Genomic DNA, 72,089 nt, shown 5'->3' with positions numbered 1-72,089 from the left:
CATAGTGTATTAGGTCCTCTTGGAAGTAGGCTGCTGAAAATCCATAGTGCCTTGTAACTGCTTACAAATCTTTCCAAATAGTTAATATATTTTAAATATATTACTGTAATATGACACATAAGGACACCATATCAGTGTAACTAATTTTTGTTTCTGGAAATACCCTTCCTGAAAGGAACACTCCAAATGGTGATATTTTTGTCAGTCAGTGACTCCTTAATCAGTTGTGATGTAATTCTGAAATTTCTACTTCTGTGCTCATGCATGGAAAGCAAAAGTGAGAATATCGTAGTCCCAGGGCTGGCAGCTTTAAGGATGGTGCGTGTTTTGATTGACCGTGGTTTCTGCCAAAGCCCTGTGTTCACAATTCCAGAGCATGTGGAGGGCAGGATAGAGTTGTCACTGCCATCCCCATCATATTTGCAATTAGTAAACATGCTTCTTGTGCGTTCCAATGATTTAGGAATGCGAAAATATATTTTGCCTTTGAACAAAAGCCACTGAAGATTTTCTGAAAAATGCTTGATTGGAAGTGTGACAAAATGAAGACATTTGGAATTTTTCCAAAGAGATTTTTCAGATGTTGGGCAGATGTTATTGTTTGCTGACCTAGGACTTTGCAGAATGACAGAAAATAATTTGATGCACTAACAAAACATTGATTACACACACTAAATAGCCCTGGTAGAGTATTTCCCTTATGGCTTGCACTTCCAGGGTTATGGTTAAACGAGCACCCCATGTCATCAAACATACAGAAGGTGCCTTTGCCACTCTGAGGGGATGATCCCAGCATTTAAATAATGATTTACTGATGCTTTTATTAGAACAATTATTGGTTATTTCAGACTTGAAATGGGTAGATTAAGCTCTGTGAACCTCACAGCTGAAACCTCACAACACTAGCAATTTTCAGTGATTAAAGTAATTTACTTTATCTATAAAATGTAAAGATATTTCATAATAGCCATACAGCAAGAACAGGGAGGTGTAGTTTTCCTGGAGATAATCAGACCTCTGGGGATAAAGGGTCCTGGCTGCACCTCATGCATTGCAAGACCCAGAGGGCTTTATTATCTGATGATTACCACACCCCCATTTCCATGTCTTTTTGCTTAATTAATCATAGTAACATTATTGCCCAACTTCAGACAACAAAAATAATGAGAGAGGCTTTAAAAGATTCAAAGACTAGAGGAAAAACAAGAGATCCCATAGGAAAGTACCCATAGTGAAACTGAGGTTTACAAATCACTGAACTCTATTAAAAATGATGCTTACATTTTGTAAAGTGCCTTCTTTAATATAAATATAATTATGTTTTAAATATTGTAAATGTGTATATACAATATAAAACATATACTTGTTTTGATCAGAGAAGATGAGGTTTTAATTTTAGGACAAAAAACCTTTAAAATATTCCAACCATAACATTGAAGCTATAGCCACTTGCTATTTTCTTGGGAAAGCTTGCCATATTCACTATGTTTTTCCTTATTTGGTCCAAGTATGTTTTCATGTACAATCTTATGTCTTTTCTGCCTTTCTAAGTTATCAACTAATCATGCAGTTTACAGGAATAAATCCAGAGTAAAGTCTTTGGGTATTTCCTGTCAGAAGTGACTTCTGAAGAAACTCATATGATTAAACTTCTAGTGCATTCTAATCATCTCTCCTATTAGAATATCCTTCTCTGCCACAATTGACCGTTGTTCTTACCGTACCTCAGTATAATTGTCTGTAAAATTGGTGCCTGATTTTTAAAAAGTTATCTGAAACATAATTAGTTTACATGTTGATACCCTTCCTTACACTTGTACCATTAGCTTGGACTGTAGGCATAAGTCTTTTACTGTAGCTCAAGATACAATAGCTTCTAGAGAAGCTTTTATCAAAAGCTGCATGTCACTAATTTACTCTTGATTCTGAATTTGAAAAACTCGTTGCTTTTCATAGGACTCATTAAATATTTCTAATATTTTGGGTGAAATGGGGACAGCCTTTTAATAGCCACAATCCAGTCATTTTGAAGTCATAAAAGATACAAGTCAGGGAGACAAGATTTTCTTGAGCTTTGAGTTTTCCAGATTTTCTTGTCTGTTAGTCAAAATACACCAGGTCTGCACAGCACAGCCACTGTAGCTGTACACTTTCTCAGATGGAAGCTGCTGTAGGTGGAGGATTATGCTTTCAACCCTTTTCCAGAATTACAGTCTTCAACGTCTGAGTCATAGTTAGTCTAAATTGGAAGACAAAATGAGTTTTTAAATAGTGCTTTCACCTTTTCATTCACACATAAGTGTGTTTAGGTGCACTTGTGTGTGTGATCAACTCCTGGGGATGCCCTTGAGTTGAGTAGGACCTGTGCTGACCTGCCTAATTTGGACAGCCATCTAACTAAGACTTGGTGATCAAGAGGAAGGCTAGATAATTTATGATAACCACTCTTGTACTCCACTAACTCTAAGTGGAGGAAGAGCCTTCTGTTTTGTAATCCACTGTGATAATATTCACTGCTTTCATCCTATGGTGGGGTTAAAACTGGCCTGCAGTCCCATCAATGGAAGAACGCACAGGGAGATTAGAATATCTTTGTGTGTGTACTGCAGCAACACCCATTTCTCTGAAAGTCTTTCATACAGTGTATTTAAAATTTCTGACCAATGTGCTTGAACTGTGCTCATTAATTAATCATCTTGGAGAGAAATAAAAGCCACACATTGTTAGGGCACTTTTTAGTATGTTTACCTGTCGGGTCTATGATTCCTCTGGTGATAGATAGTTTCCTAATTTAAAAATTTCTTGGGTTTGGTGGTTTTTTTGTGGGTTTTGTTGTTGTTGTTGTTTTTGTTTTGTTTGTTTGTGGGGGTTTTTTTGGTTTTTTTTGGGTTTTTTTTTGGTGCCAAGGATCTCAGCAGTAGACACATCAAACATATAACATAGTAGATATTTCATACCTAGTTCAACTTGAAATCACCCTTAGTCTTTCCTGTTCATTATATCAGAAAATATTTTGCTGTATTCTTAGCTCTGAAACCTGGTCTTTGACATGATAACACTTCCTCAGGGCAATGTATTTGTGACTGTCTTAGTTTTGTAATCAAAAATGTTATTTTTACTTTTAAGTCAGGTATATTATTATGCTGGAGAGCAACATGAACCAGGTAGGTCAAAGTAAATGTCTAGCCATGAAAATCAGAAAGTAGTCCATCAAATCCTCTAACATTTAAATAGACTGTGTTCCATTTTATCACTTCATCTGAAATCTAGATTTTAATGGGCATCTAGAATGAAAGATCAATGAGGGAATTAATCAACTCAGATGAACAGTTCACACCTGTTTAATAAATTCTAATCTTGCAGAGAAAAGGAAAACCTCTAAACTGCATATTAATAATGTTATCAGAAGCTTTATAGTGTGCTGTAGAAAGCATGAAAATGTTTGTAAGCCATTCACATTAAGTATCTAATGGATACCAGTGGATAATACTGATTCAGTTTTTGAACTAGAACAAAAAAAAAAAAAAGAGGAAAAACCTCAACAGAACAGCAATAACAACCAATCAAAAAAATCAAAAGGAAGATATTACAGTCACTTTTGAGAAATACATATCTAGCATTTTCATGAAAAATTACTATGATTCCTGACTTAATACTTTCTAGTGACTTTAACGTTTTTATTCTGAAATTTATTATCATTTAACTTCAGAACAAAACAATTTTCTTTCATTTCCATTACCTCTGCACAAAATGTGTTCATTCTGAAATGTGATTTTAAAACTTTAAGACATTTACGTAGATTTTTGTTGTGGAATACACCCCACCTCTCCAAACTAAGTTTGCAGATTTTCTATAGGAAATAGTAAGTATATTGTTAAAATGATTTTGCCCCAAACAGAATTTTTGCCAGAAAACAATTCCAATTAAATCTTTTTAAATGCTCTTGACTCATGGATTAAGATCTACAATAAATTTCCCAGGAGACCACTGATTTCTAAATCTTCTCATGTGCTGTTTAATGGTTCTCATTAAACTATGTGGGCAGTTTTGCATCCCTCCCTCTACAGATGTCTTTATGTCTCAAACCTTTTCTGGAAAGCTCCAAGCACAGATGACGCAAATTCTTTTCTCTATCAGAGCCTTTCACTGACAAGATGTACTGAAAAAAGTATCTGAAAAAAGATCTGGGGTCCTAGGGGGAACATTTACAATGTTTTCTGTTTTCAGACAGAAAAGCTGTTGGTCTTGCACTGTCAGCCAGTATAATGATCTGATAATCACATAATGCATTTTTAGATTTTCATATGGATTTTTTTTTCTCAAGTGATTGCTGAGCTGGTGTTGAAAAAATTGGGCATTTTATAAAAGTTCTTCTGTATGGTCTCAGATGTTTGCTTTCTTATCCCCAAATTGCCATGTATATCATACTTCTTCAAAACCACAGCTGAAAGTTCACCACAGCTAAAAGTGCATGGAATCTTTCCCAATGCCTAGGCATTACCTTTGGAATTTATTCTTGCAAGGAAAATGGTTCATATTGGCATTTGGCTACACATGGAAGTAGATCCAGGTTGTTCTTCTTAACATAAGTTCTCCAGCAAACACAACAGACTGGCTCAGAAGTCAGTAATCTGGTAAAGCCATTGTGCTACCTACCTCCTGCTGTATGCAGTTCAGTGTTTTATGGCTTAATCAAGGCGTGATAATAGACTAAAATAATTTATCTGGCTTGAAATGGGTTCAGAAGTGGAAAATTGGTGGAATTTGGGGGCAAAATGGGAAGAAAGTGTTTTCTTCCCTCAAATTTACAGATGTGGAACCTTTGTAAATTAAGCTCTTTCAGAAATGTTATTTGGATATAAACTATGCATAGAACCCAAGTGCTTTGACCCTCTTCTTCTGTTTTTTCTGTTAATATATTTGACAGACCCAAATATCCACTTTCAGTTTGATAGTTTAAAGCCTAGTACCAGAAAGCAGAGTAATGCATAGATAGTTTAAAGCCTAGTACCAGAAAGCAGAGTAATGGATAGAAATTCACACAATCACTGTTGCTGCATCCTTCTGACAAAAGACAGAACCATGAAAGATATGCAAATTGTCCATAATTATACTTTTAGATGGTTACTTAAATACCTGTCTTTTTCATACTACAGGCACAAAGTTAGTATACCTCAGATATGCTAATAAAAACAAATGTCTGTGGTTTCTGGCGAAATAAAAGCTCCAGTAGTTTGCTATGTGTGCTGTATACAACTCCTAGGCAATGTCACGATGCCTACCGAGACGAGCTTGGATAAAGCTGCTACAGTATAAAGATTAAGGCTATTTTATATTCTTTGATTTTTATTTAAATTCTCCCTGCATATAAATTACTGTATTACTAATTTTAGCTGATATATTAATACAAGTGTCTCGGCTATTTATACATACAATATAAAACCCAAGTGAAATACCACTTGGTATATGATTCTGTATCTCAGTAACGTGTACTGTCTCTTCTTATAGTATTTTTGTTCATAGGAACGAATAGGATTTGCAGAGTATTTACATTAAGAACTGACTTTAGACATACCTTTACAGAATCTCCTTAATTAAAGGTGATGGCTAATGAGAGCCTAAAATTCTCTCCCCCTTTAATTTCAGATGTTGTCCCTTTAATCCAAAGTGATTGCTGCCCTTTACACATCCCTGCTACTTTTAATAGCATTACTGAGAAAACAGTTTCAACTCTGTCAATATCAATGGTGATGGAATCTGACCCTCTGTAAATGAGAAATGAATTTTCATAAAAATTAACAGATGCCAAGGATGTGAGGATTACTGCCTTTTTTTACTAGCTAAAGTGTAGGTCTCTGATTTCAGGGTATTCTGTCACCAAAGGGTAAGATACTTGTGGTAAGTAGTGGATTACCAAATTCAGGATAGTAGAGCGAGTCTGAGCCTGTGCTCCTTGAACACTATGAAGGTCTGAAAAGTTCAGACTGAAAAGCTCAGATTTGAGCTGAGAGCTTTGAACTAATTTGTAAATGATCTTCCAGCATGTATAACTTACTTCCAGCATACCTATATTCTGTCTTTAGTTTTATTCTTATTCTTCTGAAAGTACTTTATTACATAATTTTCTTCCTAATCAGACACTCATTTTATATATTTCATGTGTGTTGTTCAAATCTCCACCTTCCTCAAATAATCACAGATCATATTAATTGTACTTGGTAACCTAACACTCTTTTTCTTAATTATCTTATCATTAAACCTATTGATCTGAGAGAAGGTTTACCACCAGGTTTTAAACCTTTCTTCTATATTGAAGAATAATTCAGTCATCAATGCTATCGTTCTACTTTTAAGCATTTAATAATATTTTTCTCAGAGTACTCAACTCTTAGATGAATATTGTATCTTTTGCCTCCCAGACCTGATTACCTTGGGTAAAGAATGAAATGGATAAGGATAAGGGGTAAATTGAGCTTCTTTTTTTACTGTCTGATACACGGCTGACTTATTCTACTATTGTTATGTAGCTACTTAGTGCTGTTTGACTACATGTCTATTATTATTTACTTTAGTTTTCATATAAATATTTTTTTATTAGCTTGAAGAGGGAGGTCAATGAGTGCCAAATAGTTATGGAGGCTTGGTTACTTTGGAAGGGTTCCCACAGGTTTTGTAAGCATGAGTGACTGTTCTTTGATAATAATCAGAAGTGGGATTCCTACATAGCACAAAGTCCCTTCCTAGTCCTCCCAATGAGAACTGTGTAGAGCTCTGGGGGTTTCCTCCTTGTTTATACTGGAAAGCAAGGAAAATATCTAAAGAGGCTAAGGTAAAATTTATAGTGTAGGAATAGTTCTTCAGGAATATGGAAGAGAGAGAAAGTTTGCTATCAGTAGAGAAAAACTTCCAACCCACCGTTATTATTATCTCATTTTGTAAATGAAAGAAAAGGCAAAGTACTTTTTAGAAGGTGAATGTGTTTTGGTACTTCTGAGCAGAATATCTGATATCTTCTTCATTATCTTTGTCTTATAAGTTAGAACTACTCGTACAAATTAAGGTCATGTTTCTCATAGGGATGAAATTGTGGTCTTGCTCTGTTCTTTTCACTGCAGCTCATTTTAGCAGCCCTGTTCATATCCTACAAGAACCAAGGAATGCATTTTCTGTAGTAAGCACAGAAGAGATCACATGATGGATGCAGCTGGTTACTGTGGTGTTGAAATTGGAGTGTAGAACCTTGGACCCACAACACAGGTACTTCCTCTCTCTGGCATGTCTGGTTTTGGGTGATGCTAAAAGTTATCTGACTCTTGAGATCTCCAAACAGAAGATAGCTAGGTTTGTAGAGGTGGTTTTTCAAGCAAAGTTACAATACCCTTAGGCATGTCCTAAGTGTTAGTAGTATATATATATATATATAAAAAAGGAATCCACAAAAATTTGGGAAATCTGAGTGCAGTAGAGAATACACTTTGGCAGGTAAGGCATTCTCTGGTAAAAGCCTAGAACGCCAAACTGCAATAGTTAGCTGGGTCTCTGTGGGCCATCAAGAACACATAAAGACTGCCAACATCTCTTACAGATCTCTTCACAGATCCTATTACAATTCACAGTAGAGTGATCCTCTACCTTCTTTCCTGAGGGGTCCAATTAAAGTAAGGATTTATTCAAGACTCGTACAGACCTGGGGCTTGCACAGTGCAAATGTGAGAGGAACATGATGCTTCTTCCCTTTTATCTCAAGAGCACTCCCTGTGCAAGATCTCGTGCTAGCAGTTAATCTGAAAAAAGGATTTGCTAGTTGGGTATTCTCACATTCACTGCTTTATAACTTGTTATATTTCACATAATTATATAGAGAGGGAAATTAACTTGTTTCTTTCATCTCCTTATGTCTATCCAGACAAGTGTCCTCAGAACCTGAAAAGACATTTGAACCAGGATACTTTGCATGTCAGATGAATTTTCCAAATGCTGATCTATGAGGAGGATGTCCCTTTTGCTATCTCCTAAGAATAATTTATCCAGCTTTTCTTTCTCTATGCTGATGAGACCACTTTTAGGCTGTGGATTTCATGAGATGTCAAAGAACAGATTTGACCTTGCATTGGCCCTAAAGTAACATTATAGATATATATATATATGTCTATACATATATATATACACACATATATAAATACACTTCTCATGTTTACCTCCAGATGTCATTTCTTTCTGAAGTAGTTTTTGGTTATGATTTGCTCCACAATTTTCTTGGGGAACTGTTGAGCTTTCAGTGGAGTTCCAGAGTTCATAATTTATGAGAAATATGTAAAAACTACAATTTCAACTGCAACTATTCATGGATTTGAATAACACTATTTTGTAGTTCTGCCTGAATCAGTCTCTTGTCATTGTTGTTTATAAATGTTTCACATCACTTTTCAGTCATTTTTAAAGATATATGAATGTGAAACTTAATATCCTTGTATTGGTTTCACAATGATTACTGCTAGAAAAATCGGATAATCATTGAACCTCAAAAAGGCAACAGAATACACCTGGCTGAGCTACAGAAACACGAGAACAATTTGCTGTGGGCAGTCCCTTGGTCTGTAGGGTACATAAAATAACAGTGCTGTGACTGAACCTAATCAGAGGTGGAGGTAGGTGTTCGTATCAGACCTGCTAACACAATTTCCTGAGCTAAGCAAAAACAAGGTACGGAATTCTGGTCATCCGTTTGTAGCAGCACAGAAGGCCCAGAGTTTGTCCTCAATTAGATATCATCAAGACTTCATAAACACTAGAGGATATATATCACAGAGTTGGATGCTTGCTGGTAATGCAACACCATTTTGTTTTATTAATAATAGAATAGTAATGGAAGAGTGAGTAACGTCATAGTATAAAAAACTAGCGAGTATACCAGGATGGATAAACAAAACAGAATTGTTGTGATAAAAGGAATTTATTTCTCCCTATGAATATTCAACTAAAATGTAGAGTTTGCAGTTTTGGTTTATTTCCATCAGTTAAATGCAGATTTATATAACTCTTCTTACAACCCTTTAGTGTTTATATTCTTGATTTTACATTGTTATATTTCAAGAATGAAGGGAAAACTTTGCAATTTGCAATTAATGACATTTGGTTTTATTAAAAGTAAGTAGAGAGCCATATCAATAAAGAATAGGCACCAAGATTATGAAGAAAATCATTTGTCAAAATCCTTGCCTGTAAGTAGGCTCTGCTTGGAGGTTTTATTGGCCATATTATCCTGGTTATTTAGGGAGAGACATATGATATGCTCAAGGTAAATAGCTTGAAAGCATTTCCACCTGCAACTGAATCTGTTTATGTGCTAGTGTATTTGGGGCCTGCCTTGGGCTTTCTGGGCTTGTTGCAGAGCCTGAGGCAGTGTCTTACACAGCACAATGTTACTGAACCAACTTATTAGTTACTGCTGCAAGAATATTAGGATAAACATATAATAGTGAGGTAACTTTAATAAGGTAGCTGTCTGTACCATTAATTTACTGAATACGAAGTTGTTCAGCTATTTTGAAAGACTCGAGTGTTCTTATACATTTTTATTTATTTATGGAAATGAAAATCTATGAAAAATAAGGCATTGCAGAATGAAAATACATAAAACCTTTTAGACAGAAGTGACTGATCCTGGCAGCAGATAATCTGTGTATTTTGTATCTACGTGTGGGCATTTGTAAATCAGGGGAGGCTGGCTGGGGCATGGAGGGATGTCATAACACAACTGCAGAGAGGTTGTGGGATATTAGATTTCATGAAATCAATTTTACGCTGGAATTTTTAAGTCACAATAAACTTCCTTACTCTGCTCTTTAAACACGACACCACCACGACACTATGAAGTGTTATTGAGTCCATGCCTGCTTTGCCAGCAGGTAGTATACCAAAGTAAAATTACCATTAAATCCATGTTTTGGGTAGGCTTCCACTTGTAATTCAAGTAAGGATGTATTACATAAAAAAGATGTAGCTTATGTCTTGCATCTGGTTATATGTGTTAATGGTACCACCAAATTAAAAACAAAAAAAAAATCTCTAATAACCAGAGTTAATCTTTAAAGTTCAGCCTTTTTGCTGATATGTAAATTCATGTAATAAATATCCTCAAGCTTCCCATGCTCACTTATTTGCTTCCTGGAACAGCCTTTCTGTCTCTACTTTAGGCGTTCTGGGGAAACTCCCACTCTGATGGTGTGACCATAATAAATGAAATGCAATGGAGTCCTTTTCTAAGCCTACAGTTCCTGAGTGTTATGATAAAGCATATGCTAATAGAGTGTGTGAGCTTATTGGAAGTTCTTAAAAAATGCCATCTGCTACAATTTTTGCAGCTGAAACTTATATTCAATCAGAGGTAAATTTTTATATGCTCAGTCTAGTACATGGAAATATATTCCTGGAATTAAAGTTCACCTAAGCTACACAAAACAGTTTTTGCATGTAGTTACTTTTGAAGGTCTAACCTAAGATTTCAAAGATGAGACTGATGCTAGAAAGGAAGCTGATCTACATATGCAAGTCTGCTGTTAAAGTACTCTGTGGTTCATGAAAATGCCTCCTTTTCACTTGAATGCTTGGAAACAATCTTTAAGTATGAAAACTAAATGAACTGAAGAGCAACCCTATATTTTACATCTGACTACTCAGTGAATCTATGTTCCTCATCTGTAACAGATAGTGTTAATGCTTAAAATCAGCACGGCTGCTAAAACCCACCTCCACAAAAATTATTTAAAGGTTTAAAGTAATAGTACATGATAAAAAGCATCACAGTTTCACCATAATCTGAATTAGGCTTTATGTGTTAAGTTTCTTATATTTAGATAAAATCTGTCAATAGATCATTTAGATGCTTCCAGGGAGACCAAAACAATTAGTTTAATTTGTCAATAAAACCCAGAAATAAACTAGCTTTTCAGCTAATTTACTGAAAGAGAGAGACTTATCTATTCTTTCTTTTTAACAAACTTTGACCACACTCAGTCTGGGGAGCTCCATACAAAAGATATACAGGACTGGAAAAAAAATAACTGATTAAATTTTAACCAGCTGCTGGGCAGATAGTTTGCCTGAGGCACTTTTGTCAGTTTCAAAGGGTCCTTTTATTAATTTTGCATTTTGTATTTTGTTAGTGGAAAGAGCTATCTCTGTTGGGACTGCCAAAAGCTATAGGCAGCGAATCTTACAGCAGCAAAGAGGAAGCTGTAGAGCATGCCAAGTAGATTTAGCACACTGAGCACTCTAAATTACATTTGTTTTATCAGTTCTAAAAATATATTAACTTCAGGTGTAAGTTCTTTGAATAAAGCCTTAAAGCTAGTACATTCAGTTCCTCTTCTGTTTATATAAGGCTTTTACTTTGTCTATAAAAATAAACCACTGTAGTCTTTGCCAGATAACTACCCGTGTAATTTAAATCTGTTCTTCCTGTGATTGTTGGTGCATTCATTGTTGATCTGTTTTTCTTACTCACATTGAACTTATGTTCTTACTGAAAGAAAAGTATTGCAAGTTTTATCTAGATCCTCCTCACTTTCCAAGACACTCAGGTACAGCTTTTATAGAAAAATATTGGTATCTAAGCGAAACCCGTATTTAAATAAACAAGTTCTGCTTTCATTTGAATGGAGCCCAATATCCATATCAGCATGTGGAAAATGCTGCACGTAGCCTATTGCTCAGACAATTTGTGAACAGAAGTTAGAACTCAGGGGTTAAATGGAAAACACAACCCTCTCTTGTGATGCTGGGAATTTCACAAGTTCCACTCAGACAGCTTCAAACAGCATTAAACACAAAGGAAAAAAAGTATACCCTCAGGCTAGAATTTGCAGAAGACTTACCTGTAGTAGAATGGAGCTAAAATTAAGCCAGAAGACAAAGCATTTGGGCTTACATTTAGAAAATTGAATGGTGAAAGATATATTTTTAGAATGTATATCATACTGTTTTTCTAGTTTCATCTCATCTTTGAGATAGCCTTTTTTCCCCAAAAAAATTTCTTTATCCTAAATCAATATATGATAGTGTTACTACTGCATTATTTAATGTCTTCTACAACCATTTTCGTGTGCAATCCTGTGATGGCAAACCTCATTGGTATCACTTATACATAAAGGAACATATTCTTGCTGTTACTGAAGTTAACAGTGAACCTGATAATAGCAAAATTGATTTCATGGGAGAAAACTGAGCTCAAAGTAATTAAAAAAAATCATTTATATCCATGTCTTTTGTGAACAAAATGTTTTGTTAGGTTTTTTGCCGTATTTTAAGAACATTTTGGTTTATACTCTGATTTATCTCCTAAATTTAACTAATGTGTATAAGTGCAAAAAATCCCCAAAAACCCAAACCAACATAAAACCCAAAACCAACCTGGAAATCTTTAAATGAAATCAGGAAATCTTAAAATTGTTCCAGTTCCTCAGTTTGTAGTTAAATGAAGTTTTATCAGGGAAAATACCAAGTAAGAAGGAAAAAAGATTATCTGGGACAGCTGAGACTATCAACTCAGCTGTGCTGTGTGAGAACGTTAAAATTACTTGAAATTCCTTTCAAGGTTCATCTGAAGGTCCAGCTGTAGGCATAAATAAATGCTTGGCTTATGAGATATAATATTTCTGTGAAGGTCTAAGCTGTTGCTCAAGTGTTTTATGGAACTTGGGGTAGGTAACTGAGCATTTACACTGTGTTTGTAACATGGAACAATGCTAGAGCTTGGAGTGCTGGCTGGAAACACCAAGGTGGGCTTGGATTCTGGATTCTACATTAACAAAGTGCCCTGCTCCTCCTACTCTCTAATGAGAGACTCTCTAAGTCTCTGTCATGTGGATAGCAGCTAACTCTCCTGTAATGTTAAGCAGCAGAGTGGCTACAAGCCATACAAACTTGCTCTGTAATCAGAATACGTTCTTTGATGTGATCATAATCCAATATTTTAACAGACAATTTTATCAGTGTGATAATCTTAAAAGAAACCCAAGCAGAAGCCAGTTCTTTCCTTCATAACTGCATGTGCTCTGCATTGCTTACAACAAGTGACAGATGCTGATGAGAAGAGCTAATTCTGTAGTCCCTGTGGAGCACTGGGAATGCCAAGGAATACAGTATGTTGGCTTTTGAGTCAGCAGAGATTTATATACTGTGCTTTATGCTTTAGCAAAGTAATGCATACATCTTGCAGGTTCAGTATCATAATTTCTACCACAGTATAAACCCGACAGATTCCTTCAGTTCCACTGAGGCTTGTGCCATTTAAAATCATGAGGGGATCATTCCCCCTTTGCAACTGAGCAAGTAAGTTGGTAGAATTCCAGACTGTGGCAATGTTGGAAAGCAAGTTGTTTTTTCATGTTTTGTGTCCTTCCTCTTTCTTGATTATAAAGAAGTAGTTGTTTAATATTAGAATAGAATTTGCCATTTCAGTTAAGCAAAATGATTTATTTCTGAGTTGATTGCTATATTTTGAGGCAATGTTAATTCTGTGAAAAGAATTCTGTAAATTTTCAGACATATGCTAGCTTGCTGTCTCTCTATGGTATGTTCTTTAGTAATGGATGCCAGATCATGGGCAAACTAATATCAATTAACATTTATCACAAGTGGACAGTTTCATTAGCTTGGAGCCAGTATCACTGAAAGTGATTAGTGAGTTCGGACCTCTTGTTTTGTATATTCTCAATTTACATGAGGCTGGTGAATGATGTACTCTATGAAAGCAACAGGACATATATTCAAATATTCTGATAAAACTGATGGTACTGGTCAACCATTCTGCCTACCACTCTGACGTTATCTGAAAGGATGCCAGGCCAGGTTGCAAGCTGTTTCTACTCTGCATTGCTTTAAACTGCAAATATTACTTTACATTGACTGTCATAACTGTCACACTTACGTTGAAAAGAACCTACCTAAGTTACTGTGCATAAAACAATCTTTCATAAGCAGAAAGCCGTAGTAGGAACAAGCAGCATGTGATTTTCAGAACAAAAATGGAGACTGATATGGATAAATGGATACTCTACCACTTGTGGCCTGTGTATTTCTTACCCTAGAAATTATTCTAAGTTTCCCTACCCTTCAAAACATTAGTTGGGCCGAGAGTTCAATATTCTCTCATTTTGTTCTCATTAAATGATGAGATGCATTGTCTTACTGCTGTGAAGTCAGATCTTGGCATGATTCTTTCAATTTACCTCTCTGTTGGGTTATTAGCGAGGTTTTTTCCTCCCTTAAGTTTCCTTTCATGTATGGTGACATGCAGGTACACAAGCATTCAAGACTCTTAAAATTTTTCTGTGATGTCCCATTTAAATTAGGTAAAATCACTCTAATGATTAAGGGAAGGGAACACAAAAGCAGCGTGAGCTTATCTGAAATGAATTCTTCTTTAGGTTTCAGCGAATATCTCCTGAAAAGTTGTTACAGTGTTTTATCTGAGTCTACATGCAGAATAACATGGTTCATGGATATTTTATCACAGAAGAAATATATGCCTCCTATTGTGCCTCAAGAATAAGCAGAAGATTATACCTACTCTACTTCTCTTTTTACCCCTCTTTTGAACATGAACCACTACTGTAGTGCTCAAAATGCTTTCGCTGCGCCAGTGTGCTGCTGAGAAAAAGTAGTTTTATGTCTTTGATTACGTCATCTTACAGTATGTTAGTTGACATGAGGGAACCTGTAATTTCAGGAGAGACAAAAGGTAAGATTTTACTAATTTTGTCTTATTCCCCTCTGTGTGGCCAACACAGAGGATTATGCAATAGCCAAATGACCCACTGTATTAATATTCTCCAATGGCAGAGCACTGCAATCCTTTCACATCATTTTTCAGTTGCTCCTGATAAAGGTCCTGAAACCCCTGTATTGTGTCAAATAGCCTCTTCTTTGGTCACACAATTGATCCAGGGATCTAAAAGACTAATGAAGTACAGGAAGATTTTTCAGTGCTAAAGCTATGTTCTGAGTGGTTTGGCTGGCTGGGATATCCATATATTTCATGCTGAAGATTTAATCTAAATAACGTTAAATTGAAAGTGCAAGGTAAACTTTTATAAAAGAAATAATTACCTTGCTCACAGACTAGTCAAACCATTCCCTCTCTAATCCTGAGTGCTGGATTTACTTTGAACTAGAGATGGAGAATTCATTATGGAAAATTTCAAACCAGCTAGTAAATTGTGGGTTTGAAAGTATCTCTAAAGTAAACTGATGAATGAGATCATCAGAAGGTAAGAGATATGTAAGAGACATGATTTCTTTAGGGTTGGCTGCAGAACATAAGGAATATTCACAGTGCTCTGCCTTAGAAAACAGAAAGCTTCAATCCAAAAATTTTGATAAACAGTTGTGGAGAGTGCACATCTTATTTTACCTCTATTTTATAATCTCTGTGTCAAAACATAAATTTCAGGTGTACAGTGGTTAATTTAGTAGAAAGAGATTTTTCTTTCATGTAGCAGTGAAACCATAGAAACCGTGGGGTTAATTTTAGGGGCACCAAGCAAAACATGATTATTATTTACAGCTATGTTTTACTGTTCTTTATTCTAATACAGGATCAGGCCCTGGGTTTTATATTGTAACTTGCAGTACTTTTTCCATTGAGTGCATATCGATAGTTTGGTTTTAAATAAATGCAGTCAGACTTCCAATGAACAATGAGAGTTACCTGACTTAATATATTTAACATACAGCATGAAGAGTAAAATATAATGTCAGTAGCTTGATTCTGCAGCTAGGCACAGGGTGAGTTTCTGATTTTGTTAACATTATAGTGAAATAGTGAAACAGGAACCCTAGAGGTAAAATTAAATATATATCAATTAACAAATTAACCCGGTTTACATTGGACATCTGGGGTCCAGTCAGTATGTAATTAAAAAATGATGTAACTTAATTAATATTTGGCATGGTGATACAATATGTATGATTCCCAATATAAGTGTTATGGCAAAAAATTCGGAAAAGCATATTAATCCTGCATTTTTGTTTGTTTGTTTAGGATTCAGGAAGTCTTAAATAAATGCAGACTCTCTAATAGGTCTGAAAATTGCAAGGATGGATTGCCATTGTCTAAATTTGTTTCTTGTGAGAAAGAGATGAATCACAATTTCTTGGTTTGTATCATAGACTGGAAATAAAAATCCTTGTGAAGTTCACAGCTGAATGAAATGGAATATTAAATCATAGCATAGATAAATCTGCTTTACAATCTAGTCTGAGCACTCTTGCTAAGTGAGTTCATTTGGCCTATGTGTGTTTAACACAGCTGAACACAAGGTCTTATGTCTAGGAATTCAGGTACATTAGTTATACTTAGGAAACAGGAGACTTTATTATAAGGTAATAATATTGCCTACAGTAACAGTGTTGAACTTTAGGGCAGTGGTTACCCAAGATTTGGGGGTTTTATAGTTCATTCAATATTTTCATAAATGAATTTTCATTAGGACTTAAGTACTCCTATCAGCCCAGTGGAAAGGGATACTGCAAATCTGATCCACACTCAGAAAAATAGAGTTCTGTGAGTGAGGCAAGCAGCAAATACAGGTTTCAAATGTTACTCCAACAGTGTATTTCTGCTCCACGTCTTTTTCTTGTGGCCTCAATTATCCAATGTGTTTAATCACGGTTTGTGATGAGTTTAATCACAGTTTAGTTACAAAGTTTAGTTACAATGTTAGATTCTGTCAATACCTAAAATTCAAATCTTTGCTGATGAATTAGTTTTGTGTAAGCATATAAAGCACAGCACACACAGACTCCAAGTATACACACCAACTTTGAAAGTTATAATTGTTTTAATTATATCTTTAAGGTGCCACTATTTACAGCTTTCAATTCCTGAAAGAGGAAAAGGCTCAAAATCTGTGTTGTTATGCATTTCAGCTATATATTCCCATGTGCCCTTGTCCTGTATATGAAGATTTCCATGTAAAAAAAGATGAAAATGTGTGAATATCATTTAAATGTCTTGAGTTTTACAAAATCAATATGAAAGACTATATTGCAAAACCAAACGTCTGTGTGAATTAAATTTAGTTCATGTTATATTATATTTTCTACTTGAATAAGTAGAATAAGGTTCATCTTAAGTTGTCCATAACCAACTGATTTTCATCTTTTACTGCTAAGGGTCTCCTATTTAAATGTATTAGTCTTCTGTAAATACAAAGCTGTTCTGGCTGTACTTAATGTTCATTTTCCAGTTTTCAAATAGAATTTTCATGTAGTGGTGCATTTGGGACAAAGTCTCATGCAACTTGGATCAAAATTGGGAAAGTCATAGGTGAAAAGTGTTTTACAAAGGAAGATGTATCCAGGCAGGTCACTTCAAGTGAGACAGCTGTTGAAGTGGACGATTATCAAAACAATTTCCTCTTTGAGTGTAAGGATGGTTGTCCAGAAAGTGCAGGGAGAGAAGGTGGAAATAAGGAATGGCATCCAGAAACAAAAAGCTTTTTTTCTTTTTTTTTTTTTTCCTCCAAAATTAGCTATGAGTTAAGATGCGATGTTTGAATAGGAGTTAATCACACCTAATGTTGGTTCTCGGATAATCGGTGAAGTCTCTTTGTAAATCCCCAACATGAAAGAAAATGCCCACTGGAAAATAGAAACCAGCCAGATGTCTAAAACTAAGACAAGAACAAAACCAAAAGAAAAAAAAAGTACTGGTTCTTCACAAAATTGAGCAATTGAACAACTTAAGGATCAGAGTTATGGACTTTTTAGTTTTATTTTCTATTTCACAAAGAAACTCACCCATAATGAATAGCATTGATTTGACAAAAGTTAATGAGTGGAGTGGATAAAAGCTAGAGATGTCTATTTTGCATTACAAAACATTTTAATTTTTTTTTTCTGATTTGGAGCGAAACCAAATTAAACATTTAATGTTTCAGAACTTTTCATTATCGGAGGATATCATGTAGAAAAAAGGCTGCGTTTTTGAAAACAAAATTTTCTCCTCTTTATGTATTTTTCAGTTGTGCCTAACTTTTATTATGCCACAATATTTTATGACATATAGCAAGAATCAAAATATTAAATTAATTTACTGTATTTACATATATCTCATTTAGGGACAGCTGCTTTTCATTGAATGCTGTGTGAAAAATCCCTGCTATTTAGATTTGTGTATCTTGTATTACACTGGAAAATTTTGAGTATGATTAATCTCTATGGGTGGAAAGTTTCCAAGATAACTGAAAAAAATGTGATAATATATGCTTAGATATTTCAGACTAAACCTTTCTAAATATCAAAAATTAATATTTTTAATATAAACAAATAAAACATTTCCCCTGGGAAAGATCACTTAAATATAAGGGAAAATAAATATAAGTCAAAACCTGTAAAAGTGTTTTTGAGCAAAAAAGCTTTAGTTGGCATTAGTGGAATTTCCTGACTGAAATTTTTAGTACATAGTTAGGACAAAAGTAATTTATATTTGGATGCTTATGTTCTCTTTAGAATTTTCTCTATGTAGAAAAATGTTCGAAATGTCCAGATAGAAAATAGTGCTGTATAGCTGCTGGATAAGTCATAGTCCTGGTGTAACTCAGTAAAATACCATTTTTACATTACTCACTGAAATGCTAAGTTTCAGTTTTAAAGGGTACCATCATTTCAACCTCTGTGTAGATAGCAAAAAAACTAATCACGTGAATTAAAAGTATTGGAAAATTAATATCTGGCTCCACAAATCATTAATATCTTGACATCATAAGTTTAAATGTTTTCTACAGTCAGTCCAATGGCTTAGATTATTTACCTTATGAGTCCCACAAGGAAAAGAGAGCTGAAATACCTGTATCATAATATTTCTCATATCTGATTAATGTTTGCCTTGGGAATTATATGATGTTCAGTGTGTTTGTTTTTTGCTACTTCTAATGGTAGGTAGAATTTTCCATAAAAGATAAATGTACTCTTGGTCCCTTAAGCAATACAGAAGGAGTAGCTAATATGTGTGTGTTACAATAGTGTATAGTCATCTAGATGTATGCTATGTTTTCTATTTTCCAAATAAATTTTCAGAGTCAATTGGGTTAAAAGGAGAGCTAGTATTTCAAGAAGAGTTTAAACAAACTTGTTTGTTAATTTTTCCCTGGGGATCAAAAGCGGGAAATGGGGAAATGGCTAATAAGAGCAACCTAGAGCTAGTGATACTGTGCTGATAGAAGGAACAGAATTAACTTAAATGTGTCACATTGATTTAAGATGTCTGTGATGTATTACAAAATGTGTTCTTGCCCTGCACATACCATTGGAAAACAAACCATGCATTTTATTAATATTTTAAGACCTTAGTAAAAACTTAGCCAAAGTAAACTTATCTTTACTGTCTTATATGTATTTGCTTTAAGATAAAAACACTTGAAAATGTAAAAGAATTTGCTGGGAAAAGGCAAAATACATAAATGTCTGCTCTTATTCTTTCTGATCTCTCAAACTTCCAGTGTTTTCCAATCCTCCCTTGCACACCTTTTTCTGAATAAGACCAGTGTTTGCAGAAGGGACACAGGGGAGCACTGTTTCCATAGTCGTTGGGTCCCCTCTGGAGGAAAAAGAGTAAGTACATGGACAGGAAAAGGTCCCCGTGTCCTTTGCCACTTCCCTGGGACTTGGCACACTGTAGAACTTTGCACTACAGGCTGGATGCAGCCATAGAGAATGCACATTATGCGCTTCCAAGCCCATGGACAAATTCGAATGCACTCTGGCAACATGCTGCAGAGAGTCCAAAATAAAGAAAGCTGTCACTCAGCATGAGTAATTGCAGTGGGTTGACCCTGGCTGGATGCCAGACACCCACCAAACCCACTCTATCACTCCCCTCCTCAGCTAGACAGGGAGACAAAATTCAACAAAGGTTCCTGAGTTGAGATATGGTCTGAGAGAGATTATTTATCAAATACCATCATGGGTAAAATAGACTGGAATTGGAAATACGAAACGAATTTACTACTAACAAAAGCAGAGCAGGATAATGAGAAGTAAAACAAATCTTAAAAACACCTTCCTCCCACTCCTCACTCCTTCCTGAGCTCTACCTCCTCCGCTCCAGCAGCACAAGGAGACGAGGAATGGGGATTATGGTCAGTTCATCACAGTTTGTTTCTACCACTGCTCAGAGAGGAGTCCTTCCCCAGCTCCCAGTGGGGTTCCTCCCACGGGAGACAGTCCTCCTTGAACTTCTCCAACGTGAGTCCATCCTAGACACAACAGTTCTCCATGAAGTGCTGTGACCTGAGTCACTCTTCCACAGGGTGCAGTTCTTCAGGCACAGCCTGCTCCAGCGTGGGTCCCCCACGGGTTCACAAGTCCTACCAGGAAATTGCTCAGTCATAGGCTCCTCTCTCCATGGGTCTGGAGGTTCCTGCCAGGACCCTGCTCTAGTACTGGTTTCTCATGAGTTCTTAGCCCTCTTGAACCATCCACCTGCTCTGGTGTGGGCTCTTCCACGGGATGCAAGTGGATCTCTGCACCCTCCTGGTCTTCCATGGGCTGCAGGGGCACAGCTCACCATTGTCCTCATCACAGGCTTCAGGGGAGTCTCAGCTTTGGCTGAGACTCTCACCTGGTTTCACTCAGTTCTTCCCTGGCCACAGGTACATCTGCTCAATAATTTTATTTTTTTTTTTTTACCTTCTTAAATATGTTTTCACAGAGTTGTTTATGATTTCTGATTGAGCCAGCCTTGACCAGCAATATGTCAGTCAATGCTGGCTGGCATTGACTCTATCAGACATGAAGGAAGCTTCTAGCATCTTCTCATGGACTGTGGACTTGGAAAGGTTAAGTCACCACAAAGACAGAAAACGTAGTGAGTCAAGACTCAGTGTGACAGGCTGGAGAGATAGAGCATGGCGTCAGAACTGGTATTTTAAAGAAAACAATGTGTGTGGTTTTTTTTCTTTCTCCTTAGTAGCCTTTGCCTCTTTACTTTTATATGTTCTATCTTTCCAGCATGCAGTTGAAATTAGGTACTGCACACAGTATTTGCCTACTGCTGCTATGGGCTGCCACCTGCCACAAGGCTGAAGATCTCTTCAAATTCTAGTTTAAAACTGAATAGATTAGATTGGTCTCAATATAGTATATCAGAAACAGAAGAATGTTTTTCACTGAGTCTATTAAGTTGTGTACCTTCTCTCCTCATTGCTCCAGTGTTTCTTTTCCTTTGGCTTTTGTTATATATGTATAAACACAGGAACCTTAAAAATTTCAAACAAACACTTCCATCTTGGGCTTGGGCATGGCATTTCCCACAAGACTTGGCATTTTACCCTTCTCTCTAGTCATAAGTTGTTCTTACATGTTGAGACTGCAGGTTTTTTGGCAGTCTTTTCCCTTCTCTGTTAGTAGAGCCTAACTTTTGGGATTACCATTTAGTCTGTAGCAGCTCTTAGGCATTGCCATAGTGAGTAAAATTACAATCAGGAACAAGTTATTCTCATTTTGATTTTGTCACTGGTTGTGAGCTTAGTTGCAGTGATGCTATTACTTCATTTATACCTTTCTTTGTCTCACTGTAATTTTGGTGAAATTAATGGGGGAAAAAGTCAGAAAGCTTTTTTTTTGACTCCTTTATTCAGACCTGCATGCTGAAAGCAGGACAGGATTATAATTATAATAATTTTATAACATTTTCAAAGCTCCTATTGAACATTAGAATGTATCTTTTCCATGCATGCTTAATAACACACCTAGTCAAAATATTAATTTCAGTCATATTCACTGGATTTCTCTGATACATTAAATTCTTTGGGTAGTTTCTGAACAAAAGTTTTGCAAGTGAATTTGAAACAAATACCTTTCCAGATATTAATATACATGCCTTCAGGCCCCTTAGGAGTTTTTTAAATCAACCAATGATATGGGTTTCTCTGTATAGCCTGAAAAAAACCCCAAAAGCCCAAACATCCCATGCAGCATCTAGCCTCTTTTTACATCTCACCACCTGGCTTACAAGGTTGTATATCTTTCAGCTGAAACATTTATGACAAGAGAAGCTGTTAAAGTTTCTTTGGCAGATTGTTTTGATGTGGCTGCCAGTGAAAAGACAGTAATAGGTTAGTTATTGCAGCTGTGCTTGGATGTACCCAAGGCAGTTTCAATTTTGCTATTATTCAAATAATCTGGCAATTCATATTGTTCTATGTATGCTCTTGAGCTGGGCTCTTCAGGTTTGTCTGGTTCCAGAATCAGTTTTAGTTTCCATTTGTTTTGGGGACGGCCTTTTGTAGAGAGTACTGGGGAGCTGTTTATGGTGTGGTGTTGAGTGACAGGCTCATCAGATGTCAAGCTACTGCAGAGTGAGAGCAATGACTTGCAAGCCAGACCTACACTACCCAGATACAGCTCAAAAACGCACTTGTGCCTTGGATTTTCAACTTGCTTTTCTGTCTTGCTCAGCTGAAGAGCTGGAATAGTGATTTGTGCATGTGTGATGAAGAACCCAGATTAAGTGTACTCATTAAGTTATACTTCAGTGACAGAAAGTCAAGATAATCTCTCTGCTGAAGACAGTGTAACTTTTTTCTGAGTTATCCAAGTGCCACTGACTTTTTTTTTTTTTTGACTAAGTACTGCTTCAAATGTCCTGCTCTAGAATGCAGAGATCCCATGAAATGAAAAGTTAGCACTGATCAGTGTTATTTTATCATGAATGTTTGTGAGAGCTTTTGTGCTGTTTGTCAGAATGAGTAATTCTTAAGAGATGCATTAATCACCTATATCTGGTGATACATTAATATAAAGGTAACAGAAACAGAAAAACATGAGAAATATGTCATCATGATTTATCTGCAGATGTAGAAAAAGTTCAGTGAAGCTTTTAAACACATCCACGAAAAGCTTCTCTAGAAAGGATATACTCCTTATTCATAATCATTTAACTAGAGAAATGCAAGACAACATTTACATAATAGTCTTGGAAAACTGGGGGTTTTGTCTTTGTCATCCTTTTCCCTGGCAGTGTTGTTTCTTGCAAGTTGTATTCCTCTACTCTGTCCAATTTAATTCTGCCACCTTGATGCCTGCTGGAAAATACATTGCAGCACTGACTTAACCAGAATGACAGTACCAAGCAAACATTGTGAACTCTTGTTAGCAAAGTTTCTAGTAGTCAGTGTGGGACAATATTTTCTGACCAACCTAATTTTCCCCAGTATAATAATTTTTTAGTATCTTCCCTTATTGTTCTACACCTCTCTTTTCACCCAGCTGCTCCATTTCTAGTCTGAATTTCTGAGACAAAAAGGAATTTATTAAATAGAAAGAAAAAAACCCCAAGATTTGTAGAACCATAGACCCATCACAGACATAGCTCCTAGGTGTTTACAGAAACCTCCCCATAATTTTTATGCTGTGAGGAGTTAAATTTGTAATCTAATAAGTGCACTCAGCAAGCACAAAGTTTGAGCATCAGCACATGCAGTGTAGAAGTTAATGATTTACCTAAAAATGTACTAGTAATGATCTGATACTAGTCCTTTGAGTAATTCAGTTTTGGAAGGATCTAGGTTTTTTTTACTGCAAAATTCAGACTTTATTATTAGATGTGATTTACTTTCCAGTATGGTCTGTAAGAAATGTTTATTATAGAGCTATAAAACTTGTTGCCCTAACAATTTAATTATACACTGAAAAATCAGGTTAAGTGCAAGCAAATATTTACAAAGGTTCACTGGTTTCTTTTTTTCTGGTCCCATATAAGATGAAACACTAAAACATTTGCATCTCGCTATCAAATCAAACCACTGATGCAGTAAAATATTTAAGTGCAAGGAATAAGCAATGACCTACAGGTTACAGTCATGTCAGGCTGAAGTAAGGTGTGCTGCTGCTTGGCTGCTGGCAAATCATACCAGCTCTGGAGATCCTCCTGAGTACCTGGATGCAGGATCTTTCCCTGATAACAATTGCAGCGAACATTTGCTGCTTCTTTTGTCCAGCACTGTTACTGTACCTATGAGCAATCCTTCCTACCATTTAACTAGTTAAAGATTCCAGGCATACATCTGATATTTTCTGAATCTGCTTTCAGAGGGTAATAAATAAAACCAGAAAGTCTTCTTTAGTTGGATATGCTTTATATCTGATGGAACTTTTCTTTTTTTTCCAATGTTTTCTTTATGTTATCCTAAATAGTATGATTTTTCTTTTAAAGAATTCTGAGCATAATATTTGATAGTTTTTTTCATATTAATTTCAAGGATAATGCTAAAACAGGACAGAACAAAGCAGGAATGTTCTCTTCTGCCTCAGAAATAAAAGTAATAAAGATCTAAGGGCTACTGATATTCTGATAACAAAGACTGAAATCTTTTTAACATTTTAACATCCGTGGTTGTAGCACATTTAACACAATGATCTCGACAGATTTTTATTAAATGGAACAGTCTTCTGTACAGATGTTTCTATGCCAGCATGTCTATTAGCCTGGCTATTTATATATGTTGCTGTGCATCTTCGTGATGGATTTCAAAAGACCTAAATTGAATATTGTTGCCTAACTAGAGTAAGTTCTAGGAAACGTTATCCCATGGCTACTTCTCCTCAGTGTGTGTCAGATGATACAAATCACCACAGTATGCCCTCCATTAGCTTGAAACGTTTTTCCTGATGTCCCCTAGAAAGACTTCGTGCATCAGAAAATTAATGTACAAAGATTGTACCTGTTGAAAGTTTTTTTCTCTTCACTTAGAAGTCTTTATAGGTCAAAAGAAAATAGATTTAAATGCTCCCTACTCAACTATAGTAACTAAAGTGCTAGTCAACCCCTGGTGGGTGCCTTTTACACCCTCCTGAGTGCCTTTTTCAAATTGATCTAATACTGACTCTTCTTTAAATTTTTTCGTGTCATTGTAGTTGGCAGCAGCAGACTGCAGTCATTGATGGTGTTTTGTGGTTAAAACTACCTGTAAAGAACTGTTCAGAAAGTGGTATTTTTACAGGAAATATAATTGGGTTGAACGTGGCTTTACGCTGAAGTTCACAAGGTGTGATTGCTGAATGCAATTATTTGATAAGACACATGAGAGAATAGGCAAATATCTAAAAATAAGTTCAAAGAAGTAAAAAATCAGAAGAAAGTATGAAATATTAATTGATATTTTTACACAAATGGAATGAAAAATATTAATCAACGTAGAGCATCCCAAATAAATACTCAAAAATGTTTGCAAGGAGATAATTTGTCACAAAAATCAGACAGATGATACAAAAAATTCCTGTTTGTTTTTATTCAAAGGCACCGTTCACAGGATCATCTAATTACTTGAAGGAACTGCCACACAGCACATTTGCACATTATTTTTGCTCCATTTTTTTGTTTGCCAAAAACATAAAATCCTCTCACATTCCTGTTGTCTTTTTGTTTAGATGTTTCAAACAAACCTCATAGTTCCTTTGTGTTAGGTTTTATATAGACATAAAAAATAAATGTCTTTCCAAAGGTGTTGCAGTTTTATCACATAATGAGAACAAAAGTAAAATTTTTAGGAGTCTTACTGAAAACTCTGGAATAAATATAGGAACTGTAGAAGATGACCTAGGCGTGGTCAGTAGGCAGCTAATTTTATATGCAAATAGTTAAGATAGTCATTGCAACCATAAGATGTATCTAAAACAGAGAATATTTATTTGTGGAAGTATGTTGTTATTCACCAAACAGTATATGAAATAATAGCCTGAGAATTATACTGTATATACAAAGAATCTGGTCCTACTACAGCGTCTGAATCATTGTTGACTGTCTTAAAGATGAATGTCACAAAAAGAACAGAGAAATTTGAAGGAACACAATTACAACTGAAGAAAAAAAAAAAAAGTAGATTGGTTTTGCAGTCCCAAGCTGAGATTTGCTGCTGTCAAATCATAGAATCAGCCATGTTTTTCACTTGTAAACTGAGCAAATTTGAACTATAAGTGAGTAGGAGATATGTATAACCCCCTGATGATATTTGAAAGAGAATAGCTTCACTTTAATGGGAATTAGTTGATATAGCTGGGAGAAAATATCCTCAGTATTTCAAATGTAGGACCTAGAGAGAGTACTCTGTCTCATGGTAAGAGTTATTGCTCTTTTTCTTATTCTGTTCGTTCTGATATTCTGGAGTTTGGCTAACTTTATGTGTATGTTCATGTCTACATACATACATATATAAATCATAATAAATATGTGTCGAGTTTCATTATCCTTCCAAAGAAAGGCAGAGGAGGAACATAGTCTTAAGATGATTTTGTGAAGTAACAGGATGTTTAAGCTCCAAGTCTTTAATTAACCCTGTTTTCTTAGGCAGTACTTATTTGTGAATTGATGGCATTCCTACTCAACACAGAGTCAAAACTTCTTTTCCTAAAACTGATGCGATGAGAGAATGCAGGTCGCTGTGATACAAGAGGGCCAGTCCCTTGGATGCTGTTGTGACCCTGACGTTTCGCTCCTAACTGGCCCTCACTGTCCAAGGTCAGGTTTCTAGCCAGTGCAGGACAGAGAAGAAAATTCCTTCTATCTTTTCTTTATCATCTTTTAAAACCCTTTTGACAGCAGACCACCTCAGACCATCTCTTTCTACAGAGTTAACTTTCTTGCCCAGATCCCATATAGACTCTACCACAGCAGAATTGTCACTCCTTATTGAGTCATTTCTCTCTAGCCCAAAGAAGAGGAGGCAAAATTAATTCAGTTTTACCTGTTTCCCACCTCAGAGGAGAAATTGAGAAGATAGATCAACAGGGCGGAGAAAAACTTTGGATAATTAAGAAGTGTATAGGCTAAAAAAGGAACTGAGTGTATTTCTGTGCACAAGTGCAGTATGTTTGTTTAAAGAACAAAGATAACTTTATAACAATCCTTAAAATAAGAAGTCATCCCATTTAAAGGTAGTTGTCTCTGCTGTAGAGTAATATACAGCACAGCCATAATTTGACTCGTCAGTACTGTATCAAAAAGTCTCCATAATTGCTACAATATGCATTTCCACAATTTCAGTGCGTTGAATTTTTGTCATTTATTCTTGAACTAATCCTCCTTTAAATATACCCTTTCTGCTGAAGCGGATTGAAGAATTCTTTAGTTAACACCATTAGCTTTTCATGGTATCTAAATCTCTTCTGCCATGAGCATCAATACTACAGTGCTGCTGTCTTCAAGCAGTTCTGCATCAGTGCTTTTAGATGGAACATGACAGATACAGTAATGTTCTCCACACAAATTGCTCTCTACATATGGGCAACAAGCAAAATAACATGGAACATTCATTGCTCTATGACTGCAAAAATTACAACTGTATTCATTGTATGCTGGTTCAAATGCCTGAGCCAATCATAATATACAGCAGTCAAAGTGAATTTTAAAAGCCATGTTCTAAGCAACAATGCACTGTCTTTCTCCCATGAGGTTCCTGGAAAAAAGGAACAAATTTCTACTTTTTTTTTTTTTCTTTCCTGATACCATAGAAGTGAAAACTAGCTAAATATCTTTGGGTTACAAAATAGTTTCTAAGCTGATATTCTTGGTTGTTACCAATCGTTGTAATACACAATAAGTATAATAACTATTCTGCTTAATTTTATACATATTTCCAAATCTAAATAAGAAATTGTAAATCAATGAAATACATAGCATTGCAGAACCAAGTGTTATATTCTTTGTGGAGTTGCAGTGATTCACTCCAGCCTGCTGGCTTACAGATTCAGATAAAGTTGATTATGTCATCACTAGCGTTTTAAACTCAATCTTTGAGTTACTCTCTAGTGAGTAAGTCATATGAGAAGCAGCTGAAGGAGTTGGGGTTGTTTAGCCTGGAGAAAATGAGGCTTAGTGTAAGACCTTATTGCTCCCTATAATTGTCTGAAAAGAGGTTGTAGCAAGGTGAGTCTCAGTCTCTTCTGCCAGGCAACTGGTAATAAGACGAGCTAATGGCCTCAAGATATGCCAGGGGAGGTTCAGGTTGGACATCAGGAAGAATTTCTTCACAGAAATTAGACATTGGAATAGGCTGTCCAGGGAAGTGGTAAAGTCACTGTCCCTTTAACTGTTCAAGAAATTACTCGACATAACACTCAGTGCCATGGTCTAGTTGACAAGATGGTGATCGGTCAAAAGTTGGACTTGGTGGTCTTGGAGGCCTTTTCTAATCTGGGTGATGCTGTGATTCTGTGAAATGGATATTTTTGCTACACATGTTAATGACAATATTATTCTCACCTTCCCTCTGTCTTTTTTTCTTTTTTTTTTTTTAATGGTGCAATGTCATCCATTATCCTTCCTTAATTTCTAATGAAAAGCTGTAAAGAATACCTTATTCTGTAATAAACAACGTGTTTTAAAGACATTGGTTCTTAAAAAAAAGTTGTGTTATATATTGCAAGTTAAATATACTGTAAAAAATGGAATATTCTTGCTGTGTTTATATGGTTTACTTCCTTTTACAGATTTCTTTTCATTACAGGTCAGTTTATCAGGAAAATGCTATTGAAATAGCTCTTATGTTTAAGAAAATTAAGACAGTAGTGAAGCATAGAATATAGAATTATTGTTAATGTGCAGAACAAAACATTTTATAAAAACTTACTGAAACTCAGTTCATGTAAAAGTACTTATGCATGCAGAGTTTAAATTACTGCCCACTACTAGTCAAGCAGCTGAGTAGTAAATTTACTAGAATCTCAATCTACAAACAAATTGTGAAAGCAAACATCTGCTTCAGTTTTCAGGCAATTTAACAGTGCAAGTTAGTGATATCCCTGTCTGAAGGGACTATCTCTTGTCTTTATGAAACTGTATTCTTGTCAGACCAGCACCATTTTCTGTGATCAGTCATCTCATTGTGGGAACGTTGGACTGCCTGGCACAGAGCAACACAGGAATCATACCTTGGCTTCAGGATATTTAATTTCTATCTGTAGAGAAATGGTGGGATCTGAAAAGGAAAGAAAGAATGATTATTTGTGAATTTTTTAAAGCTTGTATTAATGGAGGGTGCACTTCTAACCCTGTCGATTACTTTTCCAGTTTTCTTCTTTTCCAGCTCCTTCAGAGAATCACTCTTTGCTTCCTCGTTCTCTTTCAAAAGTTTTCGTATGATTCCACTGCATTCTGATTGTCATTCTGCCTGATACTCCCATTTTTTTAAAATAAGCCATATTTTCCTGAAGAACTGATTTCCCATTTGACAGTGGTAATCTTCAGTCTGACTTCTCCTTTCCAGTATATCACATTGCTTTGACCCATATTGTCAGTGTCCTTTCATACTTTAGCACGTTATTGCCCTCCTTCTCTCAGTTATCTCCTACTCTTCATCTCTGTTCATCAGCTTTCATAACTCTCTCTTCCTTCTGTGTACTTTGTCAACTCTACTGCCAGCTGGTGCTTATGACAATATTTGTAATGTTGGTAACTTTGAACTGTTTTCTTTTGTTTATTGATGTTTCTCAAGCTTCAGAACCAAGATCCCCCTTTTTTTTTCTATGTCTATGTGACATTGTTTTATCCCAGAGTTTTGGCTGTCTCTGTAATGTAGAGATTTCCAGATCGTATACCAGACATTTTTGCTTCTCAAATCTTCTAGAGATAATAATTTTCCAAATATGTTCTCTGGGACATCTGCCTGCATTTCAGATGAGCACTCTAGAAATGCCTGTCACAGTTTTAAGTGTTACTGCTATTCTAATCCAGAAAGGGATAAAGCAACTTTAAAGATTTAAGTGATGGGAGATAACAACAGAATATTCAACCTTGTACTCAATTAGAGATGACAATGGTGTCTTTGTGAGTATGAGAATAGCTCCACTTTGACATAGTAGAGAGGAGTAAATTGGTAGCAAAATGGAAGATGTTGGAGATGATCTAATTTAAGCACATATACTAGCATAACATTTGTAGCCACGTCTTGAACTGATGAAAGAAGACAAGTTTTTTGTTTAAGATGTCAAAAAGTATAGCAGTCAAATCTTGTGGAAGTCATATCCTGGCAGTCAAGACCAATGAGAGCAATCGTTTTACCTGAATGGATGGATTAGAGATTACTTCCTTCATGGTGCTGTAGAAATAGAATGTGAAATATTTAGGCATTAGTTATGCAGATGGACTTACAAAAATGTGAAACTGGAGATCTATGCTGGCTGTTGACTGCAGGGATAGGGAGGATAACGCAGTGGTCCATTGAGGATATATTGAAAGGAGCTTATGAGGAGGATCAGGAGTACCCTTGGATATGCTGAGCATTTTCTAGTTTCTAAAATGTTGCCTGAAACAGAATTGTCATTAAAACATTGATAAAAACAGTTTAAACTAAATGAAACAGACTAAAACATGGGCTAGAACTGGGGGAGAGAAACATTTACCTACTGTAAACCAGTCATTTAATTAAAACAAAACCTGATAGGGAAGAGAAAGAAGAGAAAGACAAGGTAGTAGTTACAGTTTATTTTAAAATAAACAACTTTATTTTAAAAGAGGACAGGTCACTCATCTTTATCATGAAGGACATGGTTGAAAGGGAAGAATGGGTTTTTTGTTGGGATGCTTAATTTTCTAAATGCAATTTATACTTTAATCTAAATCTGGCTGAAAATTCACTACTGCACAGTAACTTTTCTAAACTATTTCTACCCTAGTGAAAAGTATGCTTTATGAAATCAGAGAATGCATTTACATTAATGTGTTAAGCCTTATTTTAGTATACCAAATCAACAGACTTTTTGTTAGGCACAAAGAGTTGGAAGATACCTATCTAACCCTGGTTGCCTTTTGGGAGCATCAGAGGTGTGAATTGATATTAACAGACTGAATGAAGCAAAAGTCTACTGTAGTTCTCCTTCTGACTTCTGTTCCTTGGAGGTAAGCACAGCTACCAGAAATGGAAGGAAAAGGAAGAGCCAAACCCCAGCTGTCTGGTGTCATCTAAGCTGTTTGTGCAAGTGCATTTCCTCTTTGATGTTCTTGGCAATGGCAACTAACCAGCTGGGACGTGTGTCAGCTTTTTTCCCGGGAATGGAGGGGAAGAGGAACATTCATACACATACACTCTTGTCTCTGGTCTCTTTTGGGAAGCAGCAATTAACAGCTGAGAGGTTATTAAAAATTTCTTCCTAAATTGCATCTTATCTATGGCTTGCTCCTTTTTAAACAGTATAACAAACCTTGGTGAGTGGCAGGGCTCATTTTAAGACTGTAAGACTAGAGGCAAAAATTGAAATCATAATCCTGAAGCTCTGGCCTAAGTCATATAAACGTGGGCTAGATGATTCAAACAGCAAACACCTTGAAACCACCCCAGGTGTACCATTAGATAATCCTTCAGCTTCCTGGTTTCTGGGGCTGTGCCTATGTTCTTATTAGCCACTCAAATAAGCTTACAGATAGCATACCTGCTATGTTTGCTCAGGAAGTAGTCACATCTGTGATGACAGCATAAGTACAACTTTTGACTGAGGTAATGATTTTTATCTTATTTTTTTATTTAAAAAAAAAAGGCTGTAGCTGTAAACCCTTAAGACATGGACACCTCACTGAGATTCCTGTTAATGGACTGCTTTTCATTTTACACAGTTTACAAGCTCATATAGTTATGGCTCTTAATTTTTTAAATTCATAGTTTAGTAATATAACTTTTATTGCTCTCTGTCATTTCAAGAGATTCAGAATGGTAGTAACTTTTTTACTGAAGAGTTTTTTGCTAACTTTTATCAAAATTTGTATAAGGCCATACAGTTCAGTAGCAGTAGTTTGACACACAACTTCTAAGAAATAAATACTACCAATTGGGTAAGCAAAATGTTTTCCATCATTTAGAGTATAGAAATAGAAAATAAAATGTAAGGTTGCATGAACCAGTGGATACTATAATCAATCTATTTGTTCAGTTCCTCTCCTCTCATTTCTTAAATCTTAGTGAAGTTGTACTATTGCACCTTATTTCTCAGTTGTGGTATACCTTCTAATCTATCAAATTAATCAGGCATCCTAAAGATTTTTGTCAATTTATCTACCATGTCAGATAAGAAGCATTGGACTAGCATGCACCCATCACTGTGCACTAAAAATCAACAGAAAGTAACCTTGTTTACTGCAGCATTTTAGGCTGATTGTAGTTAACATACTGTCGTTCAGTAAACAAAGTACTTTGTAATGTGGGATACATTATTTTGCTATAAGGTATTTCAATATAAGGTGACATATTTCAACCCTTTTCTTAGTGCCAGCATTACAAGTATGAAGAGACTAGTTTTTGATAGATTGAGCAACACATAGCAAATCAGAAGTTACTTTTGGTGGTTGCTCCTTTAATGAGATGTATCACGCAGCTTGGATAAATTATCTGCTGTGTGAAGCAACTTATCATGCCAGAATATACAGTATATTGTCATGGGCTTTTTTTCTCTTTTCTTTTTCTTTTTTTTTTTCCTTTTTGATTCTCTGGTATTCTGATGAATTATTTGCAGCATTTCCCTTTCACTGCTGCTAGAATAATCAAGTTTTATTTCTTGAACATCAGCCTATCATTTTCATTGACTTCCTCCGTTGTCAAAGACAGGGAGAAGGAAAAAAACCCCATTGCTTAATTTCATAAGACATTCTTCTATTTCCTTTGCTCCTTTGTTTCTTTGCTTCCTCTGCTTTCTTTGTTACAGCTTTTAACTTAGAGAAGACTTTTAAGTTTCTCCACTTCAGTGTAAGCTAATGAAGTCTCATTATTTATTTATTTTTTAAATGAACTGTAGTTTCACCACCATAGTCCTCTGAGCTTTAGATGCTTTCTCGTCCATAGCATCAATTAATCATCATCAGGATTATACTTTTCTCTACATACAGAATATGTTTAAGAATTTTTATAGGGTTTTTTTTCTTCTTTAGTAAAAGAGAAAGAAAAGTGAAAAACACAACAACAACAAAAAAATAATCAAAATCCCTACAACTGTTTCCAACTGGAAAGAAACTTTTAAATTCTCATGTTTTCACACTTAGCAGAACTTCAGGCATAGTTACTGGACAGTCCATGACCTATTTCAGCCTAGGTTTCCTAGTTTAACACAGTGGTAAACTTGTTTCTTTATAATAAGCTGCAGCTGAAAGCATGCATCTCTACTTGGACATTTAAGACTATGATGCATATCCAAAAGTTCCTTTATTTTACATAAATAACCTATCAAATTCACAAAGACCAAACTATAACAGATTTCCTTACAATACAGTATTTTGGAGTTTGTTTGGTTTTTTGTTGTTTGTTTTTTTTTTCTCCTAAGTTAATTTCAGAGGAAATTCATTTGTGTTTCAAATTACTGAACTTCTTTCCTGACCCTCTAGAACAGCTCTTACATCCAGCAGAAAAGAGATATATTATTCCTTGGAAATGTTTACTGCATATCTTTCTGGAACATTTTTGAAGCTGAATGGTTCCAGTTTACCTGAGTCCTGTAAAAATGTCATGAAAAAACCCAAGGTCACTTCTGTCTTCTATGGGTGAGGTTTCTTAGACCTCAAACTATGTTTGTATTATATCTACTGAAGTTAGCAGGAGATCTTTCATACAAATCTTATCATATATTTAGTAGTTTATGGGTATTATAGATGTTTTTCCTGTGTTCATCTTCTATACCCCTTGGAAGGTTTCTTTTTCTTTTTCAGAATTGCATTATTATGTTCTAGTCTGATGAGATTAAAGTTTGACATTTTTATATCAATAATTCTAAAATTAATTTGTTTAAGTTTTACTTTTAAACATTTAACTTATTGATAAGACTGATCTTTATTTCAGGTTAATAGTCTCATGCATATATTGTCACCCTTTCTTACAGAGTCATCAAGACATAAGCCTGTTCTCAAAAACACAAACACAGAGCCTAAATATAGCCATGGCATTGTGATAATGATCTTTCCAACAGCTGAGGGTATTTATTCATAGCCTCGCAGGTAACAAAGTCCAATTTTACATCTTTTTTGCACAGTTTTAAGATTTAACGCCAAGCAATAAAACTTCCAAAATGGGACAGAGCCCAAGAGGACAAAGATTTCTTCAGCAAATATTAAGTATTAGACCATACAGTCCTGACCACAGAAGTTTGTTAGTCCAGTAGCATAATAAACAAGCCTATACCATTGAATCATCAGCTGTGGAATTATTTAGGGATCTTTCTCAATGTGGGGGTCTGGTGTATATATATAAATGAAAGGAAGCCATCATTGTTCAAACAATGGTCAAAAATACATAGATTTGGACTGAAAAAGCTAGGTATCCCTTCTCTTATCTCCCACCCCAGTGAATCAATGTTTCCTGACATTTATTTCTGGAAAATCAGGATTAAATCTGTGGGAAGGATAGAGTGATAGTTTCTTTTTCCCTCCTCTCTTCTTTGTGGTATTCTTTATGGAGTACGACTCATTTCCCCCTGTACTGTAAGCTCAGTATGGGTCTTAGAAACCAAAAGAAAAGGGCATTTGCGTGGTTAGAACCCATTGTATAACTTTCTGTAGTTCTTTTTTGTTCCTCCAGGCAATTGTAGAGTATATTTTCAACAACTGCTAGGACGGTTATGGGTAACTCAGCATGACGGTTTCATGTAGTGTCACATGCAGTATGTTTTATACATGAATTTCTGTAGTTACGATACCCTTTAGCACCTGGAGCATGAGAGCTTTGCTCCCACACCGTGACTGTTGGGTTTATTCCATTCAAGGGAATTCAGATTTCTGCCTAACCTTACACCAAGTCCAGAGGGAATGCTGTGTGCACAACATAAAGCTCATTGTGTACTTCCTCTGACCTCTATATGGGATGTATAGGTCAGTTTCCCTATTTCACCATTATGATTTCATTGCCATTTTATTGCCATTTATTGCCATTAGGGTTACCATTTAGGGTTCAAATCGATCCATTCATGTTTAGGAATCTCATCAATATGTATGTACCTGGTTTTGTAGCAATACTGAGGCTAAAAAAATCTTTCGCTTTTGGTCTTAAGGATTATTTGAAATGTGACTGTTTAGGCATTCATCTTCTGAGCTCCAGTAAAAGTAATGTTTAAAAATACATTTAGAAATAATTTATTATAAACAACTACTTTTTGTGTTTTACATGCAATTTCTCTGTAATTAATTTTTTCACTTTGAAAAACACAGATTAAACTAAAGATGATTGGCTATAGCAACCTGAGTGAACAGAATAGAAAATGTAAGAAAGGCTCTGTGGTTAGACAAAAGATGAAGTTTGTTCAGTGCACTACCTGATTCAACACACTCTCTGATTGAAATAAATTCTTACAGAAAGAGAATGAAGACAATAAATATATTGGGATTGAGACAGACATTCTTCTGACTTTATATTCAATATTTTTATATTAAAGTTAAAACTTAAGTTACATTATTCTGATCCAAAATTCTCTGAAGTGAACTTCCACTGATATCCATGTGTTGAGATCTACTTGATAATCTGTATTTATACAGCAGAAATTCTTGGTATGCCTTTAGTTTTGTAAAATGCATTAAAATTATATATAGAGGGAAGTCTCATTATCTGATAGAGCTGGAGTTAGCTAAATATTTTTTGAGCTACTGGAAAAATAATTATCCTACCTAAAACTCTAAATTACAATATAATCTGTAAATATATTTCTATATTAAATCACATCTAATGATCTTCTGATACATGAGCACCTTTTGGTGACACAAGAGGTAAAAATTTTACAGATTTAGGACAACCAAAAATATTTTTATATTTGACTCAAAATATCTTCAAAATGCAGCTCGATTTAAAATATGTAGAATATAGCTTACAATTAAAAAGCAGAACCCCACTTTCAATATATATCCAAAATGATAAAATAATTGCTGAATTATGCAAATTTTTATGATAGACCAGAAAAACAAGTAGATTTTTATTTAATTGCCACCTTTTGCTGATTCAAGTATGTTAATCACAGGGAGTCCTAATAGTTCTATCAGGCTTTACTAATGTATTCAAGTAAAATGAGCAAAATAATTAAATGTCTAAATATTGATTTAAAGTGCTCCAAGTATTAATGAAGTTTTGCTATCTACTTAACATGGGTTAAACTGTAGTTTAGATACCTTCATCCTTTTGGATTGTTGAATGAGGCTGAGAAAACAGGATCTAGACACGGTGCCAGCAATTTCTTCACTCCAGTGCAAGGAAAATATGTGCTTATTAATGTGCTTCTTGCAAGGTTCTTTACTTCTGTTTGCTGATAACCTCTGTAGAGTCATGGTCTAAAATTTTGAAAAGCTTCTACGTATTGCATGATGGGTCTAAGCTTAGAAAAAAGCTGGCACAAATATGCTGTCCGATTAGGGAAGCTCTGCTACCTTCCAAGTTAGCTCTGTGAACAAAATCCAATTTTTCACTCATGTTTTTTATTGTTGGAATTTAAGTAATACAAAGCCCTTGGAGGCTTGTTGTGTGGGGAGGGCTGAAGAGAACAAGAACTCTTAGACTCTTTCTGTCTTTCCCAGCTCATTTGACTTTGTCATGCACCGCACCTGCTCTCAGATGTCTTATCTCCACTTCCAGTAGGTGACTGCAGTGATGTGGACATTGTGACACTTAGGTGATTGAGAACCAGTAGCCTCATTAATATGCCCGTCATTTTTGGGGTGTTCAACTTTTGATTTTATTGGGGTAATTGTTCAGAGGTGGGGAGCACACAGTCCTTCACCAACGGAATTGTGTTTACAAAAACACAGCCTAAAAGCCTGACTCAGGACCTCTCTAGAAGCACCAGTTATTTAGAAAATTTGGAATTTTAATTAAAATATGAGTTATTTTCATTGAATTTCTATCTCTTTTTTTCAAAGAAACTGTGGCTGGAAACAGTGAAGACATTTTTTTTTCTTCCTGAACATAGAAAAAAATGAAGCAGAAATACCCATGGCTAGAGTCATTATGGAAATTCTTTTTCATCATTTGTCCCTGTTTTTTTGTCTCTATATTTTTGTTTCTTTAACATTTCAACAGTTCCTGAATAAATAAGACTCCTTGTGGCCCATTTTTTCTTTTTCAATAGTGTTTTTATTGAATTGATGTCTAGAAGAGATAACTGTAGGTTGTGGTAATGGTTTAGGAAGATGCTGCACAAAAGCAGCACAAAAGCTCAGCTCAAATCAGCTAAAAATGTGGCAGTAATAAGCAGTACTAATAATTGAAACATTTCTCAGTTGAATCTACATAGCCAATAGATGAGGGCCCACTTCATTCAGAGAATTATCTTATAATTTTACCATAGTATGAGTTAGAGAGGTAAAACTGAAATTGGTTGAAAGTTACGGCAGAGACATGAATTGTAACCTTTAAAGAAGAGGAGAAAGGGAATCCTGAGTGCCAGCAAACCCTAAATGTAAACTGGTTGTAGACATAATTTTGGGGGAGGAGGGGTCTCTTTCTCTCTACCCCTGAGCTTCACACCAGGCTAGAAGTTGTTTATGATCATAACACTGACATTTAATATTCCCTACATTACTTTTCAAGTATACATAGATTCTAGGTAGACTTGTTATTAGATAAATGTCATCATTTCAGTTTTATAAACAAGCAGGCTATTATAGAGCCCTATGTTTTCCAACTTATATTACACAATGTTCTTTTGTATGCCTCAGACAATAAGCTGACAGCTCCATGGAAATCGCTTACAACATTCAGTAGTCAAAAGTGTTATAGAGTTCACTAGAAGTAGAAGAATGCATAATGCATTGAAGCAATGTTTTAGGCATTTATATTAGACTTTTAATGGAAAAATTAAAAAGTAATGCTGCTTTGCATTGCAGTAACTGTACATCAACAGTATGTCTTCATTTCTGGCACATGAAGGGTAGTTTCCATAGCAGCAGCATCTGTAGCACTGAGCAACATGGAAATTGGATTTTTTTCTCTTGTATTTCACAGATTATAAAGGTAAAATGTATGGAAATAAGGGAAAGTAGATGCTGCAGAAACACGATCTTTAAAAACTGCTTTTTCTTTCTGAAATTCTGAAATTATAATAGAAAAAACAATTCTTGCACTTCATTCCTGCTTCCTTAAGCATCATATATGGCTTAATAAATGTGTATGGCAGCTATTTTTGTTTTTGACTGACAGAACTAGAAAATTGCAGAACCGTCTCGATCCGTCTCCTGGTATCATTTATTAGCTGGCAATTCCTTTACTATTGGCCAAAAGTGACTAATAATTAAGGCCTATTGCACTGAGACTGTATTTTTATATTTCATTTATTTCTCTACAAATAGCAAGTGAGGTATGCTACAAATAAGAAACACTGTGTATGAAAACCGTGTGTTATTTACTCAAATTGATGATGATTTTTCTATCAAATTCTTAAAATAAGCAGGCATATGCTTTCCTTTTTTTTACGTGCACAGAACTTGAAAATGCAACTACATATTACAAGGTCCACATTCTCTTATTCCTCTTATTCTACTAGACACAGAAGCATAATAGAAATATCTTCAGGACAGAAAAAAAAAGCAAGCTGAAATGTATTGCAAAGCTAACATGCTTTGGTGTAGGAAAGCTTAAATCAGAACAAAAAACATCTTTGTCTCAGAGTTGCTTCTCTCTAATTTAGCAGGAAGTGGCTCAGTAATTATTTTTCTTAATATATTAGTGATATTTTTATCTACTTATATTGCTTTTATTGGGCATGAAATTATTTCATTGCTTTTAAAGGGCATGAAATGGTCATATTTTCCTAAAAAAACTTCTGAAGCTCCTTCCTGGTGAAAGAGCATGAAAGAACTTTATGCAAACTCTGTGTTGAAAATATTATTTAAAGGCAAACTTACTTTCAAAATTCTAGAAGAATCTGGATAGTATTGCGGTCTGATAACTATACAGTTCACCAGTGAGCAACTCTTTTCAGATACTGTTGTTTTTCATATTTGGTCCAAGTACCCTGGGCAGATACTCCTTTGTGGTGGTTATGGTTTAGCAATTAAAAATTATCTTTTTTTCTGAGAGTTTGGTTCCTAACTCCTTTAGGCACTCTGAAAAGTGCTCTTAGCCACACCTTTACAGTTTATTTCACCTTTTGCAATCTAACCTACTGACTTACCCTAAATATTTAAGCAGCAGCAAGTCTATAACTATCTTTTAACAACATAACCTTGCTGTGTTTAGAGATTTTAAGAAATAACACACCTCCTGAAGGATTAATTCATAAGGATAACTATTAGCTATATACAGAATAAATATTCTTTATTTGTTCCATGCAGCTGATGTCCTTTCCTTAAAACACATCTTCCGCTGTTTGCCTTGTGAAGAAATTTTTTAGGAGACTCATAACAGAGCCTATAAGGCTGATGTGTTCTGTAAGATCCGACTTGGATGTGCCAGGTGCTGCTTTCCCACTGATGTTCTCAAGTGTACAAGGTTTCAGACTGTTAGAGGTTTGCATGCCCCTGGACTAAAGGACTTCTGGAAGTTTTCCCTGCCTTGTCTTTCAGCTTGCTTTGCTGCTTTAGTAATGATCACAGCACTTTATTTCTTGAACAGTCTTGAGAAGTTATATACACATCTAAAATAAAATAAAATATGCACCATGTTTGGGTGCATGGATCCAAATTGCAGAATTTCATGATTGCTTTTAAACCCAGCAGCTTTTCTGTAGTTTTAAGCCTTCTGAGCAAGGAAGTTTGTTGGTTGCACAATGCTGAGAAACATGAGTTTGCAGTGCTGTATCACCCCGATATTTTTCTCTATTTAGCTTATTACAGACTTTCTAGTTACCCGTTGTTTTTGTACAAATAGCTTTCATCCAGAAGGGAATAAAGAAATATAATTCTTTGTTAGCCTGAGATGCTGCTATGATTAATAGCCAAACGCTTAATGACAAAAATCTATGTCCAACCCTAATATGAAGCTTGGCTGACTCTTCATTTGAATAGAATTATTTTTTGACACATCCGTTGTAGCTGATAAAACTAATAGTTCAATACTTTGTGGAACAAACCTCAAAGCTTTCCTGCCCATTTTAAAGACAGGAGAATCTTTTAGAGCTCATTTAATGCATGTTGATATATGTATGGAATCGTGCATGCCAGCGACTGTACAGCATATAGTGTATCTATCTGAGGCATGGAAGAAAAGGCTTTGTACATTTGATGGTAATTTACACAGTATCTTGTAATGTTTGGTAGATTTATATTTATTATTTTTTTATAGGAATGCATGGAGGAAGAGGAGAGAATGAGTTTTAGTTCCATTTTAAAGACCATGGCTTGAATTTTTAATTATAATAAGGATGTTTAAGTAAAATTATATGGAGTAAAACAGTTCTATTGTTACTATCTTTTTTTCTCTGTCTCCCTTTTTCTAAGATCATTTCATCTGTGAATCTGATAACTGAGTATGTCAAAAGATATTTGTATCCTGTTTTCACCTCATAATGTTTTCAGGTAATATATAATTTCCCAAATCACTAGAAATGGTTTACTAACACAGAATCTGAATATAATATAGCAAATTTAGGTTATGACTATCATATTTTTCTTCATTCATCCTCCATATACTTGCAAGAATATAAACTTAGGTCATAATGTGGCAATATTATCCCTAATTACTGCATCAATAACTTACCACCATGAGTAAAGATAAGGAATGAAATTTAATGAGTGGTTATTAGTCCCTGGCTTTTTATGACATACCTAAGATAACACTTCAGTCTGGTTGTAAATTACACTTCTGGTGGGCAGTCGTGGCTCCAGGAAGCATTTATTTCATTAAAAAGGTGGTTGTGTGAAGTTTTAGTTTTCTTCCATCTTCTCCGTTACTTCCTGGATTTGGCATTGTCCATATGCAGAACAGGGATGATCTGGCAGAGGTGCCTCTAAGGACAGAGGAAGTGCACAGTGATAACTCCCCACTTTTTCCCTCTAGGCTTCTGGCAATCTGCAGAGGAGCTCAATATTATAGCTGTATGTTTTTGTTTCATACCCTTTAATAAATGTTTCTTCCATGAATTTTCCTAATAGCTTTTAAAACCGTTTTATTTTTTAATATACTTTGGTGATGAGTTTCAAGGTTTAATTACATGTTCTATAAAAAAAGTGCTTTTATTTGTTTGAAATTTACAGCTGAAAGTTCCATTGTATACTTTTTACTTCATTAATGAGTGATAGTTTCCAATTCCTTTCTGCATATCATTCATAGTTATATGTGTCTATGGTATTCTCTCTTCACCATTTCCTTCAAAACTAGTCCATTTAATTTCTTTTCAAATGGAAATAATCTCTGATCATTGTCTTGTCCTTCTTACATCATGTTTAGTTCTAATGTACCCTGCTTGAAATGGGGTGACCAGAATACCATGGACTTCTTTAATAGCAATAAGACTTTCTCTCCTAAGCTCTTAATGCTTTCCAAATAATTCCTGGTGTTCTATTTGTCTTTTTAGCTACTGCTGAGATGGGTTGACATTTTCATGGAATGACTTCAAGATCTCTTTCACAACTGGTTATAGGTAAATTAACATCCATCACTGGGTAGGCATAGTTAGGCTTTTCTTAAAAAAATCTCTCTGTATGTATCGCTTTGAATTCACCAAACTGAATTCTATCAAGCAGTTTATCATGCAGTCACTCAATATTTTGAGGTACCTGTGCAACTCATTGCTATTACCTTTTTCTCTCTCCTTTTTTTTTTTTTTTGTTATTATATTTTGAGTAACTCTTTGCTATCAGAAAACATCTGACTTCTCAGCCCCTTTCCAGATCTTTCATGGACTGCATTAGGGAAGCACACATCACCATAGGATTCCACTGTTAACTCTCATACGCTGTGAAAACTGACTATTAAGTTCTGTCTTTCACAGTCTCTGGAATGTATAGATACCTAAATAACTGCTGTCCACTAATTAATGTTCTCCTCTTAAGAAAGAGCCCTTGGTGAGCACTTTTGCCATAAGGCTGTGAGAAATTCAGATGTAGAGTATATATCAACTGGATTACTCCTATCAACACACTCACTGACTCCTTCCAAAACCTAATAGATTTGTGAGGTTTGACTTGACTACAAAAATGTCTGAACTATTGCCCACTATATCTTGTTTTCCTACTTGTCTCCCTGTTCTATTCTTTGTTATATTTCCACTAACATGTCTGCTGTAGAAATGAGATTTACTGCTCTTTAGCTCATTAGAATCTCCTGGAACTTTCATGGAGAATTTGCTTCACCTTTATTACCTTTCATCTCTTTGTTGTCTGGTCTTATTTATGTTAACCACCAAAATATATTAAATTCATACTTCTATTTCTTTAGAACTCTCGGATGAATTCTGCCTGTTCAGAACAATTTGCTATTGTTCATGTCATGATTTTTTTCTCATTACCCCTCCTACTGGCTCTTCCATATCAGACAAATCCTCTTCCTCTGCTAGACCAGCTTCTCCAGCTCCTTCCTTTTGCATTTCAGTTTAAACTTTAATTTTATTGCTCTAGCCTAATATTTCTTAACCATGTTTATTACACTTCTCATGCATAAGTCCTAAAGGATATTTAATAATATTTTGTTTGTTAGGAATTTAAAATAATTCTGGTAACAATTTTCCTAGTTTACATGTTTGACCATTCTAGGAATTTCTGTAGATGTTAGACTATTATAAATTTCCTTTTTCCCCTTAAACCTCTTTGATGATGTTATCTCAATAAATAGATTTTCTAACATTCTTAAAATTTTTGTCTTTTCACTGTTCCTTTTAATAGGAGATCTCCTTTTAGCAAACTTCCTCACTTTTATACAGCTTTTTTTCTGAAATTAATAACTGCTGCAATGAATTTTTTGTTTAGATGTTTTGCTCTTCCCTTAGATCAGAAAAACTTTCACTTTCACAGCCTTCTAGGCAACACATAGGAGACCAAACTAATGCAGATTCAGTCTCACAATCACATATAAAAAATATTCATAGTGATTCCCTTTGGAATAGTGTCATGACTTCTGAAGTATCTACCAACTTCTAATTCTGAATCTCCACTGTATTGCAAGTTCTTTATATCCATAAAAATGAATACATAACAGTAGTAATTCATTTGACAATACTTAAAGCTCATTTTCCATGTGTAAAATGAGAGAACATAAGGTCGTAGACAACATAGAAAGGAAAGCCCTAAATCTGTTAAAAGAAAAAATTATTTCATATGTTTGGAAATGTGTTACATTAATAAAAAAGACTTAAATGACTGGCAGTTTCACTGTTCAGTTTACATCTTGCACAGAGTCACTGCTGATTAGAGTCTGTACTAGTCTTGTATAATATTGTTATGTGTTTTGAGACGAAAAATATGACCAGATTCCATTCTGTTAGAATGGTTGCTTTATGAAATTTTGGCCATATCTGGAATATAACTGAAACATTATTTTCCTATTATTATAGAAATGTACTCTAATTTCTCTCTTTTTGTTGCATAAATATATGTCTTTCTGGAGGGGTGGAATTTTATGGATCGTGTTCCGGGTTTTTTTCTGGTATTTTTTCTTATATAAGGTTTACAGAAAGTTTTACTTTTTTCATGTGTATTTACTTATTCCATCTAAAGATGTAATACACCGACTTCTTTCTATCTTTAATCGTACTTGTTCTGAGGGATGTTTATTTATCTTTGCATTGCAGATAAAGGAATAGTACTAGTATTAAAGATATTATGCTATATAATTTTCTGTCATAATTTCAAAGCAAAAACAATCTAAACTGAAAAAAGAGTACAAATGCAGATTGCTGTATTAATGACATATTTTGGAAGGCTCTTAAAATGTACCTGCGATTTTTGCAAGTTCTCTTTTTTATTTTCAAGGGAGTTCAGTACATTTAGAAAATGTCAAAAAGATTTGTGAATATAACTGTAGTTGTTTCTATCTTATTCTTCTCTCCTGATTTAAATAAGAAACAGGTTTGCCAGATACATGTGGGTATGTGGTTCACTGAATTCCCTTCACATACCCCTCTCATGTCCTGTCTTTTCCCATCTATTATGGATGTGAGAAAAATGGGTGTTTGATAAGAGAAATTATTAATCTGGAAAATAAAAAGGGTTATTGGATGGAAAGAGGATTGATTAATTTATTCAGGAAAGATTGTTGATGTGATCAGGAAAAACAAATGAATCATATGAGCAGTAAGGGCAGGCAAAGACAACATCTGAATGGTGGCCTTGAGTGTGGAGTGCTGAATAAGCAAATGAGTATTTGACTAATCCAAGAGTTAGGCATTGTGTATCTGTAAGCATGTAGCTCTCTGTGGCTCTGCCACTTTTGCTTTCTTTCTTTTTCAGCTAATGTTGACATGGACATGAACGCACGAAAATGTGCATGTTCACACATGTATTTGCAATGAAGTAGGTGAAAAAGAATGAAGGAATGGGCTTGAAGAAGTTTGTGTCTGTGTCCACTGTTCAAGAGTAGATACAAAAGTGCTGATGCAGTGCTTGTGTGGTTACAGATACACATATTGTGCCTGTCAGCGTTCATGCAAAGCTGGCTACCAGGCACTTCTCTGAACTGGTTAGCAAACTTTCTTGACAATTATGAAATATTGACAGGCATTATAAATTCTCAATGAAAAATTAAAGGAGATTTAATGAAAAGCATTCTTTTAAAGCATTTTCTAAAAACAAATCCCTAAAATAACCCGTAAGTATCACATTTTTATTTTTATCCTTCTACCCCTCCCAGTATGACACTTAATTTCCTTTTGGCAAGCTGGTTGTAATCTTTAGCTGGTAACTAATTTGGTCATAAAATACTGACCCAGATTTTTCTGGATAATTAACAAGTTGGGCAAATCAGCAGAAGCAGGTGTAGTATATTTTCAGTACCAGTGGAGGAAAGCAGTTAGCTGGTGTTTTAATTCTCATTTCCAGTAATGAACTATATAACATTCTGGCTGGCTAATGCAATTAGCATTGTCTCCTCCTCCACTTACTTCCTCACTTTAAAAAAAAAAGGAAAAAAAAAAGAAACTCAAACCATGAATTTATAAAAGGCCAGGAATTACTGACCTTTTTGCACTCTTCTTACAATCACGTTGTTAACCTTCTGGATTGAGGCTTTGTAGAACAGTAATAAAAAATTTATACAAATATGTATCATGTTACAAGCTGAGACAGAAAACAATGTTTCCATTCTTCAAGCAATTAATTATTGTGATTAATGTATTCCCCCTTCTCTAAGCACAATTCTGCCAGACAGAGCCAGCCCACTGACATATTGTAGAATTATAATGCATATCTAATTAAAGGTGACCTGAAAAGGCAGTGTGTTTAGCCTTCCCTGTCAGGACCAAAAAACTGTTAATCAGAAAGTGCTTGCTTTCCACCCCACCCCACCCCTCCCTTTTTTTATTTTTGTGCTAATTTCAAATCTTCTCCCTGCATCAGTGAGCAGATGAGATCTTCAGCCAGCTTTCATCTTTCAGAAAAATGAATAGTGCAGAAAGAACATTATCAAATGAGCTGTTGAAGAAGTCAGTGAATATGTCATTGAGTGTGACTGCTTCCAGAATGAATTTAGATTTATCTCTGTTATCTCCTCTCTCCCGAGTCACTCTCCACACTCTGCTTGCACTCAGTCCACATGTCAAGCAGGGTGGGTCATAATGAATCATAAGGGACAGTTACTTGTAGTATAGTGACAGGTCCAATTGTGATACAACTTGTTCTGGAATTAAGTTTGTTAACATTATAAATTGTCTCATTTGACCAGAGGTTTAAACACCTAGAAGCTTTTATGCATGCAATTTCTTAAAGTATTTCATTTCCATTAGGCAGCTGCTGCTTTACAGTATTCCACAAATTAAATTGTTTCATCACATCAATAGCTGCACAAAACAACTGTGACAACAAGAAGACCCTTTTTCTCCCCATCTTGCTAACAAGTATCATTCAAATCAATAAAGTCTGGCAACTGGATAACACCAAGAGAAGATATTATTTAAACTCCACTTTTAAACACATTTCCAATTCTGTATGCTGATATAAAATTCTGATACAAGCCAAGGAATTTTCATACTTTCCTGTTCAATTTCTGTAAAAATAACCCACTGAGTTAAAACATCGTAAGTAAAAAAACCCAATAACTATTTTTACCTTTATTTTAAGAGCCAGTAGGGTTTTTCCATACGTGATGCAAAGTTGTTGTCATAAGATTTTTTTTTTTTCATGTGATGAAAAATGATCTGGTTAAATTGCAGTGTTTTACCCACAGGGAGAAAAAGAAAGACTAATATTTTGCTTTTCATATTTTGTCAGCGTTGCCATGTAAGAGAATGTGATATCAAAAAACCTGCAAAGTCAGCACACCTTCTTAAACATTTGTTGTATGCTGTAAACCCTTTGGGTATTTGACTAGTTATTCGTAGTTGTGATCATACTTGACTAGGCTAGATCTACACAACAAATATATCTTATATGCTTTTCAGTTAAACAAAATTAATGAGTACTATCACTGATGTTGAAACATATTTTTTACAGTCTATCAAAATCACCAGAATAACTGGTTGGTGCTCTTGATTTTTTTTTTTTTAATCATAACCCTCTTCCGTGTTCAAAAGTCAGGGAAGTTCCTGTTGTTTTGTTGTTTTTTCTGTAAGTTTGCTGTTTGTCAGGGAGGCATTGATGCTTTTATAGATGTATATTTTTCCTCAGATGTCTGTGTGGGCATGAGTACACATGTGTACATGTGCTTTCCTCTGGATTTTTTCATATGCATACACAGAGAGTCCAGGTTGTTTTTGGTTTTTTTTTTCCATATGCATATGCAGAGTCCAGATGTCCCCTGGAAAAGCTTGATCTGTTTTGACATTGCCATTCATGCTTATACATACACCTAAGGCTTGAGAAGGTGTTCAGATAATAGTCCATCATAGAAATTAGCAGAAAGACTGAAGCAGGATTTTAGTCTGAAATACGCTTAGAGTTTTCTTCCTCAGTCAGCTTTTGAAATAACTAAGGCAGACTACCTGTTTGCTATGAAAATAGCTATGAAAAATCATGCGCCCAGTCCCACTGTGGGCCAGAATAGAAAATTTGTGGTTCAGTTGGTTGCCTCTGTCATGCATAACCTGTTATTTGTCATTGTATTTCATGCTTGAAAGTTAAGCACTAAAAATATTGTGACCCAGTGGTAATTGCTATTGGTCCTGTCAGTCTTCTACTGACATCAGCCAGAGTTGCAGAACTGTGCATGCTGTTGTAGGAAAAAGGACTGCATATCAAAACTTGTCTACCTACAACAGCTGGAGATGGGACTGTTGTCACATAACCTACTGCTACATCCCAGTTTACCCCGAAACTCCGTGCATTGGGTTGGCATGGCAAGGTTTTGGTAGCAGGAGCACTACAGGGGTGGCTTCTGTGGGAAGCTGCCAGAAGCTTCTGCCATGTCTGGCAGAGCCAATGCCAGCTGGCTCCAGGACAGACCCGCTCCTGGCCAAGGCCGAGCCCATCAGTGACAGTGGTAGCACCTCTGGGATAATATATTTAAGAGGGGGGGGGGGGGAATTTATTTTGCAGGAGCAAACGCAGACAGAGAAGGGAGAAGTGCAGAATATGTGAGAGAAACAACCCTGCAGGCACCAAGGTCAGAGAAGGAGGAGGAGGAGGAGGACGAGGAGGTGCTCCAGGTGCCAGAGCTGAGATTCCCCTGCAGCCTGAGGAGGTCCACAGTGGTGCAGAGATCCACCTGCAGCCCACTGAGTACCCCACGTCAGAGCAGCTGGATGTACCTGAAGGAAGCTGTGATCCTGTGGGGAACCCATAGAGAGAGCAGCCCACACTGGAGCAGGTTTGGTGACAGGAGTTGGGACCTGTGGAGTACCCACACTGGACCATGCTGTTCCTGAAGGATTGCACTCCATGGAAGGGACCCACTTGGACCAGCTTGTGAAAAATTGCAACAGGTAGGACGAACTCAAACTGGAGAAGTTTCTGGAGAACTGCCTCTTATGGGAAGTACCCCATGCTGGACCAGGGGAAGAATGTGAGGAGTCCTCCCTCTGAGGAGGAAGGAGGAACCAGAGACAATGTATGATGAACTCAACACAGCCTCAATTTTCCATACCCCCTGCTCTGCTGGGTGAGAAGGAAGTAGAGAAACTAGGAGTAAAGTTAAGACCAGAAAGAAGGGAGCAGTAGAGACAAGATCATTTTTTAAGATTTGGTTTTATTCCTTATTGTCATACTCTGTTCTAGTTGGTAATAGATGAAATTAACTTCCCCAAGCTGAGTCTGTTTAGCCTGTGACAGTAACTGGCGAGTGATCTCTCCCTGTCTCCTTATCTGAACCCACGAATCTCTCATTATGTTTTCTCTCCCTGTCCAGCTGAGGAGGCAAAGTGATAGAGCAGATTTGGTGAGCACCTCACATCCAAATGGTGTCAACCCACCACTCTCGAATGACAAGCGTATGTTGGCTGAAAAGACTTATTGAAAAACAATTCACAGTTTTTTTAGATTTGAATGGTTTTTTTGTCATGATGTCTGGGTCCCAATACTTACATATTGGTGTTATTGATTAAGGGGTTACAAGTGTACAAAAGAGTAGCAAAAATAAAATACTAAACAATGATTTAAAGAAGGGTAGCAGTTAAAAGCCATCTTAAAGCCAGAGAGCAATGTTTGGTCCTAAAATCTCTGTGATGGGAAAAATAGAAATAAGGTACTACAATGTGAAAATACTGCCATTTTGCTCATTAACAACATTAGGTATTTACAGTGTTTTACATTTTCAACAGTTCCAAATGATATTGCTATTTTTTTTTTTTAATTTGGGGGGGGGACTATAGTTGCAAAAATTATTTACAACCTCTGAACAAGGAAAACATTAAGTGTTTCCTTAGGAAGTGCAATTTTGCAGAAGAGAAACTGAGGTCTGGGTCAATTAAGCAATTTTATAAAGGACTCAGAGGAAATCCGTGACAGAATTGAGAGCTGAAATTCTTTCTTGACCATGTTCATTGCCCTTATTAAAAAGAAATATTTCCCTTCTATCTGACACTCCCCCATGCTTCTAAGGCTGTGAATAACTAAGAAACAACAAAATACTGAACGTTATCACAGTATCTCCAACCATCAGACACAAGCTTGAACACACTTGTGTATTCTTCTGAAGCATTTAAAGCTATGTAAGAAATTCCTGGCATAGGTGAATTTCGACACAACTCTCTTTGAGAATTAGAAATTCTAATTATGGTTAGCGCTAAACTCTGAAAAGCTGATTTCTAGCTTATAGCATATAAAGAAAAATCTATGTTTTTTCTACCTCTTCAACATGATCAGAAGGCAGTTTTAACATTAAGGCATCCCTCCACACGGAACACATTTTGTCATCTTGGTCACAGTGTTTCATCATTTTCTTTTATATGCATACTTTGTTTTAGGCTATACATAGTGTATGCATATATATGTGTATATATATAGAGATATATATATAAACATTGTTGACTGCCTTGTTTTTAAAGTTTCCCCTACAAAATACTTCTAAGTAATGCAAAGAAACCATCCCCTACCATTTATTTCTGCCTGATTTTTTGCTTGCTCTCTGTTCATCTGAGTCAGGTTACTTAGTACTCTTTGCCTCAAGGTTTTGAGGACCTCTTTATTTCTGTCTTTTAATAATCTTTCTACCCATAATAAATTCAAACATGTTTGGAGGGGCTAAGTTTTCTGATGCACAAAGCAATGTAAAACCCTTCAGTCTCCACTGAGTTTATGTGCAAGATTCCTATTAACTTCAGTAGGATTTTTGCTTGATTAAGGACTAAAGATTTCAGGATTCCATTGCCTCAGCCTCAGAAAACATCAAGTAAAATATCTATTGCAATTACACTGGAAATAAAGTTTGCAGGTAGTAAACTATCACAAGTGTTGATAAATCATTGAACCAGAGTAAAGCATTTGAATAGGTCAGGAGACACTTAAGGAGGATCAGGTAGAGTTACAAGTGTTTTGAAGGTCTTTTAGACTTATGGCACAAATGAGAAATTTTACGCAAATGATCTTGCCTTAATTGAAATGTCACAAGACATGAAAATTTAACTGAATGATACAAAGAATGATAACATTTTTGTTGCTTCCACCATATCTTTCTTGCATACTTATTGCTACGTACAAAATAGATGAAGAAGGCATTTCCAAAGTTAGTTGTGCAGCTGTTAAAGTATAAAATGCAAGAGTTTTTAGTCCAGAATTCTGTTGCAGAACACAGTTAGTTCCAAATACTAGAGGTTAAGTCCTAGAAGATATTTAAAAAGAAAAAAATTGCAATTTTCCTTATAGTGTGATGGGCAATCTTCAAAACACTAACATAAAACCAAGGAAATGCTGAAATTATGCAGTGTGTGACAAACTTTGCTGCAGGGAAAATGAATACGAAAAAATCTTGGTTAACTACTCCAGTGTGTACACACTGCACACACAAAACCTTTTACCTGAACTCTCATGCCCCTATTGGTCCTGTGTAGAAACTTGTTACCCAAATGATGGACCTGTACAGGTCAATGGGTGATTTCATGGAACATGAAACAAGTACAGCTTGGCCTGTGTAATGCTGATTAAATCTGGGTTGGAGTCTCATTTCTTCATGTAGTGCGTATTACTTTCATCTATCATCAGATACCTCAAATCAGCATGGAATTAATGCAGTAAAGTACCTTAGGCAAAGACTAAACCTTCCCAACTGCTTTAAGCTTAGGAATCATCCCTTTGAATACTGCAATCCAGTTGATAATTCGGTTCATATATAAGACAGTGACTGATCACAGCTTCCAGTAGCACTCGGCTGTGGATCAGGTCTTCTGTTACTGGCAACGAAAACTGAAAAAAGAGGAGTGGGTTTTGATTTCAGTTGTGTGCATAGAAATCTCAGTAATTCTATCTAATTTAGAGAAGTCACTCCAGATTTACACCAGTGCTACTGAAAATCAAAATCTGGCCCATTGTCTCAGCAAAATACACCAAGTCAATATCAGTTCATTACAGAGAGGGAGAGAGAAAGGGAATGAGAGAGAAAACAAGGATTTCGTTAGCAATGCATTCTGTAGTATAAAAGATAAAAAGGAATATCCAATTAACACACCACTATAATTGCTTGCAGACATTCTTTTTTATTTAAAGATGAAATAGCTAAGAGTTCTCATCAAAACTGGGGTCACAGCCTACATATTAAATGAAAGAAATTGATTGGGCTTTATTACACCCTGACTACTGCAAATGTGCCTCAATCACTGATTGCTATAAATTTATTCTTATAAACTACTAATTGCCCAAGTCATAATGGTAACAATGGTATAATGAAATTATCTTGATCAAGCTGATGCACAAATTTTGCTTGACAACATGAGCAGTGTGAGAAAAAAGGAAAGAAGACATGCATACAAATACATAATGTTTCATTAAAATTAAAACCAATGTTAAAACAACTGTTCTCTGAAGTATACAAAGTTCTGTATTAGAAGGGCTTCCTTTAGAAAAATCATTTAAGAAGACAGGCATTTACATTTATAATAAAATGATCTTGCATTTTTTATTTGTCTTGAAAATTAATGACTTACTTAATCACATTTGATCAAAGGAGATAAGTTGATGTAGTCATGTGTTTCTGATTGCATTAAGCCTGATCCAGAGTGACATGATGGATATTTAATAGTCTTGCTGTCCCTCTGTATCTTGTCACCATTTCTTGATATGCATGGATACTGTAGAGTATACCACAGCACAAAACTGTAGTTTTAATAGAACAGACTAAGTTTAGAAAAAAGCAAATTCTTTTGGAGATTACATGGTGGAGCTTTTAGAAGTAGGTTATCCACCATCAAAATATATTTATTAAAAATCTCAAATAACTATCTATACAGTTTGAAGTATGTTCTCCTTTTAAAAGTGTATTTTGCTTCTGTGTTGTCTTTATCAAAAGATACTGCTATAATAAGTTTCAAGGACTAGACAAAGTATGTAAAAACAAAGATAACCATCCAGAAAATGTAGGAAATTTCTAGACACTGGAATGCAGAGCATTGTGTAAAATGCATAAATTGGTGCTATTTATACTGTGCTAATCGCTGTTTCTACAAGTGTCAGCTGAGCCATTCATAGGGAATGTTGATATGTATGAGAAATTATTCCTGAATAGTTCAAATGTAGTTCCAACTCTTTCCAAATTAATCACACCAAAAATTTTATTTAAATTCATGCCTAATTCTTTCTTACCAGACTATTTCGTCAGTATGAAATTGTCCTTTTTTCATGAGTATGCCTTGCTGTACCCTCTCAAAACAGAGGTCCAAACTTTTATACAAGGGTACAATATTTTCATTTGAAATAAATTGCTCCTAAAATTGCTGTAGTTGACACAGTCTTATAGGAACGTAAAAAATTCAGAGACAATCAAGCTGGAAGGGTTTCAGGAGGCTCTTTAGCTTAGCTGGCAATTCCTGCCCAAGTTGGGCTGTGTATTTGCTAGGCTGCCCCACATTTTAAGTTTTCAACTATTGCAGTCCCTGTTTGTCCTGTTGCCAAAAAGCTTTTTGCTAATGGCTAATCTAAATCCTTTTTGCAGCCATTTATACTTAGTGACACTTATTTCTTGTGTAAAGACCACAGAAAATGGTTTATCCCTTCAGGCTTTGAAATATTTTAGATATGGCAAGTCTTTGGCTCTACCTCTTCCCTCTTCCTTACACATCCCACTCTTCTGGATTCCTTAATATTGGTCTTTAAGCCCTAATACGATGAGAGTTGTTTAAAAATATATATATATATAGTAGAAATATAAAAATATATATATAGTAGAACATGCAGCAGTTGAAGGCAGAAAAATCAGAAACATCAGCCTCTTAGGAATAAATTATCTTGAGGAGGGCACACCTGTAGCACCTGGAAGGGCTGTGGCAGAGATGTACCATAGGCACAGTCATTTTTCAACCCTATATTCATAATTCTGTGGCACTAATTCTATTCTAAGTGTGTGATAGTAAATAATAACATCTTACTGAAACACATTTTTGTGTTTAGTGAAGTATTGGGATTCTGCTCTGGTGTTAATGCAGTTGCAAATAGGGTTTGTTGTTTTTAAGAAAAAAAACTTTTTGCTTTAGCACCCAAACCCTTGGATTACCATTCTTTGCTGCTCAGTAGAGAGATCGAGGTTTTAGAACAAGGAAAATGAAAATTAATTTATCTCCCTAAATATGTTTTCCTATATATTGGTGAGGCAGCCTGTGTATAAGTAATGTCAGCTTGGATATTTTAATGTCCACATTAGACCAGATTTAGCATTTTCCATCATAAACATTCTGCAGTTACAGGAACACTGGATACTAACTAGTGTACATACTGTGAAGATTGATAGTTATGATATGCTACTTTCTTTCCTTTAATTATTATTTTACTTTAGATTGCTTTATTATTATAATTTAGTCTGAGAGGATGAGATTTAGCTTTTTCTTCAACATTGTTAGTAGCATTTCCTGAAAAAAATACATTTTCACACCTGGAAACTTTTTTTTTACCTCCATTGAGGGTCTTTTTTAATGTTGCTGATTTTATTTGCTGTCTTTGGGTTAACTCGTCCTGTGACCACCTAGCATTCCAAAAAGGTATGTGTTTGTATAGGTGGGCATGTTGTAGTTTCAGGCTATATATGAGAGAGAAACCGGCCTGGACAGGACAGAACTGGCCTAAAAATGTCAAATCCCCAAAAAGATGTGAGAGAATGAGAAATAGTGTAACAATAGTTACATGAGAATGGTGGAGTTTTTAATCTATTATCTACTGAGAAAATTAGAAAGTTCCTGATTATTATTAATATACTCAGTAAATGATACCTGGAATGTTATTCTGTGCAATATTCCTGTTATTTCTGGAATTTGTACAGAAAGAACACAAAAGTTGGGTTCTCAAGATGGCCTGTTCATATAATGCTGTAACACTTGTTCTCTGTCTTACTCATCCATTCCTTTATCCATCTATCTCTGTGTCTATCATGAAATGACAATCCTAACTTACTTTAAACTCTCCAAAGGTATAGTCTTAAATTTTAATGTTGGAAAAGCTTCATGATGACTAGTACTTTGGCTTAATGTGGTATAGCTTCTGACAGCTGCCGCTGTAAGAAAAGCAAAGGATGACTGCATTACTGTCAGTTTCTGTCAGATTCTAGTTGCCAAACTCTTGCAGGGATGATGACAGTGAACCAAACAAGAGTGACAAAAGGAGTCAAAGCTGTGATTTTGAACAAGGCAGAGTGGACACTTGAATTGCAATTCCATTGTGCCATTCATTCTGTTCTACGTGTGGACTGCTTTGTGACGTGGTGCTTGCTCTGATTGTTTAAATTATTTGTTCTTCACGAGTTGTATCTGATTTTGGCACTCTCAAAACCCCCAGAAAATAACTGTTAACAAACACAGAGTAGACCAGAGTATGAATGGAAGAATAGCTGTGTCTGTGCAACCTACTTGAAGAAGGCAAACTCAGAAGTGGGATGCCCAAGTCCACTGAAACTGTCTGCATAGCAGCTTGCAGTTGTAGATGCAATGAAAATGTGACCTTATTTTCAAGACAAACAAATGTGGGGTACATATATTAAATTAATAAACTATCTCCTCATGAAATACCTTTTTTCCCCAAAGTTAATTTCTCTATTGTCATTTATCCAAAGACTGTTTCCTGGATTAGTTTCTAAGTAAAAGAGTTTGCAAACTTCTGCACACTAGATTGAACAATAGCTGTAAGTGCCATTTAAACACAGAACTGTTATCAGTCTTGTTCAATTTATTTCACAGAATATTCTGAGTTGTGAGGGACCCACAAGGATCATCAAGTCCAACTTGCAAGTGAATATCCCCTATGGGAATCAAGCCCACAACCCTGGCATTATTAGCACTGTGCTCTAACCAACTGAGCTAATCTCCAGATAATTTATAGGCTTTGTCACTCTACCATGGCAAAGTTGTAGAGCAAAGACAGGAGCTCACAGTGACAGGTTTTACCCACAGCCTGGTGTCCACACTGGGGCTCCTGGAAGTGCCCACACTGGAGGTCCTGTGAGCAGCTGGTGTGGAAGGGTAATAGAGACAGGACAGCCTCAGTGCTACTGCTTCTACTCCCTAGGGAGAAGCTCCCTGGCTGAGTTCCTGGCAATGCCTTGGGCAGAGTCCTGTGATGACCCAGGGGCAGGAGGAGCACAGGTTTCCCTGGAGTTTTCCAGATTTTTTTCCTTCCACTACCTGAAGGGAGCCTACAAGAAAGAGGCTATTTACAAGAGTATATAGTGAGAGGACAAGTGGGAATGGCTTCAAACTGAAGGAGAGAACATTTATATTAGATGTTATGAAGAAATTCTTTACTGTGAGGGTGGTGAGACGCTGGAACAGGTTGCCCAGAGAAGGTGTGGATGCCCCACTCCTGGAAATGTTTAAGGCCAGGTTGGATGGAGCTCTGAGCAACCTGGTCTAGTGAAAGGTTCCCTACCCACAGCAGGGGCTTGGATTAGATGCTCTTTGAGATCCCTTACAAAACAGGACATTTTTGATTCTATGAAACAACCTGATTTTACATATTATTAGTTTTTTTGTAGTGAAGCTTAAGTGTGACACTGCCTCAGTTTGCAACTTACTGCAAATTTGTCCAAGTGCCAGTAATTGTCAAGATTAAGGGTGAAGCTGAAATGGTTGTCTGGATCCAGGTAACAGAACTCCAAAGGATTCAGTGAACTTCTCTTGCCTGATTGTTCTTCCTTGCTTTTCCCAGTGTCCTCTATTCTCTCTCCTTTCCGTCTGTTCTTAACCCTACAGCTGTGGTGAGTGGGTTGGGTGGGTGATAATGACATACACATGTTTTGTGGACTTGGGCCCTAGACCATTCTGCCTATGTTTTCTTGCCATGTGAGGTTTCTGCAACAGGAGGTAAGTTTCTGGAACTGACAGATGCACTTAAGCTACAAAGAAGCTCTCTGTCTAGTGTTAACCATTTTATGTGTAGATAAGCCAGGAGGGAGTAAGTCGGATTGAAAATAAATCATTTGGCAAGTACTGTGACTAGGAATAGGAAACAAAACCTCTTTTTATACTTATTTCCCATATTATCTGCAGTAAGACAGTACTATTATTTCAGTGCCCTATCAAATGCTATCGAGAGTTGGTAACTGTGGCTTATTTTCCAAGTTTCTATGAGAATATGACTCTACTAAATCCACTGAATGTTTTGTATTTTGTGTCATTGTTCTTCAAAGATGAGATTCTATATTTCCTGTATGTTCTCTGGTATCATCAGCTGAAACACGCAGTAGCAGTCACAGGAGAGAATATTGTGACAGATTGCAAAACAGTGTTGTTTATGTTTAAAGTTCCATTAGGAATGAGATGTTTTGAGAAATTATATCAACTGCAGTATTTCAAATTCTGGGAAATGTTTTTCAAAGGGCCTTGTACTGGGAGATAATAAAAGATTTGTTTAGTTTAAAAAATTCTCTCTAGTTCAAAACTAAGCGATGTTGAAAGTGAAGTCTAGGTGAATCACCAGTCGGACCCATCTTGGTGGTGTCTGTGTTCCTAGTTCTAGAAAAGCATTCAAATAGCTTTAGAAACAGGGGTTTACTGCCAATATTCCTTGTTATCTATTCTGGGAAACGATGGGCTTTTTCTGAGCAATGTAGTTTCAGAGTGTTGTTTTGTATTCCTAGGAAGGATACATGTAGTGCTGACAGAGTTCCATGGAAACCTTGAAACCTTGCCCATCATGGACTCCTTTTTCTTTTTTTCCCTAATTTTTATTTTAAGACTGACTTTGGTTTATTGGAGGTCAGAACTTGCAATCAAAACCTGACAGCATATAAAAGAAAGTTTATCCTTTTATAGTCTTCATCAACCATGATACTTAGGCTTTTCTGCGGCAATGGAAGCCTATCTGTGATGAGGATTAGTTTATATTGTTAATATATGTTTTATATTACTCTCTTTGATTATTGTAGTTACAGAATTTCTGGTCAGAAGAGCTGTGCTTTAATCTTATCTGGAGTTTTTATATGTTCTCAATGTTTTATGAATCAGTTATGTTTGTGTGTTGGAGCTATGTTGACACTGGTGATATAATTTTTAAAATCAGACCATTAAATGCAGGAGACTTTATGACTACAAAGCATGCCATGGATACTATTTCAAAAATACATTCTCTCACTTTCAAGTTTCCTTCACATTAAAAATAGGTGCCTCTAATCCTAAAACAGGAACATGATTGAAGGTCACGTAGTAATTAATTCTTAGACACAAGTTATTGGCATTAGAAGGGTATTCTTCACTTGTTTTGTGATGCAGAACAAACGCTTCATTAATCAGAAACATATCAACCTGAGATTGAAAACTAATAAAAATCAAGTGCTATGGTTCGACATTGCTGGGGACACCACTTAACACACATATTTCTTCATGCAATTTTGAGCATAAGTGTCTGGATGTTTTTTCTTGATTGTAAGGATTTTAGAAGAACTTTAATAACCCAACACTTGTGAGAAGGTAAAAAGACCAAAGTTATCTTCAAAAACAAGATAAGAAGGGATGAAGATTTTCTCACACAAATTGTGGCCATTATAATCTCTTCAACATTGTGGGAGGAGAAACAAACAAAAAAAAAGACATGTATAAAAGGCCATAATGAGCTACATAAATTCTGGTTAGTTTTTTTCAGTCTAGTGAAAATTCTCATTGTACACCACTTTGAATATTTTGTTTTCTCTTTTTCTGAAAGGAAAGATGAAAAAATGAGTGTGAGACATAACTCTCTTCCTCATAGTGGGATAGAATTTGAGGAGCAGATCACCTAAGGAAGGCAACTCCTAGTCACCTTGCTGTCAGCCCTGGGCTCTGAACATATGGGGTTTAAGAGTGTGATGAAGAATTTTGTTGGTTTGGTTTTTTTTTTTTAATCCTTACTTTTCTGCCTGAGATTTTTCTGAGGTAGATAATTTAATTTATTATATTTTGTGATTTCTCTGTGTTTTGTAATTTTGGCATGCAGAATTTTAAAGAAGAGAAAGAGTATAGTTAGCAAGGGGAAGAGTCTACATACTCTTCACTTGGAAAATTCTTAACACTGCTTTTTTCTCTCTGTATCAAATGTGTTAAAATATCTAGACCTAAAATGTTTTACTTTTGTTGTTATTTCTTTTTATTGTTTTTTCTTTAATACATTTTTAATAATTAAGCCACTTTAAAAGTAGAGTTTTCTCAGCTGCAGCACTAACAGTGGGAGAAAAAAGCAGAGACTCTGCAAAAAGTCTTAAAACCAGCTATCATAAATGGGTGTTGAAATAGAGCACTAAAAAATCACATTATGATGTTTTATGTGTTGTTGTTTGCCACTTTGCCATTTTGATTACTGTCTTTTGACTATGTTACCATTCAAATATATCACTACAGCACAAACCTTCTTTTGTGACCTCCCTTGATGTTAACATCTGATTGATTTCTATGTTCCTCTACCGTAATCCATGTACTTTCAAAGAGCAGATTGCTATTGCTATCACTGTCACATTGTTTTCAATTTTTTCTGGCTAGAACAGTGGCAGAAACAGATTAGGTGTAATGTTTTATGGGTGGATGCATGGTTAAGATATCTTATAAATATTTGAGCTTTCCATCTGTTTCAAAAACCTTGAATGGTTCTTTTGATATTTGTCACCTGAGCTTAAAAGATTTAAAACTCCAAAATATTGTCATAAGCTTCTAGCAGTTTCTAAAATTTACTTTAAAAAAATGTATTTGACCTGGAAGAAAAAATACTGGAAAGACAGTGCCAGGACTTTCCTTTGCAAAGCTTCTTTGTAATGTATGGGCCAGCTGTTGAATAATAATAAACGGTTGAAAACAGAGCCAACCCAGGCTTCAAAGGTTTAGTTTTTTAAAAAATCATGTAAAATGCTTTGAAATTTTATCACCGATTATCTTTTAGTTGTTTGTTTTTGTTTTCCCTTTTTTTTTTAATAGGTCACACAGGAAATACTGTTTCTAATCTTCAACAATTATTTAGGACAATTACGTGACAGTTTTTGTTCTGAGCCTCAAACCCAGGTGTGGGTCTGGGAATTTAGTTTGGTGTATTTGGGACATGAGGTGTGTGCTGAAGAACCTGGTCCCGGTTTATGGCAAGCTGAATCTGAGTCAGCAGAGCCCTGGCAGCCAGGAGGGCCAACCGTGTCCTTGGGGGCATCAGGCAAGGCAACACCAGCCGGTCGAGAGGGGATTGTCTTGCTCTGCTCTGCACTGGGGCAGCCTCACCTTGAATATTGTGGCAGTTTTGGGCACCACAATATAAAAAAAGACATTAAGCCATTAGAGAGTGTCCAAAGGAGGACAATAAAGACAGTGAAGGGCCTTGAGGGGAAGCCGTATGAGAAGCAGCTGAGGTCACTTGGAGCCTGGAGGAGACTGAGGGGAGACCTCCCTGCAGTTACAACTTCCTTGTGAGGGAAACAAGAAGGGCAGACGTCGATCTCTTTGTGGTGACCAGTGACAGGACCCCAGGGAATGGCCTGAAACTGTGTTCAGGAGAGGTTTAGGTTAAATATCAGTAAAATGTTCTTGCCCCAGGGGGTGGTTGGGCACTGGAACAGGCTCCCCAGGGAAGTGGCCACAGTGGTGAATCCTGCAAATTGTACCACAGCATTGATATCAAGATTACTTACAATGATCTTTCTTTTTCATTATCATAGTGTCTAGCAGCCTCAGTACTAAAACATCTCTGATTCCTAAATGACAAATAAAGTCAGTCCATCAACACAACTTTCTAGGATGAAACTGGACCCATTTCACTCAATTCTTAGAGAATCTTGGGCTCAAGTTAGATGTCCAGCACTTGGAAGTCTGAACTCTTATCTGCTCCAGCCAGCTTAAGAACCTGTAAAAACTATTGGCAGGAGGAGCATCTGTTACATCCTTTGTCTTACATCGTCACTCCTTTGTGCAGAGAACTTCATAAGCAAGCAGTTTTTCTCTGTATGCTGTGATCTGTCCCCTCATCCTCTTAATCTCTCTCTCAGTGCCGAACCATCATGTGCTTCAATAGTTTTAACAGTCCATAAATTATTGACAATAAAATGCCTTACATTTTCCCACCCACCCATTTGCCCCCTTTGTGTCCTTCACTGCCTTCATGTTCTGTTCTTTGCCTCCTTCTGCACAGATGACTCTGTCTCGGTGGGTTTTTATTTCTGTTTTTCCGGCTTTGGCTCTTCAGTGCACAAATTTCCCTAAGCCAAACCTCTGCAGGGCTGACTCGGCAGTCAGTGGCATTTGTCAATTTCATTGATCACTCTCGCCCCAGCAGCAGGAAGGGAGACTTGCCGAGTCAGCAGCGAGCAACTGGCCTTTGCGAGGATTATGCTGTAAGAACCTCCAAATTAAAAATAAAGAGCTTTCTCGTTTCTCTGCTGTGGGACTTTCAAAATGAATTAAAAAAAGTCTCTCGGCCCTCTTGCTTCATTCAACTGTAATTTTTCTTATTAATTCCTTCTCATTTTCCAAAAGATGACTCTCCCGTGGAAAAGGAAATTGTGCTTTACATGTTTAAATAATTTTACATTTTATTCTATTTCTTGTTATAACTTTACATCCACATAAATCAAACAAGAAAGCACTTCACATACTAGAATATGCCCCTGCTCCAATTCTCAGCACGGCATGATCTAAGTTTAAAGATGTATTTTCACTACTTGCCCTCTCCCTCTTCCCACACCCCTGCCCTTCTTTTACCTGCATCATCTCTGTAATCCATATAGGGGAGTGCTGCTTTGGGAGAGAGAACAAATGGCAGAGTTAGGGATAAATATGGTTTCTTCTGAACTCTATGGGAAAAGAAACCGTTTTATTTCAACTGAAGAAGAACTATAGCATTTTCACTGCTACAAATTCTCCCTAGGCTGACTCTATTTTCTTAGAGGATCCAAATTTTTTGAAGTTTTAAGTCTTTCTTAAATAGCTCTTCAGCAAGGATTTCCATGGGAGCTGGATTGAACAGTTTTTTTCTTGCCTCTCTACCCTCTTTCTCTCCCCATAGATATGCTCTACACTCTTATCTCTTTGTCAGGATACAGATTTGCAGATTCCTCTTAAAAGTGTCATCATTTTGTCACAGACAGACAAGCAGAAGATTTGCCCAGTGGACAGTCATCCAGCTGTATTTTTGTTTTCGCTTCCTGAATACTATTGCACCAACAATTCCATGTGAAGCAAAGCAATTTTTTGTAGACAGGGCATAAATTGTGTGCATTCCCTTCTTCTCCCCATTGCTCTCTTTTCTCTCCTCTGCTATTAATAGGACTTGTGCATGAAAAGAAGGGGAGTTCGGATTTGGGATTGTGTGAGTGTGATTTGTATGCCTAATTCTGTACAATGTAGTGATAAAACAACAACAAAAAAAGAATCCCATTATCATCCTTGCAATGACATTTTAAATTATTTAAAAGCTCACTTAGAGAGTGCTTTACAGTGTTCTCTCTAAAGATACTATAAGCCTCAAGTTCAACCCTTTGTTCAGGGACTTGAATGTGAACTTCATTGTTTTGCTACTGTATTCAGTAGTCACAAAGAGCCTGTACTTGCACGATCAGAACAACCTTGTTGGTTTCTTTCCTTTTCTTCAAATCATAGAGAACTTCTTTGGAGGATCATCCTGGCAAAGGTTGTTTAACTTATTGATGCTCATGATTGATAAAAGTGGTGATAGCTTTGGAAGATGACATAATTGCAATTGTTATTCTAGTAACAAATGAGAAAAGGAGTCATATAAGGTGTAGCACCTCACTAAATTTGCTGACTGAAATATAAACTCCTTTCCTTCCCAACTAAATTGCAGTTTGCAACAAAAAAATCAAAAGAAAAATTAATTTTGTTTTAAAGATGATAAAAAGTTTCTTTCACTCCATAATATAGATAATCCGTATTTGCAAAGAAAAGGAACACAGTTACAGAAAAATCTTATTGTTTTACTTAGTTTTTACAAAACTTTAACTACTGGGTTTTTTTCTAGTGAAGTTTTGGAAATATGTCTTTTTTTATATAGATTATCTGCTATGGCATTTACCTGAGCATCTGTGAACATTTATCTGTGAACATCTTCTAAAGTGCTTACACCTTGGCAAGATTTTAATATTATTTAATCCACATTTTGAAGGTTTGTACATCCCCTTTCATCATTCTACATATCACAAAGGTAGAAATGTAACAACAGTAATGCTAATTACGTAATTTCACAATTCCAAAAGGTAGGAGAAACTAGTTATTAAAAGTGGCTATCTATGTCAAACAAAAAAAAAAAAGAAAAGATTTTTTTTTTGTTCTGTGTTGTGTCTCAACAGACTTCAGAAGGGAGGATAGAGAAAAGAGAAAACTTAATGTTGATCATAATCAGGATAGCTGTAAGGATGCTCAAGTCCAAGTCTGAGGTTCATATATTAGATTTGGATCCTATAAGAATCTTTACCTCAGCTTAGTTCTTGTTAAAATGAAACCTAGCACATTTGGGAAGCTGGGGTCACAGAGGGGATTTGATGGGGGTTATGGTGTTCAGTCTGTAAAAATGATACCACATAGTCTAAGTTAAATGTGAGATAGCTTATAGCTTTGTCACGAATAGGATAGTTACAAGTAACAACAGCTTGCCAAAGTTCCAAATTGAGGTACACTTTTTTTTTTTTAAATACTGAAAATAAAGTCCTCTTGAATTCATTTATTGAAAAACAAACCAGGTATTTGAAAGGTAAATTCAGGAGTCCCATAATTTATTTTTTCCAAGTTTTCCTCTTTGTGAATGACTGATAGGCACTTGTTTTCCTGGTGAAATCTATGATATTTTATTCAGGCTGTTAAAGGTTTACACATATCTAGTTTGTCTTTTGCTGTATATTCCTTTGACATTATTTCTTTCTTTAAATGCATTCTTAATCAGAAAGAATATTTGATGTAATGTCCAAATTTTCAATGCCGTGTGTTTATTCACCGGTGGCTAGACAAGAATATCACCTTGACTATACATCTCACTCTATTTCTTTACTAAGCCCCATCATAAACAGATATCCCTGCTATGTGATTATGATTTAAAGTTGTAAGGAATTGATTTGTTGACTTAGTGTGCAGGGGAGTAACACTTAGGTTTTCTACTGCTGTTAAAAATGAATGAAAATACAGATTGATCTGTTCTAAATATTGTTGGTTTTGTTAATGTCTTTCTACTTCAGGGAAAGTTAGCACAACTCTTGAGTGCTAAATAAAACTTACCTTCAGCTTAACAAGGAGATTTGATCTCATTTTTTATAGAACTTTGGTTTGTGTGCTATGCATATTGTACATGAATGTGCATGAATGCTGTCAGACTAATCTGACTCAGCAGAGTCACAGAAACATGAAAATAATCTGCTTCTACATCAATTTACTAAACAAGAGATTTATATTATATAGTTCACTGTAAAGGGCCAGATTATGGCTGGATCTTGTGAATACCAGACAGCAGTAGAACTGCAGCACCTCCAAAGAAAAGATCATAGGAAAAATGACGCCTTTGGGAGAGCTAATGTAGGAAAAGGAACAAATAAATAAACAAAAAAACCCATAAACAAACACAAAGACTGCACAGTTTTTAGCTTCTTTCTTTCTTTCTCCCCTGCCCCCCTTGCAAAAACAAGTTAAAAAAAATTGGCTAAAATCATCCTAGCATAGTCTGGACAGGAGTAGCTCAGAAGCTAAGAATAATTCCAAAACAAGTTACATGCTTCATGAATTCAGGCTTGGCTGATGAAACTAAAGAACCTGTGGTACCCAGGAGACTAAAACTCTCATTAGAGGTTGTGGCCTTTAGCTTTTTCTTTAGTTGTTTCTCTAGAATTCTGATGCATTCAGGACTGAGATTAGTTTCTTTGCTGTATTAGGTACTCATTGCAAGTGGGTGGAAGGAAGAAGGATTGCTGAGCTGTAGAAACTGGATGAGGCATGTGCCTTTTGTTGGTCCCTTGTCTATGCTGTTTTTGCACTTTTACTCTCCTTGCCCTTAGGAAATATGCTTCCTGTCATCTTTAGGAATTTTTGCACTTCTAGCAGTAGATTGTCAGTTGCCTTTCTTGGTTTATGAATCTAATGTCCCTACATACTAAAATCTCAGGGAAATGTCAGATAATCTCTCAACCATGAAGAGAGTCCTTCCATCTGTGTGCTGTGATCTCAAAAGCAGATTCTTCCCCACAGAAACCTTCAGAGAACAGCTGTGATACAAGTCTTCCAAGAACAAACACCAAAAATAAAAAAATTGAATAATATATATGTTTAATTCCATGAATGTTTGCATTAAGGTTGACTGTTTAATAAACATTTGATAATTATCTTTTTTTACTGGAAGAAATTTACTGTACCTTTATTCTTTTCAGGGTTTTGGGGCTGTTTGGTTTGGTGGTTGGTTTTGTTCAGTTTTGTTTTGTTTTCCTAAGTAATTTCACTAACTGTCAGAACTGAAAGCACAAAATGTTTGTGCTGCAAGGTTGGATTGCTTCTTAAATAATCAGACTGGATCTAAGAACTAATATTCATTTGAATAACAAATATCAATGTGAAACATAGAACAGTTAAAGTAAAACAAACATTAAGATTATGAACTTCAGGTGAAGAAATTCAGCTGAGTTCCACAGAGTTCAGTCCCCAGATTTCTCCCACTGGAATAAGTGGCCAAAAGTCTATCTATGGACTGTTGAGATCAGTCACAGATGTGTCCATGCTGTGTTAATGCAATTCCCCTTTCTAAGGATGAGTGGTAGGAAATGCAAAGCTTGATATAGTGATATCCTGAGATATGTGCAGAGAGGGAAATGAAGGAAGATGGATACTGTAATGTGGGGACTGTAAGGACAGTGGAATACAATGGTGGTAAGAAACGGTCAGTGAGAATGAAGAGAAATTAGGTTGAAAGGTGTTGCTCAGTGGTGTTGCCCTTGGTTGATGCAGGCTTTTCTGTGCTGAGTGGTTCACATCCCGTTTTTCATGACAAAGAGTAGTAGCTGCAAGAGATCTCTGAGGTCCTTTTTGGCTTCAGATTCAAAGGCATAGTTTACCATTGTCTCCATCTAGGCTTACTTAAGTATGAAACTGGAAGAATGCAATTATAGCTAGAACTGAAACCAGTGGTACAGGGTGAATGTCTCAGTGAGAATCTTAAATACTAGGTTAACTGTAAGAGAACTTGGCTAGTTTTGGCAAAGCAATTTGTGTCAAACATGTCCATTTTATAATAATGGGAGTCTGAAAAACCTTCTGAAGAAGGATTTCTAAAAAATTATTTCAAATATGCAGGGAAAAAAAAGTCAACAAAATCCCATGGTTAGTAAAGATGAATATTTGTCCAAATGACTGAAAGGACTCTGGGATTTTCTAAGCCATGGGCTTTTGGCAGTTTGATCATTTTAATCCCATTAGCAACAATGCTCAGCCCTAATAAAGAATTAAGCAGCAATAGAAAGGAGATAAATAGCATTGTATTTTGCAGGACAGTTTATTGCTCATAAGCAATGAGTGAATTAACAATAGAATATGGAAAGAGGAATTAGGTCTAATCACATCTGGATGCTCAGTGGGTCTCCACTTACTGTTTTAGTAAGATGTCTTCCTTAGCTCTCAAATTTGCAAATACCAGTCCCTTTCTGGGCATGACCAACGCTTGTTTGAGAAGAGGATTTCTTCCAAAGAGATTTAGAGTCCTGTTACATGTTCTTGCTCATACAAGCTGTAAAATAAATAAGCTTAAATATGAATCTTAAAAACATGTCAGTTGTTATCATTGATTAATAAAGAAATTTGCAGTCTTTTATGGATCTGCCTTTTTTTTCTTAAAACCATGAAATGTGCAATACAATACTTTGTGGCAGTTCAGACTACTAGAGTTGGCCTTGCACAAGTCTGTGTGTTTTCACTGACTTAAAGGCTCTGAACGAACCCTCTTTCATGAGAGCAAACTAAATGTGGAGTTAAAACAAAGCTGCATTAAGGCTCAATTTGGGGTTTATTTTCTTTCTTGCCATATACAAGGATGCAGAACTGAGATAATAACTCACCGATAAAATCTTCCCCTTCTCTCTCATGAGTTGCAGTGACAGAGACAATGATGCCCACGAGTGGGTAAAATGACTGTGGCATTACAAATCCAAGCCTATATATCCAAGTATGTATTTCCAGTTGATTTCTTAATGCAAAGTAATTTTTTTATACAAAGTCGCTCCAAACATTTAAGAAATATTTAAATATTTTTAATATTATGGAGAGTTAAACAGAGTTTGAAATGCTGCTCTTCTTACAAATATAAATAATAATAATATTTTAAAAAATCTGCTGACACAAATGTATTAGAAACAAACCTATATAAAGGAGCAGTTAACCTAGAACTATTGTGAGATATATATTGTTTGACATACTTTCATATGAGCAAGCAGAAGTACCCCATCCTTTAGACTGTGGTAATGTGCCTTATTGTTAAATTCAATAGGAAAAGCTATTCATACTGTAGTATGATTGAAAAGAAAATTGAATCCTTTTGATGTTATAAATGTGTCTATTACTGCATGTGCACACAAATTTTCCATGGAAATTATGGTGAAAGTAGTGATTCTCCTAGAAAAATGCATTAGTGTTGACATGTCCAATTTTAGCCACATCAGAATATAAATACCTTTTAACCATGGTAAAATTGTTGGGAATGTATATAGTGTATCTACATAAGTCAGTTGTCTGTCTAAAAATATGTGTTCCTATAGTCCAGTTATGTTCTCTGTTTCAGCTGAAAGGGAAATTAAAAACAGTGACTAACACGTATCACTGTTTTCTCACAATATTGTGTTTAATATATTTCAGTATGTGGGGTATATTTTAAATAGCTGTTCATGATTACTTTTAATTTTGAAAAAACACAGTATACTTAACAGGATTTTGGCTATGAAGCCAATTATATGTAAGAGGTTGTCCATTCGCTTGCATAGCAACTAGTTCTGTGCACAAAGTATTAAATTTTCCTGGTAATAGAGATAGTCTATGTTCCTTTGCATTGACAATTGAATAAAAAGTGTATCCAATAGGCAAAGATTTATGGTAGTGACACTTTCAAAGTTTGCAGTTTGTCCGGGACCATAACTAGAATGAAAAATGGGGATTTTTTCTATCTGTGAAGCCTACTGTATGCTGTCAACTAAAATTACACACCGTTTTAAAATGTATCACTCAGTGCACTTTGTATATTAAGGTACATTAAGTTATATGGTATAATGCAATAAGAACTAACCTGACAACAGCAGACATGAAACACTGTGTATACTGCACTGTAATTATATAAAAGCACCAATGTGTTTAGGAGGGAAAACTTTAATTCTTCAGGGCTCACTTGGTGTAGGTATGGCAGGAATACTTCCTGTTGTTTGAACCCAAGGAAAAACACAATATATGTTTCTTGCTTGTCTTTCAGGTTGGTGTGGGTGGTATTTTTGTTGGTTTTGGGTTGGTTTTGGCTTTATTTTTCAGAGATTTAATTTGCAGAGTATTCTAGCTAACTTAATAAAATGATAGAAAACTAAAGGAGAGTTCAGAAGAGCTTACAGTTCCAAATTTAGATTACAATTTCATTCAATATCTGTATAGTTAGAATCTATCCTAACACCAGTTTCTCATACAACTGCAGTATGATTTGGTTTTTTTCTCATAGAACTGTATCTGGAGGAGCATCCATCGGTCATTTTGGTATGTTTAGAAAGCAGAAGTCCAGATCTTCAACTAAAATACTCATAAGCTATTTCAGAGTGAAAATTACTTTATATCCATCTGATTTCTCCTGGTACTCTGACTTTGTTAAGCTCTCAGTACAGCTGACATACTCCGTAACCACTTTGAAATATTATTATCCCTCCAGTAGAATGATAATTTCAAAATCACCTTCATCTATTGTCAGTTATCTAATATATAAGTTTTCTGTTGTAGTTCCTGAGCACCTTTCATAAAAATTAAACATAGGAATCTCTGCTTTTTAACTCTGTTAGCATGGATTAACTATAAATTATTATCATTTGAATGTAAACTATATTGATCGGTACATATTACGAAACAGTGCTGATAATTTGGGAAATAATTATGTATTTTTCTTTGCTTCCATTCTTTCACTCTTTCCCTCCTCTCTCTTCTCATGCTTGTCAGCTAAGTTAGTGTATCTTTTCTAAATTGCTCAGGATCCAAGTATGGGTGGATGTGTTTACACAGGGTGAATTATGGCTGGATGCGTTCCTATGTCAACATGTGCCACGTTGATTTCTTATAAAGCAGATCATTATTCTGTGTGGCATAAATAGTATTACCAGACTGATATGATTAAAGCCAGTGAGTCATTAATTAGCATCTAATTAAAAGAGACTACTAATGTGTCCGTGTACAAGTTATTGTGTTAGATTTTCCTCTGCAGAAAAAAGTGACTTGAGCTTGCAGGATGATGTTAAGTTACATGTCTTTTAACATATGGTATATAATATAATGGGACACACACACACACACACACACACGCTCCAAATATGATTTCTCAATTTTGCTCAGAAATTCTATGTTATATTTGAAGAAACGAAACCCTAAGTTGCAAGAAAATTATGCTTCAGCAAGGGTTGTCTAAGAATGCAAAAAACTTTTATCTGAAAACATTCAAAGTAGATATTTTATTGTTGTGTGACTATACTCAAACATGAGTGATTTACCTGTTAATTCACATGAAATAGTCTTTTTGTGTAAATTCACTGTGGGGCAGGGGGAAAAACTGTGTGGGTACAATGAATATGCTTAAGCCTAGACTGGGTCCTTACTTTTGTCTTTTCACTGTCAATTGATTATTAACAAATCATAATGGTCTATTCAGAAGAATTTCATCTAATCACGAAGCATGGAAACAAAGGTTTAAGAAAATTCATAAAGTGTGAACAAAATATGAGCACTGGGCTAGAGATCATTTCACTTTGAAGGTTTGTTTAAACATGAATTAATCACAGTTTTACAGAATTGTATGATATACACTCATAGATTCTTAATAAATAATTTGATTTTTTCCCTCTTTTAAAAATGCATTATTAATGTACATTTAGGACCATATAAATGAACTGCAGTCAAAATTGTATTAGCATTCATAATTTCTTCTTCCTGCTTTAGGACAATGCTTTAAACTTGGTTTTGTCTTCCACATTTGCAACCCATACTTGACACTTATGTGATAAAGGTTAGTGTGAAGGCTGGAAGACTTTTTTCAAATAGAAATTTCAGAGGAGCTCTCTATCTCATGATTTCTACCAGTTTTTGAACTGGTAGAAATAATGACGCATCAGAAAAAGTTTTATGGGAAGGAAATGGTCCCATGTTCAAAGCAGAAAATAGGTTTATTTTGCATTGCCATCCAGGTTTTCAAAAATGATATCAGAATCTTGCCTACAGATTCATAAGTACAGAAAAGAAAATGTAAAAATTGAACAACTAAGATTTTTATAAAGTAAATTATGCTAATTCCCACACTTTTAACATCTTTTAGTCTTTTAAAGTCTTAAAGTCTTTTAACATGTTTTTTGGGGTTTTGTGTTTTTTTTTTTTTTTTTTTAAGACTTAAAGCCTTTTAAACTTTAATCTCTTTTAGATTTTAGTGGTTGTCTTTGGTCGTCTTTGTTCAAAATGGGATTTCTTGGCTGTTTTTATATCCTTCTCTACTATGTCTAGGTTTCTAATTTCACATTATTAATGACTTCTAAAGTTTATATAGAGTCTCCAATTAATAAAGTCATTTTAGATTAGTCTATCTTTATTTTTTATTTAGAGGTTCTCAAAATGATTCCTAGGCATTCAGTGTTTAAGCACATTATTTTCCTGTCAGTATACAATAGGTATGTGAATTCCAAATTACATTTTTCATGTGGATAATTTTAGCCCAAGCTATGAAGACATTAAGTTTAAGCTCAACACACTATCCAAGCTTAGGTACTTTGCTCTCTCATGTTGAACCTTCTGTTAGAAGTTTAGATTTTTTAATGTAATATATAAGAAAATCAGAGTGAGATTCAAAATTTGAAAGACAGAGTAGAGAATTATGAAGTCTAAGATGTTGCTGCTCCTTCAGGGCTTTGATACTCTGTTTGGGGCTGAAATGAGCTACATCTGTCCATTAAATACAGTGCCAACTTCAGGGTTAGGGCCTGCACTTTTTCTCAGCTGTAGTGAGACACACTTTCCTTTCAGGAGAAGAAAAACGAGGGGAGGCACTAGCTCTGTAAAATGAAATAACTTTAAGCAACCAACACATCTTTGGTTACTTAAATCTGTGCTGGGTTGAAGCTGGGTTGAAGCTGAAGAAATAAAAGTGGTACCTCTTAAATCTCTTTCAAAGACCCCAATTCTTGTCTTTAATGACTAAATCATTGTCGTTTTCTTCTCAATAGGTTTTTCTGATTATGATGCTTAGGGCTGTGGTCTTTGTCAGATGCCAGTTAGACACAGTTCCTTAGCTCATAGTCATGTCCATATGCCTTTCCTGAGAAAACAATAGTTCCACTGTAGTCAGAATTGGAAATTTGTACTTCTTTGTGGTTCTGGTTTGCTTGATCTTAAACCTAGGAATTAGATGAGCCTTCTTACTTCACATTCAAGTTTTCTGGCTTAACCCACCACACCAATGTTTTCAGTCTCTCGTCTAAAGTATATTATCATTGGCCAAAGTTAAGCTCTTCTGAGTTTCAAGAGACTGTGAGGATTCTAAAGATATTGAGAAATCTGACAAGTAGGATGAAACCCAAACTTTGAGGAACTTGGAATTCAAGAGTGTATGTGGTGGAATCAGCATTAGGACTTGGAAAATATGTAGCTGAACCACTAAGTGAAAGATTTGGGTTTGTCCAAACAAGCAGCTGCTTAACTGAGCTGCAAAATGCATTGTTTTTGTTTCAGAAGAAAATTACCTAATTCTTATGATAAATCATTGGATACAGGCAAATACATTTACTATCCCCAAATGAGCCCTTAAAATCAAATAGAAATCATTACTTGTTATAAATGTTCTCTTTTTCATACTGATTTTTACTTTGTAAGCCAGAAAGCTAAGAGTAACCATGAAGGGTGTAAACCACAGAAACAAAATTGGCAGTCTTTATAAAGATGCAGTTCCCCACTTCTGGGATGCATTTCGTGGGAACTAGCTTTGGAAATATTGCCAAGGTAGCCTTTCAGGTAGGTGTACATATACTTACTTTTTACGGGAGGAAGTGAAAATAAGGTATTAAGAGGTGGATGCTCTCATGAAAAACACAGAAAGAAACCTATGTTTCAAATATGTTCTTTTAAAACCTGTGTAGTATGTTAAATTCTGTCACCTCTTTAATTGTGACATTTAAATTTCTGTGAACTAACAAGCATGAAATATCTGAAGTTAATGTCTACAAGTATACCGTTGCCCCCTGGTACTTCTATAGTACCTGTACAGTAGCTCTGACTCTTCACTGTAAGATTTTGTGGCTTGCATTATTTCACATTTCTTGTGGAATGCACAGGACAGGAGAATGGTGGCTGAGCATGGAGCAGTGTTGTCACTCTGCCTTGTTTGCATGCAAAAGTTAGCACTCAGTCCACTTATTAACTTTTTCTAAAGATCAGACTCTTGTTTAAGTTTTACTAAGGGCAAATCATGTCTGAGGATAGTTGAACAAAGCTCACTCTGCTCAAGTAGCACCTAGGAAAACTGATATCTAAAATGTTTAATCAGCTTTTCACAGTTGTTGTTATACCAACAGTTTGAATATTCAACCAGAAGTTAAACGGCCCTGCTGTCATTTACCCTGGGGTAGGACTAAGTCTGGAAAGCTGTAAAATGGGTTAAATTTGTTCACAGGTCTGTGTAAAACTCATGTGAGAATTTAATTAGCCCCAAAGTATCACTAGAGTGAGGAATATAAAGGGGAATATGCATTGCTTCTTGATAACATGTAACAAAGTGAATCTCCTTAAGTGTCTTTTTACACTAAATT

This window comes from Myiozetetes cayanensis, unplaced genomic scaffold, assembly GCF_022539395.1.
Source record: "Myiozetetes cayanensis isolate MyiCay16 unplaced genomic scaffold, myiCay2020 scf6-25, whole genome shotgun sequence".
NCBI lineage: Eukaryota > Metazoa > Chordata > Aves > Passeriformes > Tyrannidae > Myiozetetes > Myiozetetes cayanensis.
Note: the sequence above shows the minus strand (reverse complement) of the source record.